Source organism: Triticum urartu, chromosome 1A (genome assembly GCF_056163025.1).
Source record: "Triticum urartu cultivar PI428250 chromosome 1A, HENAU_Tu73, whole genome shotgun sequence".
Classification (NCBI taxonomy): Eukaryota; Viridiplantae; Streptophyta; class Magnoliopsida; order Poales; family Poaceae; genus Triticum; species Triticum urartu.
Window position 1 is genome coordinate 586,190,342 of NC_141873.1, and position 72,089 is coordinate 586,262,430.

Sequence of the window (72,089 nt, forward strand, 5' to 3'; positions counted from 1 at the left end):
GGAGCTACAACGGTTGCCACGGAAGCTACAACCGCAGGGGTGGGCTGTTGCATGGGTGAAGCCGGTGACGAGGACGGTCGCCGAGGGCTGGGACCGGCGAAGACGGCCGGCAAGGGCGGCGAGGGCGGCGACGAGAGACGAGGAGGGCAGGCGAGGGGGTGGCGACGAGGAAGAACACACGCGACCGGCGAGACGCGGTTCCTTTTCTCGTACGCGCTCGCGAGAAGAAGGAGACGATCTGAGCTAGCACGATCTGGTTGGATAAAGATCCAATGGCTCAGGACGGACCGATCTGACAGCTAGGGTGCGACCGGCCGAAACGTTCGGCCGGCGCACCGGCGCCCAACATCGCCCTTTTATTAATAATCGGGATTTCTCGATCTTCCCTATGATCCGGTCAACATTCCTGTAAACATTTTGCAACAGAGTTAATAAAAAGCGTGTGTTTGCCTAAAAAAAATTAATAATCAGGATTTTATTTTTGAGACAAATTAATAATCGTGATAAACTCTACTACCTCCTCCCCAGGAAAGATGAGTTTGGGTCGTGCCTAGTAGCACCTGGGCGGATTGTCATATTTAATATGGCGCAGCGCAGGCCGTCGCTTCCTCCCTGAGGGCCAAGAACCCTAGCCGACTAGCCGCACCAACAATCACAAGACAAAGATTCGTAGTTGCCGTTGACCGAAGATGGCGATGGCGGCTCTCCGATGCGCCGCCGGAAGGAGGCTCGCAGGTGGCGGCCGCCTTCTACCGCCAGTGCTCAGCCGGCCTAGCCCCGCTGCTCCCGGCTTGGGCCGCCCCAATCTCACCCAGGTGGTAATTCGATCTCGAAATCCCTAATTATCCAGTCTTCTTGTTTTAATAAATAATATACATCTGTGCCAAAAGGGCGTCTTTGACGGCAACCAGCAAAAAAACCTCCTGCATCCGTCCGTGCCCAGTCCGTGGACATGGATATGGAAGGTCGCTATCTAACGCTAGTCGTCTATATTTCAAACTATTTTTCAACAAATTAAATGAAATTCATGCAAACACACCCGGATTTCATACAAACACAACGGATTTAATTACTTTTGAACAAAAAAAAAGACCCGCCCCGCATTGTAGATGACACGCTGCTCCGTAACGAAATTTGGGTTCGTCGCGACCATGACCGGCACGGCCTCCTCACTCGTGCGCTCGCCGTAGATCTGGCCCTTCGCCAGCCTATGTTGCTCCAGGAGGAATAGCGCTACAAGGAGACAAAGGCGCTGGCACAGGCTGCACGTTTGCAATGGCGTCGTTGAACAACGACTGTGTCTGCTCCATGGTAAAGCCAGCGTGCACATGAGGCGTGGGAGCAGGGGCGGAGTCGTCGGAACCCGTCTCCATTGTGGTGTCATTGTCGTCGGAGACCTCGGGCGAGCTGGCCGGCAAGTCGGCCTCGATCCGCTAGGCGGCAGCAAGGGCGGCCACCGTGTGCTTTATCTCCAACGACATACTGTCTCACAATGCTTTCACGCTGGCGGTCATAGCAGATGCAGCGCAAGGGAGGAGGATGTGGAGGGGATGATGTTGTGGTGTGGAGTTAGTCAGGTGTGGCCGCCTTTAAATAGTGGATTCCGGTGAGGCCAGACGTCCGTTACATCAATGCACTGTGCCGGAGTGGGTTTCTCGGCAGCGAGGCTGCTTAATGGTGGCAGACGGACGGACAGCAGCAGACGGATGAACAACAACATTGAACGGGCGCGGTAGGCATCCGTCCCGTCCCGTCCAGCACATGTCTCCGGCATTGAATAGAAGCTGACACCGGAGACTCGTCGCGGGCAGCGCACTCGGCCAGCGCCTCGCTTCAATGGCGGAAGTAGTGAGAGGTCGCGTCCGTCCTAAGCCGTCTTCAATGTTGAACGACGCGCTCTACAGCAGCATGAATGCGGACAGTTGACGCCTGGTGGGAGCGCGCTCAGGAGTGGGGTGGGCTTTTTGGTGGGCCATGACGATTAGAAAACGGGCTTGGGATCGGTCCGAGCAACCCTTCTCACGTTTGTCTCTGGTTTGTGAAAGTAGTCGTGTTCAAACCGCTCCACCGACCAATACAAATAGGCGTTGAATGGCTTCTACGGTCCGGACAACATGGCCTAAACGGTTGCGGGAGGTTTACGGATCCGCCTTAAAGATGCCCTAACTAACTAACTACACAAATGCTGCAAGCCTTTTCATCACACGGGAAAGAAGAAGCCGGGAGGGAGGTCCTGGAGCAGATCCAAGAGAAGAAGGAGAAGCTGTACGACCTCATCCTGCGCCACGGCTATAAGCGCAATGACGGCTCCATGTGCTACGCAAACGTCCAGCTCATGCATCATCTCTCCGCGCACATCAAACCTAGGCCCGAAAGCATCGCGTGGTACATATTTTCTTCCAACATACACCCTTTTTTATTAATTTATCTTTAATATTTCTATTATTAAATAGATGAATTAATAAATGTTTGTTGCATCTCACCTGGATGATATTTAGGCGTTACCTTCGGAAAGTACATAGCTTCTATATTCTGTGGATGTGCTTAAGCCCTGGCGTAAGCGCCTACGCAATCTGGAATATCTAAAGCGGGGGGGGGGGGGGGGGGGGGGGGGGGGCAGCGGAAAGAACTTGGGTGCTGTTCTACAGGGAGGAGATGAGTTGAGGAAGAAGAATTGCATCGGTCAGGGGGAAGAAGTAGTTGCCTGCTGAAGGTGAAGAACTCAAGATTGTCAATGGACTGATGGAGGTGTTGAATATTGGCTGTGAAGTTGTCGGATAATCGGTTGGTAGTGATGTCTTGGAGAATTGGCCGGTCGCCTGAGGTTCCAAAGTCTTGTGGAGAATCGGCCTGAGGAATAGTAACCCTGTCCGTTTCCTGTGACTGTTCTCTGACGTTGTTTGATGATGCTTAACTGATACTCCCTCCGTTCGAAATTAGTTGTTACAAAAATGGATGTATCTAGACGTATTTTAGTTCTAGATACATCCATTTCAGAGACAAGTAATTCCGAACGGAGGAAGTATATTGGTTGTTTTGTGAGATTTGCTTGTCCATTTGGTTGTTGTGGTCTCTGCATCAATTTTTTTAGTGTAATAGAAATATTTATATGATGTATATTATATCAGTATAGTATGTAAATAAAATATAAGAAGGTACAAAACAAACAAACTTTTTATTTTCACTTACATTGAGCCAACTAAGTTCTCAATGAACATTAGAGCCGATATCATTACTTCAAAACCCTGTCAAAGTAATCCATCGAAAAAAAAACACTTACCACTCTACAATTTGTAAGGCTGCTTTTACCATTGTAAAAGATCACTTTTGTTGAAGAAGCTATTTGAGCTATATCTGTAATATGGAAGTTGGACAATGTCTTCACTTGTCCGTCTAACGGTGCCCTCACCGACTGGGCCATGAATGAGTAATGCCTCTGGACGATATGTCTGCCATGCAGGTTTCTTTTGCATCAGTGAGCGATTTATTAGCTCGCCCCATGATAGCATATTGTTGATCTGATCCTTGTAAACCTCTCCAAAATCATGACTGGGTGCACCTACAATGCATTGGATGGTTCATCCTGCCTGATAGGAAACAAGTAGATAATTAAAAAGTAAATTCTCAACTGGATGGCATCTCCACTCTGCTTTTGATGCGTTCCTACATTATAGTTTGGCGTTCTGTATAATCCTAGATTGTCATGAAGGGTTGCACATATCCGTCCAGGTTACTCGGTGTTACAATTTGACGCTGAGTGCCAACATTAGCGAAAGCTCTGTATAAGTACATGATTGGTTTTGTCTTCAGAATTGGAGACAAATAAAAATTTACCACTCTAGAAAAGATGACTTCGGTTGGAGAAGCTACTTGGATCTATCTATAATCGACCTGATGGGGAAAAGGTTGATAACAAGACTTTTAAGAGGAGGTTGATGTTTCATTAAAGTAAAGACAACTAAGCAAAAGATCAGATATATGCATGATATTACCAAGAAATGTTGGGTTTCTCCTTAATCAGAAACACAAAAAGATTGCTGCTAGGTGAGAGTAGCTGCAGGTCTGCAATCCGATACGGCTGGATTGGGACGCGCATTATTACACTGTCATACTGACTGATGATTAAATGTTTGTCGCTTGCAAGCAAAGCAAGCATAACACTAGTGTAGCTCTCCATCACAGTGAGTGAAAATATGTGCTTCGGGAAAGATTTCTTTTTCATGAAATCATGATTTTCAGCCTACGGGTAAGGACGGGCGCAAAGGTGGCTCGCATCTCGGCTTCGCGCCCGACAGCGATATCACCAACTTGGCCATGAACGAGTATCGCCTCCATGACGATATGACCACCATGCAGGTACCTTTCGACCGATTTATTAGCTTGCTTCGAGTAAAATGCACAGAATCACCACTTGTTTCATAGCTCTCAGAAAACTACCACTTTATAAAATGTGACACTGTACACCACAACGAAATTTTGACAGTGGCAAAACACAGAGAACTGAATAATGAACCCGTTTTGACGTGGCCAATCACGCGCTGGCTATGGTTGTGCTAAGCAGGTAATAATTGATGAGCTTATTGTTTACTGAAGCATTAGTGTTAACTGAATGTGGTACTGTTAACTGAATTTGCTTGTGTTAATTGAATGTGCTAGTGTTAACTCAATGTGCTCATGTTTACTGAATGTGGTCTTGTTAAACTGAATCTGCTACTATCAACTGAATGTGCTTGTGTTAATTGAATTAGGTACTATGTTAGCTGAATTTACTTGTGTTAATTGAATGTGGTACTGTTAAACAGAATCTGCCACGGTTAATTAAATATGCTACTGTTAACTGAATTTGCTTGTGTTGAATGTGCCAGTGCTTACTGGATGTGTTGATATTTACTGAATATGTTGGTGTTTACTGAATTTGATATTGTTAACTGAATTGCTATTGTTAACTTAATTTAATAGTGTTAGCAGTGATTTGCTATTGTTAACTGAATTGCTGCTGACTTAATTTGATAGTGTTAGTAGTGATTTTCTATTATTAACTGAATTGCTACTTTCAACTGTATCGTAGTTTGAACTGAATTTGGTAGTTTTAACTACAGTTACTGCTGACAACTGAATTTGCATGGAGGTATTGACAGTGGAGTGATTCGGTGGGTTGATGGTCACTGGCTTGTCATATTTCAGAGGTGCCTAACAAAATTGTGGGAGATGTTTCGTGACCAGAACTATGGCAGGGTGATGGATAGGCAGGCTTACAACAAACAAATAGCCAAACTAGAGAAGCAAAATGAATTCCTGGCCAAGAAATTCAGTGACATGGTTGAGGAAGTTGGCCAGCTTTTTGATTGGCAAGATGGAAACGTGCAGAATATGGAACATGAGAATGCAGCAAGGCATGTTGAAGATGTCAAGACAAAGCTTGTAGAGTTAGAGGAGGAGTGCAAACTGGAGCTGAAGATGGAGAAGATGGGGCTGGCCAAGGAGCAGAGGTGCATCCTAATTTCTCATCCAGCTATAATCGAGAACACTAGGAAGGCCATGAAGGAGGTCAAGGAGGACAGGGATGTTCTTCAAGAGGAGAAGAAGAACCTTGAGAGTGTGATTGTTCGAATTGCTTAAGGGTAGGCATGATAGCAAGGAGAAGCTTCAGAAGATCAAGTCCATCCTGAAGGAGCGAGGTGGGTGCATGGAGACTAAGTACATATTAGGTTAATATATAATAGGCCATGGAACACCAAGAAGCTGAAGAAGTTGGTGGTATATTTTGTAGATCTACAGATCTTAGGTTGTAATGCCTAATGCAAACAATGTGGTCAGCTGTTATGCTAGCTAGCAAGCAATCATATGGGTCTTTGTTGTGATCCTTTATGGTCCCTACTGTGTTACCTCTATTATGAATCAGTTGTATTAATTGTTTCTTTTTATGCACTTATGCAAGACAGCAAGAGTATGGAACCTGTTATACTCCAGGTGCATGTTATGGGTCTAGGTTGTGTTGTTTGTTTCAATTTGTATATCACAAGTGTTGTGCAATGATGTGCTACTTCTATGTGCATTCTGAGCATGCAACCTATTGTGTTATTTATCATCCATCTTGGAGTACTCTCCATCTTGGCAACCAAGTCTTGTGGTCATCCATCCATCTTGGCAACATCATGATAGATAAGTGGAGTACTCTCCATAAATAGTACACACAAACAATTATCTTGATAGGTAGCATAGTGCATACAACAATAGATAGCACCCAGATTAAACCTGATACATAGTTTATACCGTTGCAACACCAGCAATTTAGATAGTTATCATAGTGCTTAAAACGATTCTCACACACAAGTAGGTATCATAGTGCTTACAACAGCAGGAACAAAAGTAGATATATAGCATAGTGCATACAACAGCATTAGATTCGACTAAGTCTCAGCCACTAAGCTCGATGACATAGTCTTCATCACAAATCTCCTTGATCTTCTTCAGCTTGCCCTCATGAATTTCTCCAACTCTGGTAAGCTCAGCAATAGCTATCTCCAGCCTCTTCTTCTCCATCTGCAGCCCATCCATCTCATGCATCACCTCAATCTTGTCCTTCATAAGTTGTTTCTTTTCCTTCTTGTGGTCTTGGAGTTCAGCCTTGAGCACACACATATCCTTCTTGAGTCCCTGGATATCCCTATCCTTCTTTAGCTCATGCAGCTCAGTCCTCGGGTTCCTGGTTAGTTCTCCTTGTGCTTTCTGAATGGCCTTCATATCCTTAATGACATACTACATCTGGTCCGGCTGCTTCTACAAGCCTTCATTGTCCTTTGACACTATTTTCTTGTAAGTTTGTTGACGATTATTTTCCACTTGTTGCTTGAGCATTTTTTTTACTTCAGTAAGAAGGTTCTTGTACTGCAGGGTATCATTATTAACCTCCTCTTCAAGCTTAAAGCACTATTTGTGCATGATCAGCCCCTTCCTTGGTTCTAGCAGCACAACAATCTTCATATCTTGTCCAAAGCTTCTGAAGAGCTTTTTTAGTAGCTTTAGGATACTCCATATCAACCCATTAAACATAGCCACAATTGCCAATCTGCAAGGAAAAGAAGTTACTTACAAATGGTGAAATGATTAAGCTAAAGAGAAACATAGTACCTAAGCTACAGAGAAGCACATCAGTTAAGCTTCAGAGAAACAAGAAAGTGTATGTATCAGTTAAGCTTCAGAGGACTTTGATACGCCTTCGTCATATCTATAATTTTTGATTGTCCATGCCAATATATACTTTTGGCAACATTTATATTATTTTGGGGACTAACATATTGATCCAGTGCCCAGTGCCAGTTCCTGTTTGTTGCATATTTTTTGTTTCGCATAATATCCATATCAAACAAAGTCCAAACTCGATAAAAATTGACACATCCGTAATATTTTTAGGACGTCCCGAATATATCATTTCATACATTTAAGACATATGATTAATTTTACTCTATCAATAATGGCAATACAATGATCTTACTCGTATGATACGCAGTTATTGGTGGGGAGTGGAGAATGGAAGGCATAAGACTCACTAGATTGCATGGGGAAAATGATACGCCCAAATAATCAGAGGGGGTCTTGGCTTTCGGGACATGAGGATGTTTAATCAAGCTCTCCTAGCATGGCAAGCTTGGAGATTGCTAGAAAGACCGGATAGTCTATGTGCGAGATTGATGAAAGCAAAGTACTATCGACGGGGTAACTTACTGGACACCGTATTCCCAGGTAATGTGTCTCTTGTGTGGAGGGGGATAGAACATGGCCTAGAGCTTTTGAAGAAAGGTATGATATGGAGAATTTGCAATGGAAAAATGTAAGGGTGTGGCAGGATCCGTGGATACCGCAAGGTGGGTCACGGCGTCCCTCGACCGAGAGAGGAACTTGCAGGCTCACTAGGGTAGAGCAGTTCCTAGTAGCGGATGGGTCCTGGAATGAGGAGAGGCTGAATGAGAACTTCATTGAGGCGGACATTAACGAGATTCTGAAAATAAAGGTGCCGCCAAGACTAACAGAAGATTTTCTGGCATGGCATCCAGAAAAGAATGGTTGTTTTACTGTTCGTAGTGCATACCACCTAGCAGTCTCACATCACATCCAAGAACAAGGTGGCGCTATGACAAGCACAAGGCTTAATGGGGAGCGACCTGTATGGCGCATGTTTTGGAAAATCAACGTGCCACAAAAGGTGAAAAATTGTGCATGGAAATTGTTATGGGAAGGTTTACCTACACACCAAGTTAAGAAGCATAGGCACTTGGAGATTGTTGACCAGTGCCAACGATGTGGGTGCACTACCGAGGACAGTTTTCATGCCATTGTTGCGTGTCCGGTGGCGAGGGATGTGTGGGATGCCATGGGTGAGGTTTGGAAGGTCCCAGCGGAGGAGACAATTTTGAACACTCACTGGTAGAAAAAGGGCCTATAGTCCCGGTTCGTAAGGGCCTTTAGTCTCGGTTCCTGAACCGGGACTAAAGTGTCGGTACTAATGCCCCGACCCTTTAGTCCCGGTTCAATCCAGAACCGGGACTGATGGGCCTCCATGTGGGCAGTGCGCAGAGCCCAGGCAGGAGACCCTTTGGTCCCGGTTGGTGGCACCAACCGGGACCAATAGGCATCCACGCGTCAGCATTTCTGTGGCTGGGGGTTTTGTTTTTTTTAAGGGGGGGGGGGGTTTGGGGGTTTTGAGGGGTTAATTTAGGTGTTTCATATATTGTGTTAGGTAGCTATAATTAATAGAGAGAAGTGTCCTCTCTTATGTCCGTGCTTGGTCGACGCTACGTACTATACATACGTATAGAGAGGACTAGACATGCTAGCTAGCTAGTAAGCAAACGAAGGAAACAGAAGATCGTCATGAACATATATGCATACAGAGAGAAGTGATATCGACCACCTCTCCTTCTCCGAGAGATTGGTCGAACAACAAGTTCTCATATATCTATCCGACACTACCGGCTACATATATACAATAATTATCTCTTACAAATATAATCATACGGACTCATGGTTCACATAGTATTCTCCGTCTTCAGCGATCACGTGGTCAAGAAAGAATGCCGCCAATTCCTCTCGAATTGCTCGCATGCGAGCTGGTGCTAGGAGTTCATCCCGCTTCCGAAACATCTAATTTGAAGAAGGGGGTCAATACATATATATATATATATATATATATGAATGAATGAAACTCAACACAGATGATGGTAATAAAATAAAATTGTGAATGTTGTTATTTACGTACTTCATATTGTTCGTCAGAGTACCCGCCCCGCTCACAGGTCGTGTGGCGGATGGACTCGCAGACGTAGTATCCACAGAAATCATTTCCTTGTTCCTGCCACAACCACTTTACAAGAAATAGAGGTCAATCAAACTGATAAGCAAGAATGCTAAATGGTATTGATGAAACTAGCGCTTGAATCACTAGCTAGGAGATGCGCGGAACATGCTACTATAGTACTTACTTTCGGGTGTCTAAATTCCAGCTCCTTCGGCAGTCCTGGAACTTTTTTGGTGAATTTTCTCCAAACCCTGCCGGACAAAGAAAACAATTACTTGATATCAGGAAATGAACAAAGTTGCTGATATGGTGGATAATGATCGATTTAACTTACTTCTTGAGGATTTCAGTCATGTCCGCATACTCCTGGGGATCTTTTCGTTTAGAGTCCAAGACAGTTACTACTCCCCACTCAAGCCTAATCTCTAGGAGAATATAGTGGTACCTACGCACGCATGCATAACTCATCAATTACATTACTATAACCTGGACTAATATATAAGGGAAACCGAATATGCACAAGACAGTAACACTCACTTGAAGTTGTAAGGAAAGAGTATTATATCTTTGTTTTCATTTTTTTTTGAATGATCGTAGCAAGTTGGCCTCGGTATCTTCAGGACGATGTTCAACCTCAGTTGCATCTATGAGATATGTGTTAACGAACCCAATATCACCGATTTGTCTTTTCTTCAATTCGGCGATCTTCAATCTGCATAATATAGTGAGGATAATTATAAATACATGCAATGAAAGAGATGAGCTATATAGAGAGACTTAATGACAGAAGTAGTAGTACTTACAGACAGTAGCAGGTGACCGTTGTTTTATCGAGGGCCAATTGATTGAAAAACTGATAGAACTCAAATGGAATAGGCAACAGTTCAATTCCAACGAGGTCATGCTCCAGTTTAACTCTCGCATACAAAGTACTCCTCCCCTCATACTCTCTGCAGATTTTCAAGTACCAATCATGTAATCTTCGCATCATCGTTGTTAAAGATTTTTCATCTTTGACGAGAGGCTTCCTGTACTCGTATCTGTGTATCTGCACCTCCATGGGATCATAATGTACATCGTCGGGCAGGTAATCGTCAACATTGCAATAACCGGGCACCATCCTCGGATCGACGATGTCGCTAGGCACCTTGAGCGGGGGGCACGATTGCTTCGCTTGTTCGCCGAGCTGGGCAATCTGTTTCCCAGCTGCTCGTCGTTCTTTCAGCCTTTGATCACTGACTGTACTTCCCGACCGCTCCGCTTCGGCCCATGTCTTTGCAATAATGCGCTCATAGTTGCCTTTCGGTGGAGACTTGGGTGGTTCTGCCCTTGAATTCTGGTGTCTCATTATTTTCGACAAACTTATTCAGCTCTTTCTTCCACCTCCTGAATAGTTCTGCCATCCTCTTAAGAGCAAAAGACTTGATTAATTTCTCTTTAACTGGGTTCTCTGGATTATCCTCTGGCGGTAGGGTGAAATTTGACTTCAGCTCAGTCCAAAGATCATTTTTCTGCATATCATTGACATAAGACACCTCAGGGTCTTCTGTAGCCGGCTTAAACCATTGCTGGATGCTTATCGGGATCTTGTCCCTAACTAGAACCCCGCACTGAGCAACAAATGCGCTCTTTGTCTGGAGGGGTTCAATCGGTTGGCCGTCGGGCGCGATTGCTATGATTTCAAACTTTTCATCTGAGCTCAACTTTTTCTTCGGGCCTCGTCTCTTTACCGAAGTTGTGCTCGATCCGGAGGGCTAGAAAAAAGAACAAAGACTTAATTAATATGTGTACATACCAAAACAATAAATGCATCAATCGGCTAGTCAGCACAGGCTTAACTAATATATATACCTGGCCGGACTCGGTTCGGTCACCGGAGCCATCATCACGGTCTCCTTCTTGCACCGGCATTGGGTCACCGGAGCCGTCCTCATGTTCTTCTTCTTGCACCGGCATTAGGTCACCATAGCCAGCTTGTTCACCCTCTCCTTCCAGACCATCGGTTTCGTTGAGAAAAAACGAGACGGCATCACTTCCTTCTGCGATTATGTCCCTCAACAACGCTTCTTTTGCTTCGTCTAGGGAGGTGTCCATAGTTTCTACAAATATTTACAACATGGCAATTATTATTCAAACATGACAGATGGATATATTAGTGCCAAACGTAGAACTAGCTACCTAATCATAGTAAGCTATCAGGAGGGGGTATATATCGACAACGACGACACTACATCTATGTCCCTCGACGACCCTCGTTCCCGATAAAAAAAGAAGAGGAAGAAGATGTACTCCTCTTTTTTTTTCTTCTTCCTCTTCTTTTTTTATCCTCTTCTTCCTCTCATGTTCGAGAGGATCGCCGAGGGGTCGGGAGGTTGCCTAGTGTCAAAGGATTCAACAAAACCATGTCTTCATCATTAGGCGAAAGTAACATGTGCATGATGGTACGAAGCTCTTCAAAGTTGTTCTGGAATGGAGTCCCAGATAGGATAATTCACTTTTTGGTACAAAGTTCAGCAAGAGCCTTCCGAATATCGCTATTTGGAAGGCCTTTGCTGAATTCGTACCAAAAGGTGGATTATCCTATCCGGGACTCCATTCCAGAACAACTTTGCAGAACTTCGTACCAACATGCCCTGGTTACTTCCGGCTAATGATGAAGGCATGGATTTCTTCAATACTTTGACACTAGGAAACCTCTCTCGACCCCTCGGCGATCCTCGACCCCTCGAACCCTCGACGACCCTGGAACCCTCGACCCCTAGACGACCCTCTTCTTCCTCTCATTTTCGAGAGGATTGCCGAGGGGTCGGGAGGTTGCGTAGTGTCAAAGGATTCAACAAAACCATGTCTTCATCATTAGGCGAAAGTAACATGTGCATGATGGTACGAAGCTCTTCAAAGTTGTTCTGGAACGGAGTCCCAGATAGGATAATTTGCTTTTTGGTACAAAGTTCAGCAAGAGCCTTCTGAATATCTCTATTTGGAAGGCCTTTGCTGAATTCGTACCAAAAGGCGGATTATTCTATCCGGGACTCCATTCCAGAACAACTTTGTAGAACTTCGTACCAACATGCCCTGGTTACTTCCGGCTAATGATGAAGGCATGGATTTCTTCAATACTTTGACACTAGGAAACCTCTCTCAACCCCTCGGCGATCCTCGACCCCTCGAACCCTCGACGACCCTGGAACCCTCGACCCCTAGACGACCCTCTTCTTCCTCTCATGTTCGAGAGGATCGCCGAGGGGTCGGGAGGTTGCCTAGTGTCAAAGGATTCAACAAAACCATGTCTTCATCATTAGGCGAAAGTAACATGTGCATGATGGTACGAAGCTCTTCAAAGTTGTTCTGGAACGGAGTCCTGGATAGGATAATTCGCTTTTTGGTACAAAGTTCAGCAAGAGCCTTCCAAATATTGCTATTTGGAAGGCCTTTGCTGAATTCGTACCAAAAGGCGGATTATTCTATCTGGGACTCCATTCCAGAACAACTTTGCAGAACTTCGTACCAACATGCCCTGGTTACTTCCGGCTAATGATGAAGGCATGGATTTCTTCAATACTTTGACACTAGGAAACCTCTCTCGACCCCTCGGCGATCCTCGACCCCTCGAACCCTCGACGACCCTGGAACCCTCGACCCCTAGACGACCCTCTTCTTCCTCTCATTTTCGAGAGGATTGCCGAGGGGTCGGGAGGTTGCGTAGTGTCAAAGGATTCAACAAAACCATGTCTTCATCATTAGGCGAAAGTAACATGTGCATGATGGTACGAAGCTCTTCAAAGTTGTTCTGGAACGGAGTCCCAGATAGGATAATTTGCTTTTTGGTACAAAGTTCAGCAAGAGCCTTCTGAATATCTCTATTTGGAAGGCCTTTGCTGAATTCGTACCAAAAGGCGGATTATTCTATCCGGGACTCCATTCCAGAACAACTTTGTAGAACTTCGTACCAACATGCCCTGGTTACTTCCGGCTAATGATGAAGGCATGGATTTCTTCAATACTTTGACACTAGGAAACCTCTCTCAACCCCTCGGCGATCCTCGACCCCTCGAACCCTCGACGACCCTGGAACCCTCGACCCCTAGACGACCCTCTTCTTCCTCTCATGTTCGAGAGGATCGCCGAGGGGTCGGGAGGTTGCCTAGTGTCAAAGGATTCAACAAAACCATGTCTTCATCATTAGGCGAAAGTAACATGTGCATGATGGTACGAAGCTCTTCAAAGTTGTTCTGGAACGGAGTCCTGGATAGGATAATTCGCTTTTTGGTACAAAGTTCAGCAAGAGCCTTCCAAATATTGCTATTTGGAAGGCCTTTGCTGAATTCGTACCAAAAGGCGGATTATTCTATCTGGGACTCCATTCCAGAACAACTTTGCAGAACTTCGTACCAACATGTCCTGGTTACTTCCGGCTAATGATGAAGGCATGGATTTCTTCAATACTTTGACACTAGGAAACCTCTCTTGACCCCTCGGCGATCCTCGACCCCTCGAACCCCCGATAAAAATTAAGAAGAAGAAGAAGAAAAAAGAGGAGAAGAAGAAAGGAATAGCTAGAGGAGAAGAAGAACTGACAAAGTCTTCTCCTCTATTCCTTCTTCTTCTCCTCTCTTTTTTCTTCTTCTTCCTCTTTTTTTCCTTTTCTTTTTTTTCTCCTCTTCTTCCTCTTCTCTTCTTCTCCTTCTTCGGGTAAGCCCTAGTTTCCCGACCCTCGACCGCTCGACGACACTCTCGACATGCCCTCGTTCCCGATAAAAAAAGAAGAGGAAGAATAAGAATAAAAAGAGGAGAAGAAAGAATAGAGGAGAAGAAGTTCTTCTCCTCTATTCTTTCTTCTCCTCTTTTTATTCTTATTCTTCCTCTTCATTTTTTCCTCTTCTTCCTCTCCTCTTCTTCTCTCTCTTCCCCGCCTCTCTCATGAATGTTTGCCGTCCCCCCCCCTCGACCCCTCGACGACCCTCGTTCCCGATAAAAAAAGAAGAGGAAGAAGAAGAAGAAGAAAAAAGAAGAGAAGAAAGAATAGAGGAGAAGAACTTCTTCTCCTTTATTCTTTCTTCTCCTCTTTTTATTCTTCTCCCTCTTCTTCTCCCTCTTCTTCCCCTTCTTCCCCGCCTCTCTCATGAATGTCCGACGTTCTTGACCCTCGACCCCCTATACTAGTTCTCGACCCTCGACCCCCTAAACTAGTTCTCGACCCTCGACCCCCTAAATATCCATATATGAACAAAAATTTCTACAAATGAAAATAACCTAAAAAAATCATATGATCATCTATGAACAAAAAAAACATCATTTGATCATCTATCATCTATGAACAAAAAAATCATCATTTGATCATCTATCATCTATGAACAAAAATATTCCTAGATACATAAAAAATTTCTAAAAATGAAAATAACCTAAAAAAATCATATATATTTAGCAAATTCTAGCCACATACATCACATACACATATACATTATAGCCACATACACATATACATCACATATGAACAAAAAAATAAACTAATAAAAATAAAAAAACATATTGCAACATATGAAAAAAAACATGGTGGCGTCGGCAGGGCAGAGGGGCATGGCGGCAGGTGCTCACAGAGGGGAGCGGCACCGGCGTCGGGGCAGATGGCGTCGAGGGCGGCGGCGACGGCGTTGGGGCGACGCGGGGCACGGGCGGTGACGGGGCGACGATGACGGGCGCGGGCGACGGCGACGAGGAGCAGGGCGTCGGGGCAGATGGCGTCGAGGGCGGCGGCGACGGCGTCGGGGCGACGCGGGGCGCGGGCGGCGACGGGGCGACGACGACGAGGAGCAAGGCGTCGGGGCAGAGGGTGGCGTCGGCGGCGGGGAGTTGAGGAACTGAATGAAAATTTTGACAAGTGTTGTATATATAGCCAGGCCTTTGGTCCCGGTTGGTGGCACTAATCGGGACTAATGCACCCCTTTAGTCCCGGTTGGTGCCACGAACCGGGACCAAAGGCCTCTTTTCAGCAGCCCAAAGGGCGGGAAGCGGCGGCCTTTGGTCCCGGTTGGTGGCACAACCGGGACTAAAGGGGGGCATTGGTCATGGTTGGTGCCACGAACCGTGACCAATGCACCATTTAGTCCCGGTTGGTGTCACCAACCGGGACCAATGGCCTTGTGCTGCCCCGCGCCCAAAAGTTTAGTACCACCTCGCTAGTTGACAGCGCCCAACACCTGTTTATAAGCTCTGCTGCCTCCTCCCTCTCGAACTCCTCTGAACTGCAGGCCTATGGGCCTAATCTGACACTGCTTTGCCTGTGGACCTATTGGGCCTTCTGCGGGCCTGAATTCTGGCCCATGTTGGGTTTCTAGTCGTATTCAGGCCGTGGTGGCCCAATAGGTGGCAATTTTTTTTAATTTTTTTCCAGTTTTTTGTTTTGTTTTTTGCATTATTTATTTCCTTTTGTTTTTTGCTTTATTTTTTAATTCTTTTTGCTTTTAGGTCAGAAAAATTATAAACTTTCTGTTAGTGCCATTACTTTTCAAATTTGAATAGTTAAAATTTGAATTCTTTGAAATTTGTGTGAATCACAAGTTTGTGATTAACTTTACTATAAAAATATTTTTTCCAGTTTTTTTGTTTTGTTTTTTGCATTATTTATTTTCTTTTGTTTTTTGCTTTATTTTTTAATTCTTTTTGCTTTTAGTTTTAGAAAAAAATTATAAACTTTCTGTTATTGCCATTAGTTTTCAAATTTGAAAACACTTTTTTTTTGTTTTCTTTGTTGCTTTATTTATTTTATTTTGTTTCTACTTACAACAAAATACTTATTGTTGCTATTTTTATTTTTTTTCCAATTTTTTGTTTTGTTTTCTGCATTATTTATTTTCTTTTGTTTTTGCTTTATTTTTTAATTCTTTTTGCTTTTAGTTTTAGAAAAATTATAAACTATCTGTTAGTGCCATTTTTTCAAATTTGAAAACACTTTTTTTGTTTTTCGTTTTCTTTGTTTCTTTATTTATTTTATTTTGTTTCTACTTACAACAAAATACTTATTGTTGCTATTTTTATTTTTTTTCCAGTTTTTTTGTTTTGTTTTTTGCATTATTTATTTCCTTTTGTTTTTGCTTTATTTTTTTAATTGTTTTTGATTTTAGGTCAGCAAAATTATAAACTTTTTGTTAGTGCCATTAGTTTTAGAAAAATTATAAACTTTCTGTTAGTGCCATTAGTTTTCAAATTTGAATAGTTAAAATTTGAATTCTTTGAAAATTGTTTGAATCACAAGTTTGTGATTAACTTACTAAAAAAATGAGAGTAGATGAAAGTTGAAAGTTTTTGTTAGTGCCATTAGTTTTAGAAAGTTGAAAGTTGAAAGTTAAAAGTTGGCATGGGCCAGGGATTAATGGTCATGGTATTACGAGGGCCGAACCATAAGACATGAAAGCATTTCAAATGAACTCTGAAAAAGTTGAAAGTTGGGATGGTATCATAATTTCATCCACATAGCATGTGCATGTACAAAACGGACAATGGTAGCATGTTCGTGTGTTGCAAAGTTGCGGGAGAAAGTCTTCACTTTTTCTTCGCTTGTGTCATTTGCTTATTGCGCCGTAACCATGGATAATCTTCATTGTTTATCAGGATGCTTGGGTCAGCCTTGACATTGAAGGGAGGAATTTCATGAAACTTTTCATACTCTTCAGACATGTCTGTCTTGCCGTCCACTCCCAGGATGTCCTTTTTTCCTGAAAGAACTATGTGGCGCTTTGGCTCATCGTATGATGTATTCGCTTCCTTATCTTTTCTTTTTCTCGGTTTGGTAGACATGTCCTTCACATAGATAACCTGTGCAACATCATTGGCTAGGACGAACGGTTCGTCAGTGTACCCAAGATTTTTCAGATCCACTGTTGTCATTCCGTACTGTGGGTCTACCTGTACCCCGCCGCCTAACAGATTGACCCATTTGCACTTAAACAAAGGGACCTTAAAATCAGGTCCGTAGTCAAGTTCCCATATGTCCACTATGTAACCATAATATGTATCCTTTCCGCTCTCGGTTGCTGCATCAAAGCGGACACCGCTGTTTTGGTTGGTGCTCTTTTGATCTTGGGCGATCGTGTAAAATGTATTCCCATTTATCTCGTATCCTTTGTAAGTCAATACAGTCAAAGATGGTCCCCTGGACAACAAGTACAACTCATCAGAAACAGTGTTGTCACCTCTAAGACGTGTTTCCAACCAACTGCTGAAAGTCCTGATGTGTTGACATATAATCCAGTCGTCGCACTGCTCTGAGTGTTTGGAGCGCAGACTGTTCTTGTGTTCATCGACATACGGGGTCACCAAGGTAGAGTTCTGTAGAACTGTGTAGTGTGCTTGAGACCAAGAATATCCGTCCCTGCATATTATTGAGTCTCTTCCAAGAGTGCCTTTTCCAGTCAGTCTCCCCTCATACCACGATTTAGGGAGACCTATCTTGTTAAGGCCAGGAATGAAGTCAACACAAAACCCGATAACATCCTCTGTTTGATGGCCCATGGAGATGCTTCCTTCTGGCCTAGCACGGTTACGGACATATTTCTTTAGGACTCCCATGAACCTCTCAAAGGGGAACATATTGTGTAGAAATACGGGCCCCAGGATGACAATCTCGTCGACTAGATGAACTAGGACGTGCGTCATGATATTGAAGAAGGATGGTGGGAACACCAGCTCGAAACTGACAAGACATTGCGCCACATCACTCCTTAGCCTCGGTTCTCACTGTGCCATCGCATCAACTTGGCATGCTCTTCATTTTTGAACAGACGTTTCAACCGTGGTATTATAGGAGCATACCACATCACCTTCGCAGGAACCCTCTTCCTGGGGGGCTCGCCGTCAACATCACCAGGGTCATCTCGTCTGATCTTATACCGCAATGCACCGCATACCGGGCATGCGTTCAGATCCTTGTATGCACCGCGGTAGAGGATGCAGTCATTAGGGCATGCATGTATCTTCTCCACCTCCAATCCTAGAGGGCATACGACCTTCTTTGTTGCGTATGTACTGTCGGGCAATTCGTTATCCTTTGGAAGCTTCTTCTTCAATATTTTCAGTAGCTTCTCAAATCCTTTGTCAGCCACAGCATTCTCTGCTTTCCACTGCAGCAATTCCAGTACGGTACCGAGCTTTGTGTTGCCATCTTCGCAATTGGGGTATAACCCTTTTTTGTGATCCTCTAACATGCGATCGAACTTCAGCTTCTCCTTTTGACTAATGCATTGCGTCCTTGCATCGACAATGACCCGGCGGAGATCATCATCATCGGGCACATCGTCTGGTTCCTCTTGATCTTCAGCAGCTTCACCCGTGGCAGCATCATTGGGCACATCGTCTGGTTCCTTTTGATCTTCACCAGCTCCCCCCGTTGCAGCATCACCGTATTCAGGGGGCACATAGTTGTCATCGTACTCTTCTTCTTCGCCGTCTTCCATCATAACCCCTATTTCTCCGTGCCTCATCCAAACATTATAGTGTGGCATGAAACCCTTGTAAAGCAGGTGGGAGTGAAGGATTTTCCGGTTAGAGTAAGACCTCGTATTCCCACATTCAGTGCATGGACAACACATAAAACCATTCTGCTTGTTTGCCTCAGCCGCATCGAGAAACTCATGCACGCCCTTAATGTACTCGCGGGTGTGTCTGTCACCATACATCCATTGCCGGTTCATCTGCGTGCATTATATATAATTAAGTGTCCAAATTAATAGAAGTTCATCATCACATTAAAACCAAAGTGCATACATAGTTCTCATCTAACAACATATAGCTCTCCAGAGCATCTAATTAATTAAACCATACATTGAAACTATGTAAAACATTTCAATGCGAAAACAAATGCGATTATAATCGCAACCAAGGTAACAATTGATCCAACGGCATAATGATACCAAGCCTCGGTATGAATGGCATATTTTCTAATCTTTCTAATCTTCAAGCGCATTGCATCCATCTTGATCTTGTGATCATCGACGACATCCGCAACATGCAACTCCAATATCATCTTCTCCTCCTCAATTTTTTTTTATTTTTTTCCTTCAACAAATTGTTTTCTTCTTCAACTAAATTTAACCTCTCGACAATAGGGACGGTTGGCATTTCCGATTCACATACATCCTAGATAAATAAAATCTATGTCACGTTGGTCGGCATAATTTTCATAAACAATAAATGAACCAATAGTTATAAAGATAATATACATACCACATCCGAATCATAGACAGGACGAGGGCCGACGGGGGCGGATACCAAAACCATCGCACTATATAAGATGCAATAATAAATGTAAGAAAATGATACAAGTACCTATCTAAACATACAAGTAAGAATATTTTTCCTTTCAGAAAGAAGATAAGAACAAGAGGCTCACCACGGTGGTGTCGGTGATGAGATCGGCGCGGGTGATCGACGGCGATGAAGACGGGGACGGGGCGTGACGGACCGCTAAATCTAGACAAATCTCGAAGAAAATGGAGCTTGGAGGTCGAGCTTCGAGAGGAGAAAGCTTAAGTAGTGTGGCTCGGGCATTCCATCGAACACCTCATGTGCATAGGAGGTGAGCTAGAGCACCACAAAGCCCTCTCCCCCTCGGCCAGAAAAAACAGAGCACTGTGCTCTGCTCTTGCGCGAGGGAGTATATATAGGCACCTCATTGGTCCCGGTTGGTGGCATGAACCGGGACTAAAGGGGAGCCTTTGGTCCAGGTTCAAGCCACCAACCGGGACCAATGGTGGTGGGCCAGGAGCGAGGCCCATTGGTCCCGGTTCGTCCCACCAACCGGGACCAAAAGGTCCAGATGAACCGGGACCAATGGCCCACGTGGCCCGGCCGGCCCCCTGGGCTCACGAACCGGGACCAATGCCCACATTGGTCCCAGTTCTAGACTGAACCGGGACTAATGGGCTGACCCGGCCTGGACCAAAGCCCTGTTTTCTACTAGTGACTGGAGTTAAGTGGTTGTTCGACCTGCTTGTTACTCTCAGGGAGGAAGAACGTACAAGGGTCCTCATGATCATATGGAGAAATTGGTAGATAAGGAACGACACTCTGCATGATAAAGTCCTGGCTCCTGTTGAGGCAACACATAAGTTTATGCTCAGTTACATGTCGTCTTTGGAGCAGATTAAGTTGAACGATGGGAGAGACTTGGTGAAGGGAAAAGGTCATGCACTATAAGAGGGCACCATGGTCAGAAAACCGCGCATTCATCGGGTGAAGGAGCAAATGCCATGGCCACCACCACCGGCGGGCTGGGTAGCGGTTTCCATGGATGGATCCTTTGTAACATGTGACAATGGTGCTGGAGCAGCCATGGTAGTAAGAGATAACAATGGGGGGCATTTACTATCTAGATGATGGTATATTCCCCATTGTTAGATGCATTTGAAGCTGAACTAGTGGCGGTCAGAGAAGGAGTTAAAGCGGTATTCATGCATATACCTCTTTGTTGTTCATTGTTCAGACTGATTACGCTGCAGTTGTGAAGGTGCTGAATGAAGCGGGACTTAACAGATTATACATGGGCCATATGATAGAGGAGATTAAGGAGTTGTTAGAAGATATGGAGCATATTCTTACGTGTATTGTCTGTGTGTAGAATAGGGCTACATATCGACTAGCTTTTTTGTCGAGAGTGGAGCAACGAACCGAGTTGTGGTTGCTGGTCGCCCCAGATGCTCTCATTACCTTACTGGCTACAAATTGTAATCCTATTACTTTATATATAAAGCTCCCTTTTCTACCAGAAAAAAAATACAATGCCTTCTAAAAAAACAATACAATGTATCATCGTTCATACCCAATCTAAATTTTTCTCAAATTGTTTTTTACAGTGTTGATGCACTAAGAGCAACTCCAACGGGGCGACCCAAACGGACAGCGATTTCGTCCGCTTTTTGTCCGTTTGAGTCGGCCGCCCGCCCGGCGTCCGTCCTATTTTTGATATGGGTCGGCAGCGTGCCCAACACGCCGACCCGTATGTGCCGGCGTGGCCGGCTGGCCGGCCAATTTTACATTGATTTGCATTCAAACATATTGCCAAATAACATAGTTTACCGAATAAAAATATTATAGTTTTACAAGCCGAATACAAATAAAAATGTTTCACATAGTTTTGGAAACAAGTAAAAGAACATACATCTATTAGTTGCCAACATGAGCCTTCATATGCTCAACCAAATCATTTTGCAGTTGCACGTGAGTTTCCCAAGCACGCATGTCTTGATGTAATTGGGTGAACTGTTCAAACGTGTCGCTCCTCCATGCTTAGGCACAACATTCTCACCCTGAAACTGAAACCCTTGATCGTACGGACGTTCCGGGCGCTCGTCTTCTACAATCATATTGTGCATGACCATACAAGCAGTCATCACCTCCCATAGTTTCTGCGTGCTCCAGGTATTAGTAGGATACCGAACGATGCCCCATCGAGACTGCAAAACACCCAAGGCACGCTCGACATCTTTCCTAGCACTCTCTTGCTCTTGGGCGAATCTCTTCCTCTTCTCTCCGACAGGGTTGGGTATTGTTTTGACAATAGTGGTCCACTGAGGATAGATACCGTCACCCAGGTAGTATCCTTTGTCGTAGTTGTGGCCGTTGACAGTAAAGTTCACCGGTGGGCTGTTGCCTTCGGCAAGCCTAGCAAACACCAGCGAGCGCTGAAGCACGTTGATATCATTATGTGATCCAGCCATGCCAAAGAAAGAGTGCCAGATCCAGAGATCTTGAGACGCCACGGCCTCTAGTATGACAGTGCAAGCCCTGACATGGCCCTTATACTGCGCTTGCCAAGCAGAAGGGCAGTTCTTCCACTCTCAATGCATACAGTCTATACTGTCAAACATCCCTGGGAAACCCCTACTGGCATTCATCGCCAACAAACGGGTTGTATCTTCAGCTGTCGGCTCTCTCAAGTACTCAGGGCCAAACACAGCAATAACAGCCTTGCAGAACTTATACAGGGACTCTAGGCATGTAGACTCGCTCATACGGACGTACTCGTCAATGAGATCACCGGGCACTCCGTATGCAAGCATTTGGATGGCGGCAGTGCATTTCTGATAAGAGAAGAAACCAATCTTGCCGACGGCATCCTCTTTGCACTCAAAATAGTCATCATAGCCGACCACCCCCTCTCTAATACGATTGAAAAGATGCCTACTCATACGGAAACGGCGGCGGAATTTTTTATATTTGAACAACGGGTTTGTTGTATCAAAATAGTCCTTCCAAAGAAGGAAATGCCCGCTCTCTCGGTTGCGATTCAACGCCGGAAGGTGGCCCGGAATGGAGCCATGGAACAACGGCCGCTGGCTGTTGAGGTGGTGATGGACCAACATGGCAGCCAATATCTCCTCATCGTCGGACGACGAATCGTCAGAGTTGCAAAGGAAATTGTGGAAAAAGAACTCGTCGGCGGAGTCCATTTTGTATCTTGGCAAACCGCCGAACAGCTTGCGAGCTTATAGTGTATAAATATCTTTTGCATGAAAGTTTGTGGTGTGATCATACGTGTAACTATTCATGAATCTTAAATGTTTCAGCCGGCTTGGACCAACGAGTTGCTAGAAAGTGCCTTTTTTAGTTGGCAATTTCAATTTTTTTTGCTTCAAACTTCAACATTTTAAAAAATACCTAGAAAATCGTATATGTGCCCAGTAAAGATCTGGGGAAGTTCCAACCGATTTGGACCAGTGGTTTGTGAGAATTTTGCTTCCTTTTCTAGTTCATTCTTGCCAAAAAAAAAATATCCAAGGCCTGAAATGTAGTAGTACTAGAAGATTAAGAGTGTTATTGTGAAGACATCAAGACTAAACGAACTCCCAGTTTTGCTTGTCATTGTACTCGTGAAGATACTCATCGGCTTTGCTCTCTATGGGCTGAGGAAAAGATATGGATTTTTCGAAGATGATGCTTGGGTAGAGCATAGATATGCAACACCATTGGAGATGGCACTAAAGACAGTTACAACCATAGCAGGCTAAGATGAGCATTTGAATAACCTGGTGGGTGTATCTAATGATTCCTTTTGATGGCTGTAAGAAATCAATGTTGGCTTGCTAGACTAGGATGATCATACAAGAGGTCAGAAAAGAGTATCATCATTTAATCAATATTGGTTCATACATTACATGGCTGTGACTGGATTTAAAGTTACATGCAGGCATCTTGTAACACTCCTGATCTTCATTCCCTCTAAAGATTAATGCTACATGAAACTGTACTGCTAAGTCACAAAAACTGAATTATCTTGACACACTGGGGCAGTTAGAGAGCAATCATGCCTTACTGTTACAGAACACAGCAGGGTAGCCAAATAGTCATCACCCTTTCCACACAAGCACGTTTTCAGCTATGCATCAGACAAACGAAATACAGTGTGAGCAAAGAGCTCACACATCCTTAAACAAACAAAGAACCAATCAACTAACTTGCCAAGGGAGACCCAAATAACATCAACATAGTACCATACCACTTGAGCCAATATTCTCACTGATAACTCAGTCTTAACTTTTAAGATAGCACTTCTCACCAAGCATCACAGCTAGTTCAGCCTTACCATAACATACAATCGCACTGAACATGACAGATAATTTAGTCTAACAAAGCCGCAGTGTCCGAACAGAGCAATGGCAAGATGGCAACTACATAAAGTGCTGGGGTTAGTCACTATGCAACTAGCTGTCCTCAAAGTTCTACATTGGGCATCAACGCGGCCATCCTCTTGTTAAAATCATCCTTCTCAGCTGGCGTCATCTCCTTCTTGCCATCAGGCACATCACACATAGACATGTAGCCATAAAGGAATGCTGGGCTATACATCATGACTAAATGGTACCACTTTGCCCTACGATAGAAGCGCCTGCAGGGCAGTTCATGAGAGATCAGAGCCCTTGTAAACCAAGAATGTAACAGGCATATAGAACAATATCGGGCTCAAAATCATACCAGACGGGGTCCTCAGGTTTAGGCTCCACATGGGATGAGAGGTGCTTGATCAGGCCCTTCTGGTTTCCTATCTTCTCCCTGTTTTCAGACATCATGCGGTAGAGCTCTTCTTTGACCTGCTGGATCTCAGCCAAACGAGTTGCGTCCGCCTTCTGCATTGTTATTGACAGAGCAAGACAGGGAGAAACCGCATTAACCCAAATCAGGAACAGATCAATATCGAAGTTTATATCAGAAGTAGAGCAGGTATATATGCTTTATGACAGCAGTAGCACTCAAGAGGCATGCAATCAATCAATTGGCAAACAATGCAATGCTTATGTCATTCAGCACTTGAGTCTGACAGCATGCACTAGCACCAAGCTAAATTCAGTCAAGCATGCAAGTAAATTAAGACCAGCAGCATATCAACTTATCAAGCGAATTCTGAACCCAGGATTATTATGCCCTTCTTTCAGATTCAGATTGTAGCATTTGGTAAACGAGAAGGAAAAGCTAGGTTGCTAATTAAACATGCAGAGTACAATGGAAATTTACAAAAGAGGTTAGGAAGTCAGATAGATCAGGGGAGACCCTGAACTTTAGTTGATTTAAATCCTCCTTAATCAAAGCAGCCCACCCTTCCAATGTAGGAGTCACACCATCCAAGTATTTCCAGTTTGGCAGTAGCAGCATTGCTCATCATCTCAGGTAGACCCCTTGTGGTATCCCAGGTAATATGAATATGGATGGTATCCCAACAAGAGGCACTGAATGCGCAAGCAAAGAATAGGTGTATGGTGGTTTCTTCCACGTCATCATCACACAGCAGGCAAGAAAGATCCTCTCCAATATCAAAGCGCCTCCTCTTAAGCATATTCCTAGTGCTCAGTCTATCCATGAGCCATAACCAAGTGAAAACCTTCTGTTTCATGATTCACTTGGATTTCCATATGCTGGTCAGAACAGGGGAGGGTTGTATTTGCCTGAAGCAGAATCTATCTACAGCACTTATTTGGCCAGTATCGTACATCCCCCCAATATAAGATCCAATCATCAGGACTCCAAGGCTCGAGCCGCGCACTGTTCTTGATTTGGAGGTCCTGAAGCTTTTCCCGAGCCTCCAAGGATAGAGGCAGGTGAAAGTTGTGCAGATGGTCTTGAGGATCCATGAATTGCTGGACTGAGAGAACGTCCGGAAGAGCAAAAGAGAAGAGGTGCTCATATTGGTCCATCAGCAAGCCATCTTGTTCCCAAGCATCCGTCCAGAATAGAACAGTGTCACCGGCATTCACAATACAGGAGGTGATCCCTCTGTATACATCCATGTTTGAGAAAAAAAAAACATCTTTCCAGCAGAAAGATCCACAGGGTTGCATGGCATGAGGAGGGGTGTTTTCATAGTATTTTTGCCAAACCAACATCACCCAAGGCACATCCGTCATTGTGAATAAATTTGTCTATGTATTGTAACGCTTGGTTCTAAATTCTCAAATTTATAACGCCCAGCACCCCTTTGTGTTTGGGAAGGCAACCCAAATTCCAGGCAGCAAGACAGTATTAGCTAGGGATCCTGGAATCTGGCATCCCTATCAACCACCTTACAGAGTATTCAGTTCAACCACATGACAAATTGCAAAAATAGTGACCACCTGAACGTAACCTCGACGGTCACGACTAATTTAGTACCCGCATCCCGTGATGGGGATCAAGAATCCGCAATAGCTAGGGTTAGGGTTCCGACTCCACCGATGCGTGAAGGGGGCGGGGGGGCTTACCGTTGAGTGCAGGAACCGAGAGGGCGTGGGCTGGGGATGCTGCGCCACCGCCGCGGTCAGCGACGGGCGGAGGCCGCGGCCGCCGAGCCGCTTGCACACCGAGCGGACCGCCATCGCCATGAGGGCTTCGCCGAGGTTGCGCCGACTGCAGATCGAGAAAGAAGAGGAAAAAGATACGCTCCGCCCGGTCGCTCGTTTGCTTTCTTTTTTTCTTTTTCTTTTGAGGGGCGGTCGCTCGTTTTCTTTACAAGGCGCTCAGTACCGGGCCGGCCCATGTTCGCCCGCACGCTGTCTCAGAAACATACGCTTCGCCCGGTCGCTAGTTTTTCTTCGGTTTCGTTTTTTGTTTTCCTTTGCTATTATTTTGTTTTCTTCCGTTTTATTTGTTTATTTCATTATTTTTATCCTTTTTATTTTATTCGTTATTTTTTATTTTTATATTTATTTTTATTTTTTTTATTTAGTTTCCTTTGTTTCTTTCCTCGGTTTTACCGATTTTCTTTGGTTTCCTTCGGGTTTTTTCTTCCCTTTTTCACCCCTTTTCCTTTTTATTTTTTCAACACATGTATACATTTTCATAAGCATTGTACATTTTTTTCATATATACTAGGAACAATTTTTAGACACGTTTACCATTTTTCAAATACATGCTTATCAATTTTCTAATATATATTTGGTACACATTGTACATTTCTCGTATACATCTAATACATTTTTTTGATACATGTCTACTTTTTTTCATACCAGCTGTACATTTTCATATACATATAATATTAATTTTTTTATAACCTACATATAACTGAAAGTGAAATGTACATGCAACAAACTTACATTTACATATATCCTCTAGCCATATCTTTCTAGTTTCTACAAGAACAAATAAGTTAGCCTAAAAATACTGCACCATGAAATTTACTTGAACCAAAGGGGTAGATTCCTCAGCATCATCAAAGGGGATTCTAACACGAGTTTATTCCACGCAATTGCTAACGGCAACAGAAGACGCACCCACATTCCTAGATTGATCACTGATTCGGGCAAAATTAACTCCTTGCTAGACCTTACCAAGCATATCTATGAGTTTCATCAGGAACTTATTGGGGTGTCACAAACCAGAAGGGCCGGGCTTGCTATAAACATGTGGGGGCATGTAAAAAGGTGTCTGAGCAAGACAATGAGTTCATCTCCCTTAGTTTCTCGGAAGAAGAAATTGAGATTGCCTTGAGGGCAATGAACACGAACATGGCATCGGGACCTGATGGTTTCCCTGTTGCTTTCTTCAAAACTTGTTGGTCCTGGCTCAAACCTCTCTTAGTATCTATAGTCAACGGGTTTGCTTTAGGGCAGATCGACATCAAGGATTAAATTTGCGATTTTAGCCCTTATCCCCAAAATCCCGGTTGCCGACAAGATCTCGCAGTTCTGCCCCATTGCCCTGATCAATGTTATCTTTCTACCGGTGAAATGCTATGCCTTGCGCCTTGGCCCTATTGCAGAAAAAAAAATGTGGACCACGCCCAAACTGCTTTCCTGAAGGGAAGATTTATCCTGGGAGGGGTTCTTTGCCTTAACGAAGTTATCCACGAGCTCAAAAAGAAAAAAAAATTACCAACCGTTATCCTTAAGCTCGACTTCAAAAAATCCTATGACAGGGTGAGTTGGTCATTCCTGCGAGAAGTGTTACATCGCAAAGGCTTCGAAGCGGGTTTCATTAGTCGTATTTGTCAGTTGGTTGAAGGCCTTCAACCTGGTGGTTGATTCCCTTTCGGCTATGTTAGACAAGGCGAAAACGGTTGAGCACCTGAGAGGGGTGGTGCCTCATCTCATTCCTGGTGGGATCTCTCATCTCCAATACACGGACAACACGGTCCTTCTACTCCAGCCAGACCCTCTTACGCTTTGAAGCTATATCTGGGCTTAAAATCAATTTTGCTAAAAGTAATGTTTACACGTTAGGCCTAGAGGAAGACGAAAGTGAAGTTTATTGAATTCTGAATATGTATTAGGGCCTCGAAGGGCTGTTTATATAAGATACAAAACTTGGGGGCCAAGGATAGTAGAGATAGATTACAACTTGAACTACCAAATATACAAACCGAATATATACTCTAATAGAAAGTGCCAATGTTGGCTAACCTCTTAAACTGTAAGCTTCCAGCATTACCTTTCTCATACCTAGGCCTTCCCTGTGTGCGGCTAGGGCAAGGAGAAAGGAGGACAAGGGAGTCTATGGCATGGGCGGTTGGCCGCACGGGAAAAACGATTGACCGGTATGAGGGCTATAGCGGCGGCCGTGGCTATGTGCATAGCGTCTGTGAGAGGTGGAGATAGTTTTCTTTTACCTAGTGGAGATAGGTTTTGATGGGACGTATAAAAAAGGGACGCCGATAACTGCCACACGTGTGGCATATAGGTGGTATGTGTCGCACGCTCCGTGTGGTATCGACACAGGCCCGCTCGCACGAGCACGTCCGGGCGCACCCCGCCACAGCCCGCACGTTCGGTGTGCGGCGCGATCGCCCGCACGAGCACGTCCGGGTGAGCGACCACGCGGCCCGCACGACCTGTCTCGGTCGTCGCCCCTCCCCGCCTGCGAGCCACACGCCCCGCGTGGCAGTAACCACGCGTCCCGCAGTGATTGCCATGGTCCGGACCTTCTTCCATGTACGTTTAACAGCAGTTGCCATGTTGCTGAACTACAGTTGCCATGTCTGACAACTACAGTTGCCATGGTTGCTCAACTGCAGTTGCCATCTCAGGTCAAGTGCCGGATGCCATTTTTGGGCAACTGCAGCTGTTTCCATGTATGGTCTGGTCTACTAGAGTTGCCATGATTCGAAAACTTTAGGAGTTGCCACCTAGTAACACTAGATAGTTGCCATGTAGCACTGCAAAACATGGCAAAAAACATGTTCGGGTGAAGAGAGAGTTGCCATCTGCTTACAAGCACACTAGGGCAGTTGCCATGTACCCTGCAAAAACACATGGCAACTGATAGATTTTGGTGTGTGGGAGAGGAGACGGGCATGTGGGCTACGGTGGTATCTTTAGGAGTTGCCACCTACTAACACTAGACAGTTGCCATGTAGCGCTACAAAACAGACGTGGCAACAATAACATGTTTGGGTAAAAGAGAGTTGCCATCTGCTTACAATCACAAATAGGGCAGTTGCCATGTAACCTACAAAAAACATGGCAAATGACAACATGGGTGTGGGAGAGTGGGAAAATGGGCAGTCGTGGGAGATGGGGGACAGAAGTCATGCGCGACGTGCGGGCGCGAAGGCAGTTCCACGGCACGCCCCGAGTCGCAACCGCTGACCTCGAAGGGAAAACGGCGTGCGGGCGAACTCCCTCACACGGCACACAAAATCAGCCCTCTCGTGCCAAGATTCGTGCAAAAGGCACTGGATGGCGATCGAGGCGTGTGGGCGAGTTGGCTAACGCCCACACATGTGGACGTTAGTGTTTTCATAAAAAAGTTTGGGGGTCAAGTTTTTTTGTATGGGTAGCAGGCGGACAAAGGAAAACGGGAGGAGGAGGCGAATGAAGCGTGGGAGCGGCTGGAAACGGGGTGTTAGGTATTTGTTAAGTTTTTTTAAATAGTAGAGAGGTTTCGCATTTTTAAAGTACTACTCCCTCCATTCCACAATGTAGTGCGTCTGTACTTCTCGAGATTCAAGTTTGACCGTAAATTTAACCAATGAGACCGGCTGCGGCGGGAACAAAAATTATACCATAAATTCAGTGGTATAAAGTGACTGGATGGCGATCGAGGCGTGTGGGCGAGTTGGCAATATAAAGTGACGTTCTTTTGCATAAGATTTTGTGCATCCAACCATAAAAGCACATGACAGCCTCTGCTTCCCTCTGTGAAGGGCCTATCTTTTATTTTTGTCTTATACCTTACACAAGAGTCAAGGTGATCTTCACTTTTCCTTTTTACACTTTATTCTTTGGCAAGCACTATGTGTTGGAAAGTGAAGGAAATATGCCCTAGAGGCAATAATAAAGTTATTATTTATTTCCTTATATCATGATAAATGTTTATTATTCATGCTAGAATTGTATTAATTGGAAACATAATACATGTGTGAATACATAGACAAACAATGTCACTAGTATGCCTCTACTAGACTAGCTCGTTAATCGAAGATGGTTATGTTTCCTAACCATAGACATGAGTTGTCATTTGATTAACAGGATCACATCATTAGGAGAATGATGTGATTGACATGACCCATTCCGTTAGCTTAGCACCCGATCGTTTAGTATGTTGCTATTGCTTTCTTCATGACTTATACATGTTCCTATGACTATGAGATTATGCAACTCCCGTTTACCGGAGGAACACTTTGTGTGCTACCAAACGTCACAACGTAACTGGGTGATTATAAAGGTGCTCTACAGGTGTCTCCAAAGGTACATGTTGGGTTGGCGTATTTCGAGATTAGGATTTGTCACTCCGATTATCGGAGAGGTATCTCTGGGCCCTCTCGGTAATACACATCACTTAAGCCTTGCAAGCAATGCAACTAATGAGTTAGTTGCGAGATGATGTATTACGGAACGAGTAAAGAGACTTGCCGGTAACGAGATTGAACTAGGTATTGAGATACCGATGATCGAATCTCGGGCAAGTAACATACCGATGACAAAGGGAACAACGTATGTTGTTATGCGGTCTGACCGATAAAGATCTTCGTAGAATATGTGGGAGCCAATATAAGCATCTAGGTTCCGCTATTGGTTATTGACCGGAGACGTGTCTCGGTCATGACTACATTGTTCTCGAACCCGTAGGGTCCGCACGCTTAAAGTTACGATGATAGTTTCATTATGAGTTTATATGTTTTGATGTACCGAAGGTTGTTCGGAGTCCCGGATGTAATCACGGGCATGACGAGGAGTCTCGAAATGGTTGCGACATGAATATTGATATATTGGAAGCCTATGTTTGGATGTCGTAAGTATTCTGGGTGAAATAGTGATTTTACCGGAGTACCGGAGGGGTTACCGGAACCCCCCGAAGGCTATTGGGCCTTATGGGCCCAAGTGGAGGAAGAGGAGAGGCGGGCCAAGGGGCAGCCGCGCGCCCCTCCCCCACCCACCCCCCCCCCAAGTCCGAATTGGACAAGGAGGGGGGGCGGCGCCACCCCCCCCTTTCCTTTCCCCTCTCTCCTCCTTCCCCCCCAAGTCCTATTCCAACTAGGAAAAAGGAGGGGAGTCCTACTCCCGGTGGGAGTAGGACTCCTCCGGCACGCCTCCTCCTATGGCCGGCCGCACACCCCCTCCCCCCCTTGCTCCTTTATATACGGGGGCAAGGGGGCACCCCATGACACACAAGTTGATCTTCGTGATTGTTCCTTAGCCGTGTGCGGTGCCCCCTTCCACCATATTCCACCTCGGTCATATCGTAGCGGTGCTTAGGCGAAGCCCTGCGACAGTAGAACATCAAGATCGTCACCACGCCGTCGTGCTGATGGAACTCTTCCCCGACACTTTGCTGGATCGGAGTCTAGGGATCGTCATCGAGTTGAACGTGTGCTAGAACTCGGAGGTGCCGTAGTTTCGGTGCTTGATCGGTCGGGCCGTGAAGACGTACGACTACATCAACCGCGTTGTTATAACGCTTCCGCTGTCGGTCTACGAGGGTACGTGGACAACACTCTCCCCTCTCGTTGCTATGCATCACCATGATCTTGCGTGTGTGTAGGAAATTTTTTGAAATTACTACGTTCCTCAACAGTGGCGTCCGAGCCAGGTTTTATGCTGTAGATGTTATATGCACGAGTAGAACACAAGTGAGTTGTGGGCGATATAAGTCATACTGCTTACCAGCATGTCATACTTTGGTTCGGCGGTATTGTTGGATGAAGCGGCCCGGACCGACATTACGCGTACGCTTACGCGAGACTGGTTCTACCGACGTGCTTTGCATACAGGTGGCTGGCGGGTGTCAGTTTCTCCAACTTTAGTTGAACCGAGTGTGGCTACGCCCGGTCCTTGCGAAGGTTAAAACAGCACCAACTTGACAAACTATCGTTGTTGTTTTGACGCGTAGGTAAGAACGGTTCTTACTAAGCCCGTAGCAGCCACGTAAAACTTGCAGCAACAAAGTAGAGGACGTCTAACTTGTTTTTGCAGGGCATGTTGTGATATGATATGGTCAAGACATGATGCTAAATTTTATTGTATGAGATGATCATGTTATGTAACCGAGTTATCAGCAACTGGCAGGAGCCATATGGTTGTCGCTTTATTGTATGCAATGCAATCGCCTTGTAATGCTTTACTTTATCACTAAGCGGTAGCGATAGTCGTAGAAGCATAAGATTGGCGAGACGACAACGATGCTATGATGGAGATCAAGGTGTCGCGCCGGTGACGATGGTGATCATGGAGGTGCTTCGGAGATGGAGATCACAAGCACAAGATGATGATGGCCATATCATATCACTTATATTGATTGCATGTGATGTTTATCTTTTATGCATCTTATCTTGCTTTGATTGACGGTAGCATTATAAGATGATCTCTCACTAAATTTCAAGATAAAAGTGTTCTCCCTGAGTATGCACCGTTGCCAAAGTTCATTGTGCCCAGACCACGTGATGATCCGGTGTGATAAGCTCTACGTCCATCTACAACGGGTGCAAGCCAGTTTTGCACACGCAGAATACTCAGGTTAAACTTGACGAGCCTAGCATATGCAGATATGGCCTTGGAACACTGAGACCGAAAGGTCGAGCGTGAATCATATAGTAGATATGATCAACATAGTGATGTTCACCATTGAAAACTACTCCATTTCACGTGATGATCGGTTATGGTTTAGTTGATTTGGATCACATGATCACTTAGAGGATTAGAGGGATGTCTTTCTAAGTGGGAGTTCTTAAGTAATATGATTAACTGAACTTAAATTTATCATGAACTTAGTACCTGATAGTATTTTACTTGTCTATGTTTGATTGTAGATAGATGGCCCGTGATGTTATTCCGTTAAATTTTAATGCGTTCCTTGAGAAAGCAAAGTTGAAAGATGATGGTAGCAATTACACGGACTGGGTACGTAACTTGAGGATTATCCTCATTGCTGCACGGAAGAATTACGTCCTGGAAGCACCGCTGGGTGTCAGGCCTGCTGCTGGAGCAACACCAGATGTTATGAACGTCTGGCAGAGCAAAGCTGATGACTACTCTATAGTTCAGTGTGCCATGCTTTACGGCTTAGAACCGGGTCTTCAACGACGTTTTGAACGTCATGGAGCATATGAGATGTTCCAGGAGTTGAAGTTAATATTTCAAGCAAATGCCCGGATTGAGAGATATGAAGTCTCCAATAAGTTCTATAGCTGCAAGATGGAGGAGAACAGTTCTGTCAGTGAGCATATACTCAAAATGTCTGGGTATAATAATCACTTGATTCAACTGGGAGTTAATCTTCCGGATGATAGTGTCATTGACAGAATTCTCCAATCACTGCCACCAAGCTACAAGAGCTTCGTGATGAACTATAATATGCAAGGGATGGAAAAGACTATTCCCGAGCTCTTCGCAATGCTGAAAGCTGCGAAGGTAGAAATCAAGAAGGAGCATCAAGTGTTGATGGTCAACAAGACCACTCGTTTTAAGAAAAAGGGCAAAGGGAAGAAGAAGGGGAACTTCAAGAAGAACAGCAAGCAAGTTGCTGCTCATGAGAAGAAACCCAAGTCTGGACCTAAGTCTGAAACTGAGTGCTTCTACTGCAAGCAGACTGGTCACTAGAAGCAGAACTGCCCCAAGTATTTGGCAGAAAGGATGGCAAGGTGAACAAAGGTATATGTGATATACATGTTATTGATGTGTACCTTACCAGAGCTCGCAGTAGCACCTGGGTATTTGATGCTGGTTCTGTTGCTAATATTTGCAACTCGAAACAGGGACTACGGATTAAGCGAACACTGGCGAAGGACGAGGTGACGATGCGCGTGGGAAATGGTTCCAAAGTCGATGTGATCGCGGTCGGCACGCTACCTCTACATCTACCATCGGGATTAGTATTAGACCTAAATAATTGTTATTTGGTGCCAGCGTTGAGCATGAACATTATATTTGGATCTTGTTTGATGCGAGACGGTTATTCATTTAAATCAGAGAATAATGGTTGTTCTATTTATATGAGTAATATCTTTTATGGCCATGCACCCTTGAAGAGTGGTCTATTTTTGATGAATCTCGATAGTAGTGATACACATATTCATAATGTTGAAGCCAAAAGATGCAGAGTTGATAATGATAGTGCAACTTATTTGTGGCACTGCCGTTTAGGTCATATCGGTGTAAAGCGCATGAAGAAACTCCATACTGATGGACTTTTTGAACCACTTGATTATGAATCACTTGGTACTTGTGAACCGTGCCTCATGGGCAAGATGACTAAAACACCGTTCTCCGGCACTATGGAAAGAGCAACAGATTTGTTGGAAATCATACATACAAATGTATGTGGTCCGGTGAATATTGGAGCTCGTGGCGGATATCGTTATTTTCTCACCTTCACAGATGATTTAAACAGATATGGGTATATCTACTTAATGAAGCATAAGTCTGAAACATTTGAAAAGTTCAAAGAATTTCAGAGTGAAGTTGAAAATCATCGTAACAAGAAAATAAAGTTTCTACGATATGATCGTGGAGGAGAATATTTGAGTTACAAGTTTGGTCTACATTTGAAACAATGCGGAATAGTTTCGCAACTCACGCCACCCGGAACACCACAGCGTAATGGTGTGTCCGAACGTCGTAATCGTACTTTGCTTGATATGGTGCGATCTATGATGTCTCTTACAGATTTACCGCTATCGTTTTGGGGTTATGCTTTAGAGACGGCCGCATTCACGTTAAATAGGGCACCATCGAAATCCGTTGAGACGACGCCTTATAAACTATGGTTTGGCAAGAAACCAAAGTTGTCGTTTCTCAAAGTTTGGGGCTGCGATGCTTATGTGAAAAAGCTTCAACCTGATAAGCTCGAACCCAAATCGGAGAAATGTGTCTTCATAGGATACCCAAAGGAGACAGTTGGGTACACCTTCTATCACAGATCCGAAGGCAAGACATTTGTTGCTAAGAATGGATCCTTTCTAGAGAAGGAGTTTTTCTCGAAAGAAGTGAGTGGGAGGAAAGTAGAACTTGATGAGGTAACTGTACCTGCTCCCTTATTGGAAAGTAGTACATCACAGAAATCGGTTTCTGTGACACCTACACCAATTAGTGAGGAAGCTAATGATGATGATCATGAAACTTCAGATCAAGTTACTACTGAACCTCGTAGATCAACCAGAGTAAGATCCGCACCAGAGTGGTACGGTAATCCTGTTCTGGAAGTCATGCTACTAGATCATGATGAACCTACGAACTATGAAGAAGCGATGGTGAGCCCAGATTCCGCAAAATGGCTTGAGGCCATGAAATCTGAGATGGGATCCATGTATGAGAACAAAGTGTGGACTTTGGTTGACTTGCCCAATGATCGGCAAGCAATTGAAAATAAATGGATCTTCAAGAAGACTGACGCTGACGGTAATGTTACTGTCTACAAAGCTCGACTTGTTGCAAAAGGTTTTCGACAAGTTCAAGGGATTGACTATGATGAGACCTTCTCACCCGTAGCGATGCTTAAGTCTGTCCAAATCATGTTAGCAATTCCTGCATTTTATTATTATGAAATTTGGCAGATGGATGTCAAAACTGCATTCCTGAATGGATTTCTGGAAGAAGAGTTGTATATGATGCAACCGGAAGGTTTTGTCGATCCAAAAGGAGCTAACAAAGTGTGCAAGCTCCAGCGATCCATTTATGGACTGGTGCAAGCCTCTCGGAGTTGGAATAAACGCTTTGATAGTGTGATCAAAGCATTTGGTTTTGTACAGACTTTTGGAGAAGCCTGTATTTACAAGAAAGTGAGTGGGAGCTCTGTAGCATTTCTGATATTATATGTGGATGACATATTGCTGATCGGAAATGATATAGTTTTTCAATGAAAGACCTCGGTGAAGCTGCTTACATATTGGGCATTAAGATCTATAGAGATAGATCAAGACGCTTAATTGGACTTTCACAAAGCACATACCTTGACAAAGTTTTGAAGAAGTTCAAAATGGATCAAGCAAAAAAAGGGTTCTTGCCTATGTTACAAGGTGTGAAGTTGAGTAAGACTCAATGCCCGACCACTGCGGAAGATAGAGAGAAGATGAAAGAAGTTCCCTATGCTTCAGCCATAGGCTCTATCATGTATGCAATGCTGTATACCAGACCTGATGTGTGCCTTGCTATAAATTTACCAGGGAGGTACCAAAGTTATCCAGGAGTGGATCACTGGACAGCGGTCAAGAACATCCTGAAATACCAGAAAAGGACTAAGGATATGTTTCTCGTTTATGGAGGTGACAAAGAGCTCATCGTAAATGGTTACGTTGATGCAAGCTTTGACACTGATCTAGACGATTCTAAATCGCAAACCGGATACGTGTTTACATTGAACGGTGGAGCTGTCAGTTGGTGCAGTTCTAAACAAAGCGTCGTGGCGGGATCTACATGTGAAGCGGAGTACATAGCTGCTTCGGAAGCAGCAAACGAAGGAGTCTGGATGAAGGAGTTCATATCCGATCTAGGTGTCATACCTAGTGCATCGGGTCCAATGAAAATCTTTTGTGACAATACTGGTGCAATTGCCTTGGCGAAGGAATCCAGATTTCACAAGAGAACCAAGCACATCAAGAGACGCTTCAATTCCATTCGGGATTTAGTCCAAGTGGGAGACATAGAAAATTGCAAGATACATACGGATCTGAATGTAGCAGACCCGTTGACTAAGCCTCTTCCACGAGCAAAACATGATCAGCACCAAAGCTCCATGGGTGTTAGAATCATTACTATGTAATCTAGATTATTGACTCTAGTGCAAGTGGAAGACTGAAGGAAATATGCCCTAGAGGCAATAATAAAGTTATTATTTATTTCCTTATATCATGATAAATGTTTATTATTCATGCTAGAATTGTATTAACCGGAAACATAAAACATGTGTGAATACATAGACAAACAATATGTCACTAGTATGTCTCTACTAGACTAGCTCGATAATCGAAGATGGTTATGTTTCCTAACCATAGACATGAGTTGTCATTTGATTAACGGAATGATGTGATTGACATGAGCCATTCCGTTAGCTTAGCACCCGATCGTTTAGTATGGTGGCGTTTGGTTCGAGGGCGACGAAGAATTGGCTGGGGATACCCTCAGCCATGTGGTTGGGGATATCCTTGATTCTTGTTTGGTTGTAAGGATTAGAGATTGATGGGATAGCCATCTATTTTTGTTTGGTCGGTTGGATATGAAATAGATGGGCTGTGGTGAAAATCTTTTTTTATTAAAATAAATGATGAGATTACATGCACAGAATCAATATTTGCACAAACTAATTAATTACAATATTGGCACATGTGAAATTGATACACCACGCATGTACAGTTACGTGTACGCGATCACTCTGAGATCCCTCGAAATCACTTGCAGATCTTGCATCGATAAAAAACACCCACGCACAGCGGCACAGGTCAACGCATAGGTGCATCTACCAACATGTGCACGCATCCATCAGGATCAACACACCTACTCATTTTCCCTGCTCCGGGTCGCCGTAAAGCGTCTGTAGCAGTGAGAAGTCAGTAGGAACAAAGATAACAGAGAGGGGAGAGGGACTGCCGCTCATGCCCTCACGTCGCCGGCCTCGAGCACGACCTGGCTTGCCCCACCGCCGCCCCATGGCTGGATCTGCCGCCCAACGCGCCCTAGCCGGCCCTGCCGTGGCTTGCTCCTGGAGGCATCCACCGCCGCTCAAGTCCGGCCACCACTCTCACGCTTGATGAGCCGGCGTCTATGTTGATGCCCTTGCTCTGCTGCATGGCCACCCCGAGCCCCCGATCCAAAATCGCCGCTACAGCCATTGCTATTCATGTTTGAGAGAAACCGTGATTTGGAAGATTGGGGATATTTTCTGTTCGCTCGGGCAGTTTGAGAGGAGAAAAAACGTTTCGCGCGCGTAACAGAGGGCAACACACGCGGGTGGCTGGCCTCATCCGCCAGATTTTCGCGGCTCGCGCCAACCAACTTTTGGAGGAATATTCGGAGGTATCTGGTTATCCTCATCCCCTCCCGCTCTCAAACCAAACGAGTGGCATCCCTAGGAAAATTGGCTATCCTCAGCTCATCCAAGGATATCCAGTGAACCAAACGCCACCTATGTTGCTATTGCTTTCTTCATTACTTATACATGTTCCTATGACTATGAGATTATGCAATTCCCGTTTACCGGAGGAACACTTTGTGTGCTACCAAACGTCACAACGTAACTGGGTGATTATAAAGGTGCTCTATAAGTGTCTCCAAATGTACATGTTGGGTTGGCGTATTTCGAGATTAGGATTTGCCACTCCGATTGTCGGAGAGGTATCTCTGGGCCCTCTCGGTAATACACATCACTTAAGCCTTGCAAGCAATGCAACTAATGAGTTAGTTGCGAGATGATGTATTACGGAACGAGTAAAGAGACTTGCCGGTAACGAGATTGAACTAGGTATTGAGATACCGATGATCGAATCTCGGGCAAGTAACATACCGATGACAAAGGGAACAACGTATGTTGTTATGCGGTCTGACTGATAAAGATCTTCGTAGAATATGTGGGAGCCAATATGAGCATCCAGGTTCCGCTATTGGTTATTGACCGGAGACGTGTCTCGATCATGTCTACATTGTTCTCTAACCCGTAGGGTCCGCATGCTTAAAGTTACGATGACAGTTTCATTATGAGTTTATATGTTTTGATGTACCGAAGGTTGTTCGGAGTCCCGGATGTAATCACGGACATGACGATGAGTCTCGAAATGGTCGAGACATGAAGATTGATATATTGGAAGCCTATGTTTGGATGTCGGAAGTGTTCCGGGTGAAATAGTGATTTTACCGGAGTACCGGAGGGGTTACCGGAACCCCCCGGAGGCTATTGGGCCTTATGGGCCCAAGTGGAGGAAGAGGAGAGGCGGGCCAAGGGACAGCCGCGCGTCCCTCCCCCCCCAAGTCCGAATTGGACAAGGAGGGGGGGCGCCCCCCCCCCCCCCCCGCCTTTCCTTTCCCCTCTCTCCTCCTTCTCCCCCCCCAAGTCCTATTCCAACTACGAAAAAGGAGGGGAGTCCTACTCCCGGTGGGAGTAGGACTCCTCCGGCGCGCCTCCTCCTATGGCCGGCCACACCCCCCTTGCTCCTTTATATACGGGGCAAGGGGGCACCCCATGACACACAAGTTGATATTCGTGATTGTTCCTTAGCCATGTGCGGTGCCCCCTTCCACCATATTCCACCTCGGTCATATCGTAGCGGTGCTTAGGCGAAGCCCTGCGACGGTAGAACATTAAGATCGTCACCACACCGTCGTGCTGACGGAACTCTTCCCCGACACTTTGCTGGATCGAAGTCCGGGGATCGTCATCGAGCTGAACGTGTGCTAGAACTCGGAGGTGCCATAGTTTCGGTGCTTGATCGGTCGGGCCGTGAAGACGTACGACTACATCAACCGCGTTGTTATAACGCTTCCGCTGTCGGTCTACGAGGGTACGTGGACAACACTCTCCCCTCTCGTTGCTATGCATCACCATGATCTTGCGTGTGCGTAGGAATTTTTTTGAAATTACTACGTTCCCCAACAGAAAGATCCTGATATATATATCCAATTGGATGTGGGTTCTCATAAAGCATTATTGTTGACGTTACCCTTGAGGTAAAAGGTTGGGAGGCAAAACTATAAGCCCCTATCTTTCTCTGTGTCCGATTAAAACTTCATACCCATAAGTATTGCATGAGTGTTAGCAATTGTGAAAGACTAAATGATAGTTGAATATGTGGACTTGCTGAAAAGCTCTTATATTGACTCTTTCTGATGTTATGCTAAATTGCAATTGCTTCAATGACTGAGATTGTCGTTTGCTAGTTTTTCAATGAAATTTCTGATTCATACTTGACATTGTGAATAGATTGTTACTTTAGCATAAGAAATCATATGACAATATATGTATATTGCTATTCTAAGAATGATCATGATGCCCTCATGTCCATATTTTATTTTATCGACACATCTATCTCTAAACATGTGGACATATTTTTCGATATCGGCTTCCGCTTGAGGACAAGCGAGGTCTAAGCTTGGGGGAGTTGATACGTCCATTTTGCATCATGCTTTTATATCAATATTTATTGCATTATGGGCTGTTATTACACATTATGCCACAATACTTATGCATTTTCTCTCTTATTTTACAAGGTTTTCATGAAGAGGGAGAATGTCGGTAGCTGGAATTCTGGGCTGGAAAAGAAGCAAATATTAGAGACCTATTCCGCACAACTCCAAAAGTCCTGAAACTCCACGAAAGTCAGTTTTGGAATATATTAAAAATATTGGGCGAAGAAAGCACCAGAGGGGGGCCACCCACCGTCCACGAGGGTGGAGGGCGCGCCCTACCCCCCTGGGCGCGCCCCCCTGCCTCATGGGCCACCTGGAACCCCCCCCCCCCCCCCCGATGCCCATCTTCTGATATAAGGTGTCTTTTGCCCTGGAAAAAATCAGAAGGAAGCTTTCGGGACGAAGTGCCGCCGTCTCGAGGCGGAACCTTGGCGAAACCAATCTAGGGCTCCGGCGGAGCTGTTCTGCCGGGGAAACATCCCTCCGGGAAGGGGAAATCGTCACCATCGTCATCACCATCGATCCTCTCATCGGGAGGGGGGCAATATCTATCAACATCTTCACCAGCACCATCTCCTCTCAACCCCTAGTTCATCTCTTGTATCCGATCTTTGTCTCAAAACCTCAGATTGGTACCTGTGGGTTGCTAGTAGTGTTGATTACTCCTTGTAGTTGATGCTAGTAATTGGTTTATTCGGTGGAAGATTATATGTTCAGATCCTTTATGCACATCAATACCCCTCTGATTATGAACATAAATATGATTTGTGAGTAGTTACGTTTGTTCCCGAGGACATGGGAGAAGTTTTGTTATAAGTAGTCATGTGAATTTGGTATTCGTTCGATATTTTGATGAGATGTATGTTGTCTTTCCTCTAGTGGTGTTATGTGAACGTCGACTAGATGACACTTCACCACTGTTTGGGCCTAGGGAAAGGCATTGGGAAGTAATAAGTAGATGATGGGTTGCTAGAGTGACAGAAGCTTAAACCTTAGTTTATGCGTTGCTTCGTAAGGGGCTGATTTGGATCCATATGTTTCATACTATGGTTAGGTTTACCTTAATTCTTCTTTCGTAGTTGCGGATGCTTGCGAGGGGGGTTAATCATAAGTGGGATGCTTGTCCAAGGAAGGGCAGTACCCAAGCACCGGTCCACCCACATATCAAATTATCAAAGTAACGAACGCGAATCATATGAGCATGATGAAAACTAGCTTGACGATAATTCTCATGTGTCCTCGGGAGCGCTTTCCTTTATATAAGAGTTTGCCCAGGCTTGTCCTTTGCTACAAAAAGGATTGGGCCACCTTGCTGCACGTTGTTTACTTTTGTTACTTGTTACCCGTTACAAATTACCTTATCACAAAACTATCTGTTACCGATAATTTCAGTGCCTGCAGAGAATACCTTATGGAAAACTGCTTATCATTTCCTTCTGCTCCTCATTGGGTTCGACACTCTTACTTATCGAAAGGACTACGATAGACCCCCTATACTTGTGGGTCATCAAAGGCCTCCATTAGCAGTAGAGAATCATCTGCAAAAAGCAGGTGACTAACACTAGGAGCTCCTCTGCATATTTTAATTCCTCTAATTAACCTTCTCCTTTCAGCATTGTGCAGCATGGCTGAGAACCCTTCCGCACAAAGTAGAAACGGATATGGGGAAAGTGGATCCGCTTGACGAAGCCCCCTTTGGGGTGTGATTGTTTCGGTTACATCCCCATTCACTTTAATCTTGTATTTGACAGTGGAAATGCACTTAATTATCAAATTCATCCACCCTTCATCGAAACCCAGTCTATGCATCATCTCCTTTAAGAAGGTCCACTTGACACGGTCGTATGCCTTGCTCATGTCTAGTTTTATTGCTACATAACCCACTGAGCCATTTCTTTTCCTCTGCAAGAAGTGTGTTAGTTCATATGCCAGCAGAGTATTATCAGAAATGAGGCGACCAGGCACGAAGGCACTCTGGTTAGGCGAGATTATATCAGGAAGAATTATTTTGAGCCTATTCGTTATTACCTTAGAGACCAGCTTGTATACCACATTACATAGGCTTATTGGTCTCATATCATTAATCTTCACTGGATTGTTATTTTTCGGGATTAACACAATAAGTGTATCATTCCAACCCTCTGGCATGTTTCCTCCCCTCGGAATATGAAGCAGTTGAAAAAAAATAGCAGGCATTCCATCGGGACCCGGGGCTTTAAGGTCACCCATAAAATTTAGTGCTGCTTTAACCTCTTTTTCAGTGTACTCAGCACACAAAACATTGTTCATGCTCTCAGTCACCCTCGGTTGTACAACATGCATAACTTCCTTGATGTTGCTCCCTGTCACCGTGGTGGAGAAAATGTTCGAAAAGTAGTTTGCAATATGTTCCTTCAGTGCATCTTCCCCTTCCGCCCATCTTCCATCATCCCTCTGTAATTTTTTAATTGTGTTTCTCCTTTTCCTTTTAGAGGCAAAGGCATGGAAAAACGACGTATTTTTGTCCCCAGACTGTAGCCACTTTACGTGGGCTCATTGTCTCCAGTGAGTATCCTGCTAGTGTTCAAGTCGGTCCAGTTTCTCTCGAAGAAAATGTTCTCTTGAAACTTGGTCTTGGCTGATGTCGCCCCTTCTCACTTCTTCCAAGTCTTTCTTTAAATTTTTTATTCTTTTCTGAAGATCTCCCAACACATTGGCATCCCAGTTTTTTAAGTCACCTGCAACCTTGCTTAGCATACCTTGAGTAGTAGTGTCCCCTCTTAGCCTTGCTGTGGCCCAGGCATTCTTTACAATGGCCGCACAATCTTCCTCTTGTAGCCATCTTGCTTCGAATCTGAAATTATGTGCTCTTTTCCTGAACCTTTGGGCCCCAACGGATCCATCTATGTGGATAATCACAGGCCTGTGATCTGAACGGCGCGGGTCGCCATTCACCACTTTAAAGTGTGGGAACTTTGTACACCAACTTCTCGAACCTACCACTTTGTCTAGTCTTTCCTTTATGTATCGGCTAGCCTCCCAACTCTGATTGCGCCAGGTGTACTTATCTCCTACATAGCCTAAATCCTTAAGACCACAATCAGCAAGAGCCATTCGGAATCCCTCCATTTGACTTTGTGCTCGAGCTGGCCCTCCCTTCTTCTCATGGTTAAATAATATTTCATTGAAATCGCCTACACATAACCATGGAAGGTTCAATTATTGCTTAAGAATGCGCAGGAGCCTCCAAGTTACTTTCCTTCTATCAGTAGATGGTTCCCCATAAATACATGTGAAGCGCCATTTGAAACCATCTTTTTCTATCACTTACGCATCAATATGATATCTCGAGTAGTTGTGCAACTCCAACCTCATTTCTTTCTTCCAAAACAAAGCTAGTCCTCCACTTTTTCCTTCACAGTCTCTTACCACCATATTGCTCATTCCCAGCATCCACTTGAATTTCTCCATTCTCCTCTCATCCACTTTGGTTTCAGACAAGAAGAGGATGTCGGGGTCCTCCTGCTTCTGGAGGTCCAGAAGCCCCCGGACTGCCGGGCCATTCCCCAGTCCCCGGCAGTTCCAAGCTATTATTTTCATTTTGATTTGCCGGGCTATCCTTGCAGCCCAGCGTTCTCTCCATCTGTTTTTGTATTTCCCTCATTTCCCTCTTGCGTTGCTACCTCGCCATCAACTTCCATTCTAGCTCTCTTTAGTATCTCTGCTTCCAAGTCTACATTCATCACATCAGCATTTCTCTTCTTCAGAATAGTCTCAAAGGGCTCATTTTTTTGTAGCTTCTCCTTCGTTCTTTCACGTCGCTTGAAGGTGCCAAGCTTCAGGATTTTACCTGACCTGATTCCCCTATTGCTTTCCTCATTATGTTCATCTTCCTTCCGCTGGCTCCTCTCCTTTTCTTCCTGGCCAATCTTCAATTCTGATAAGTTAGATTTTGGCATTTCCTTTTCCTGGGACACCAACTCAGAATCTGTAGAATGTGCGGTCTTTTTGCATGGACTAGGTCTCAGGTTTAAATTTGTAATCTCCCTTGACTGCTTGTTTTTCTCAAACACCAACTCCTTGCCTTTTACCCCTCTATTCATATCATCCTTAAGTGGCTTTAGGGGGCTAGTGACTTCTTTCTCTTCTCGTCTTTCTGATTTATCTCCATTCGTTCCTGCCGATATGCTCTTCCTCCAGGATGGACCATCACTCCCTTGTTTACTCCCCTTGCTACCTGCACTATGTGTGGTCCAAAAGTCTCCACGATCACTTGAGCTCCTACTCCGTTCATCACTGGAACTTCCGTTGTACATGATTGCGCGCAGCCAAGGACCAAACTGTCTATCACCTTCTCTTTTAGTCCTAGACGGGCAAGCCCTTTCTGTATGACCAATAATACCACAATTGTAGCAAAAATCTGGGAGATGCTCATACTCAAATAAGACAATTTTCTTCTTCTTATTCTTATTATCTGTATCTTCAACTCCCATCATTTCCTCAGAAACTTGCCCTGCTCCTCTTCTTGTTCTTCTTCTATTTCAATGGTTATAAACCTCATAATAGGGACTATTATGTCCATCTTCACTTTGATTCTCATAAATACTCCCACTGCACTTCCATTATCATCCAAATCAACATCCAAAAATTCACCAATTTGATAACCCACTAGTTCCCCTGTTTCTGTGCTCATCATTCCCATTGGTATGCCATATGCTCTCACCCATATAGGAATCGACTTAAATTCATAGTCATCTATAGTTTTGCTTGGCACAAAATCTTCCATCACCAGTAAATCTTTGTTAAACATCCAGGGTCCACCTCTTATTGATTTGTTCTTGCTCACATCATCATGAAACTGAAACAGGAAGCGATTTCTACCCAGACCCTTGCATTCCACTCTAGAGAAAGGGCACCAAGCACCACTTAACGCTCGTCCTAAATACTCTGCTTTTGCTGGTTTTTCAGACAAGAGCTTACCCACAGCCTGAAGCTTACTCACCTCCGGGGAGCAAGACTGTTTCCTCCGGGGAGAAGAGATGAAGTTGATCTTTGGTCTAAAACCGAAAAAGTTGACCTTGGTTATATTCTAGAATAACACATGATTATATAATGCCTTGGGTTGTACCATTGGAAATATAGGATATCTATCACAGAAGGGAATGCAAAAGGTAACTACATCCTAATCAGAACATTATGTCACAGCCAAAAGACATGCATATTATTGGGGTTCTGTTTCTTTTGGCAATCTCAGAAAGTAATTTGGTAAGATTTATCCATAAACATTAACCGGGCAGCAAAAACAAAAGTCAAGAATGTTCCTTCCGTGCCGGATTAGCTGATTGTCATGGTGTTACCCTATAGACATGAAATACAAAAAGTGTGCAGTGCGACTGAATTTATTCCTAAAAGTATCTTGCCATGAACTGCTCAGTATTGCCTAAAAATGAGTGAATCAATCCGACTGACAATATGATTGATAGCAGAAGCATTCTATGAAATGACCAAATAGCAGTTATTAATAATTAACCTGAAATCATCATGAGAAGACTCTATAGTGGAAATTACTATTCTGAAGGTTATTATTATGCAATCCAAAATTTCTGCAACGAAATGGGGAAGCAACTTTTGACTGAAAAAATGAGCCCGTCTGAACAAATCTGTGTATCAGAAAATTATTATAAGCAGATTTACAGCATCATTTCCATATACAGTCTATCCGCAATCAGATTTTTGTATTTCCTGTCCAAATTTACACACACACACACACACACTTATATTGACACCACACCGAACTTTTCGAGTTTGGACAGCTCAAGCTTTATGATTAAAACATGAAGCAGAGGATGTTGCTACCTGATAGACTACTCAGATTTAATCATAATAGAAAAGATTTGCTGAATTCATATAATTGAATGATTTTCTCTTTCTTAAGCAAATTGACCATGCGGGTTACCTCATCATGAATCCATTTGCTGATTATATAATTAGTGCAATATGAAGGAATCTGAGGCTCATGCAGAAATTTGCAATCACCTCCAGCTTGAGAGATAGTAGTAGAGGACCTGCAGTGAATCCAATGATAAATACCCCATCAGAAAATTATGAATAATTCATTTAACGCTATAGGTTGTATTTATTCAATTCACATAAAAAAATTGTAGATGTACACTCTGATCTTATTTTTCACGATTGTAATCATTTTTTATGTGCGGTGTCACACGGAAGGCCTGTATCACCTTTTAATTTGCACTACTTACTAATAACATGAAAATCGCAAGTTCATATCAACTGGCTTGGTACTTCGTATCCATTGCCTGCACCAACAACCCTTAAGTGTCTGAATCAAAATCAAGAAATCAAATTTAGATGGGGAAAAAGAACAGAAGAGGCGCATTGTGAGGTGTTTTGGCTAAACCTACATGGCCGTCGTGTGTCACGCGTCGTCAGTCTCCGTACAGCACCAGCGGCTTCCACGCTGCTCGCCGGCATCCGCCATCGTTGGAGACAGTGGTGGCTAGGGTTTGTGAGGGAGTTGCTTCAGGCGACCGTGGAGGAGATCAAGGCGATGTACCCCATCTAAGAGGAGGATGAAAGGGATGACAGGGGATAGGGCAAGATGGGGGTGGAGAGGAGAGGAGACGCTGCAGTGGGGATGGAGCCACTGACGACCGAATCAAACCGCGGCCATGGGAGGTGCGTCGATGACGGCCAGTGGAGGATGGCGGCGACGGACGACGGCGGGGCGGCGAGGGATCGGCGGGTGGAGGCGGCGAACGGCCTGGCCCCCTTTTCTCGTTACCCCTGTCTCTCTAGGTGAACGAAGGAAAAAGGAGGTTGAGCGCTGGATAGCGGGCCTGGCGTCCGAAAAAGCAATGCAGAGACCGAGCTCCACATAGCTCTTTATTTTTTTTAAGCAAAAAATACTATTTCCACATATTGAAAAAATCTGAACAAAATTATATACATACATGTGTATTAGTATTATACGCGTATAAAATTTCATGAACATATCTGTTCTCATGTAGTGTATACAAATATGATAAATACACAGATTAAAATTGGCTTTATATTTGTTTTTTTAGGCCAGATATTTCTCTTTTTTGTGTAGCATGCAAATAATTGAATTACATGATGAAACTTTTTACCTACTCGACGAACATGCATATGTATTTGTATTAAAAAATTGATATTTTCTGAAACTTTTAAGTATTAAATATTTTTTGGCAAAACTGGCTCAATGAAGCCCGGCCTCTTTTTTTTTTTGCGGGCAATCAGAGAGCTTTTATTCATATTAAAGCATTCCTAGGACAGTCAGCCATAAGGCTGGTCACTAGGAAGCTAGGGGTTACATCAAGCCAACAGTCGGTCATATTCAAAATGCAAGCATGCTTAGCACAAAGATGCGTCGGTAAGTTTGCTGACCTATTAATATGCTGAATAACAAAAGAAGTAAAGTGATTACTAAGCTCTCCTATTTCTAATAGAATCGGAGCCACAATTGAGCAAGAATTGTGACGAGTGTTCCAGAGTGTTCCTAACTCCATGCAGTCAACTTCCATGATCACATGCGAGAGTCCTCGAAGGGTGGCGAATAAAATTCCATCTCACAGAGAGAAAGCTTCCATGATCAAGGGATCAGAAATCCCCCTATATGGCTTGCACCATGAGCCTAGAAAAGCCGAAGAAGATCGTGCGACACCACCTGCACCGCCCCGTCCCTCAGCAAAATTCAGCGCTCCATCCGTTGTGATTTTCACAGTACCATCATCAGGTGGGCGCCATCATCAGGTGGAGCCCGGCCTCTGCAACGCCGCACTCACCTAGCGTCCAAGTATTCCATGGCTTCGGGCCTTCAGCGGTAAATACCGGGAGCTCCTATAAAAAAATCAGAAAAAGATATCTCCAGGTTTCGAACACACAACCTTCCAGTTCAGGTACGGGTCCACTAGCCACTAGACCTATCATGCAGGTGGTTAACAGCGGCAAAGGCGTAATAAATAATGTCGTCATGCTATTCTATTTCATTGAAATAGTTCATGGATTTTGAAAATTGTTCTTCATTTTGGAAGAAAATTACACAAACCTGGAAAAAGTTCACTGGTTTTCAAAAAAGGTTCATCAAATTTGAAAAAACTTTTGTTGGTTTTGAAAAATGTTCATCAAAATTGAAAAAAAAGTTAATGGATTTTCATTTAATTTTCATCAAACTTGAAAATAGTTCATCGAATTTGAAAAATGTTCATCGAAATTGAAAAAAAGTTAATAATTTTTCAAGAAAAGTTAATCGGATTTGGAAAAAAGTTCATCGGATTTGAAAAAAGTTCATCAAATTTGAAAAAAGTTAATCAAATTTGGAAAAGAGTTCATCGAATTTGAAAAAGGTTCATCGAATTTGAAAAAGAGTTCATCGAATTTGAAAAAAGTTCATCAAATTTGGAAAAGAGTTCATCAGATTTGAAAAAAGTTCATCGGATTTTAAAAGAGTTCATCGAATTTGAAAAAAATTGTCGATTTTTAAGAAAAAGTTCACAAATTTCAAGCAAAAACATCAAACTAGGAAGAACAAAAAAAGGAAAAAAAAACAAAAAGGAAAAAGGGAAAAAGATAAAAAGGAAAAGAGGTAAGAATAGATAAGAAATAGAGGAAAAAGATGGTAGTTCACAGATCAAAAGTTGCTCGACAGGGAGGTCGCTGGTTCGATCCTCTGCCGGGACACCTTTTTTAGGAGGGAGCTCCTATGCAGCACTGCAGGCGTCCGTTAACAATCCGGCGCCTTTCTGTTTTCATTTTGTAACAATGTGTAATTTGCTATGGAACTTGTAATATGTATGAACTATGTATGATGAACTTGCTATGTATTGGATATCTCACATGCATGTGGAACTTGCCATCTATGTGTTTGATACCTCATATATTTGCTGTGGAATATATAAATATGTTTGTTGTGAAATATAATATATTTGTTGTGAAAATGGTTGGATATAACAAAAAACTGAACAAAAGGAGGCAATGCAGCCTCTTTGCCGTCTGCCACAGACGGCAAAGAAGCCAGGTGGCAGCAAACTGTGCAACCTGGGAGCTGACCCATTTGGCCTGTTTGCCGTCCACCGCAGACAGCAAAGGCTTTGCCTACAGTGGCAGAGGGCAAAGGCGCAGAGGCTTTGCCTACCGTGGCCGACGGCAAAGGCATGATGTGTCTGCTGACGTCAGGAGGCGAACGGCAAAGACTGCCGTTAGGCACCTGACGGACCAACAGCCACTTATTTACCGTCTACCTTCTTTGTCGTCCGCCACTGACAGCAAAGAAGCCTTTGCCGTCCGCTGCAAAAAACGGACGACAAAAATGCCGTTTGCCGGTCCTTTCTTTGTCGGGCCTGTTTTCGGTCCACGGCTGACGGCAAAGGCTTTTGCCGTCCGCCATGGCAGACGGCAAAGAAGCTGATTCCTGTAGTGAGAGAGAGAGAGACGAGAGGTCAGGGAGAGGGAGGCGATTGGATTTGTTCGTTTAGCCATCCTGATGAACCGATGCGTTGTTTCGGCCATTGGGTGGGCTAATCACGAGAAGGAGTAGCGGCCCAGTCCAACTTAACGATAGACCCCCAAAATTGTTACCAGAGGAGCGGCCCATCAAAGCTAGCGCTAGTTAGCAGCGAACGAAACAAGCCTAAGTGTGATTCAGAGTTAATCAGATGATTGAAAATGCCCAGAACCAATGATCGAACTGCTGCCAATGCTGATGGCCGGAGAGGACAAGAAAAGTGCTCAGTTATAATGTATATAAATGAGGGGAGAGGTTTTTTTTTTATGAATTTTTTTTAGGAATAATGAGGGGAGAGTAAGAATGGGAAAACCTTAAAGCCGAGGCGGCCCATAGTAAGGCCCATCGCAGAGGCCCGGTAGGGTACCTGTAATAATAGGCGGCTCCGCGGCGTCTGCGTGCGGCATCCATCCATCGTCTCCTACTCTCCTCTCGCTCTCGCTCTCTCCTACCGCCGGCAGAACCAAAAGGGGGAAGCGCTCGACGAACCATCTCGGCGGCCGATCCCATGGCGTCCGCGGCGTTCCGCACCGCCTGCAAGCGCCTCGGCGGCCGCGCCTTCCGTCCAGCGCTGGCCGCGGCGGCGGCGGCGCAGCAGCCCGCGCCTTCTCGCCTCCTGCACTCCAAGGTGAGGCACCCAGTCCCCCCCCCTCCCCTCTTCACGCAGGCTTCGTCCCGATCAGGCGTAGGATCGTCGGATTCGTGCTCCCCGTCGTTAACCCTAACCCTAATTTTAGATTCGTGCTCCCGATGACGGCCATGGACCTGGGCTACATTGCTAGCGCTGCCGACATCGTTTCGATTCGTTCCGATCTGTCCGTGGCGTTTTCGTATGCCTTTGCCTGGTGATGATGGGATGCGATTTTTTTTTTTGTGTGCGTGTTCAGGCCGTGATGAATGGGTTAAATTGGAGGCTATTGTTGCAAGCTGCCAAGTTGGCCGTATGGACAGCTCAAGTGCTTAACTTTGTTTGCTTATGGAATTTCCTAGCCTTGGTAGAAATATCAGCTCAAGCTTGCTTGCTACTTATTGGTGTATATGCTACATTGTTCAGTACTGGTTTTACTTTACAATGACAACGCTTCTACTACTTTGTGGTGTTTTCACATGTTTCTTCAATTTTATTGATGATGCACACATCTTCATGCTGTGAAATGTAGTAACTGGGATGCATTGCTGTGTGATCCTAATATAACCTGCCTCTGTTCTTGTGTTCCTGGTGCAGCAGCTATTTACAGCTCTTCATATGATTTTGTGTCTCCTGTCTTGGTCTTGTGATTGTTTGAATAATTTCATGGATTGCAAATTTGGCGTAGGGGGGCTCGTTTGGGTATTCTAGCTGTTGGTGCAAGGGTTTATCAATGTATTTATGCATGTCTCTATATGTTGCCGATTGTTATGCCTCGGTTAGTCAATTTTAATCAACTTACTCCAGGCTGCATCGTGGTTTTTCCAGCCAATATGTGTGCGTATGTTATGCAAGACCTTATGCATTTCTGGCCAATTGTTGCAGGGGCTGATAAGGACCTTGAGCAGCAATGTTCCCGCACTGATTGTCCAGAAACCACAGAACTTCAAAAAGGTTTGTTCTAAATCCTTCGTCATGCATCCTTCTCCTGCAGTCTTCCACTGCGTATCAAATCTCTGATGGCTTGTTCGACAGGTCCATCTTGAGGTGTCGGGCAGACTGGTCCCGGTGATAGGGTTAACAGACATGAGCATGTACAAGGTCTCTTTTTGTGCTGACGACCCAGACATTGCAGTAAATGTTGTCAGGTAAGCTTTACAAATTCTCAACTAAGGAGTCGGTCAGATTTTTATGTTCTGTGTGACGTTTTTTCAGGCGTTTCATGAGGGCTCTTCAATCAGACAGACTGGAGGATCTCAAGTCCTACCTTAGTCATGATGTAAGTTGACTGGCTTGAGCATTTCCTCGGTGGTCTATGGATGGTGCTTTAGTGGTTCTCCTACACGGCAGATTGGGCACTGTCCCAGGCAACTTAGCAAAGCATGCTACTCGCCTTAACTGAACCGTTTATTCTGTAGTTGGTAGCGTAGCAGCAAATGTTTACTTCTAACTAGGTTTCAATAGTTGAGATTTTAAAAAAAAATAACATGCTACTCGCCTGAACTGAACCGTTTATGCTGAAAGAAGAACATTAGTGGTTACTTGTATTGTCGCTGTTCTGTAGTTGTAGTATAGCAGCAAAGGTTTATTCTGATATGTCGCTGTTTTCTACTCCCTCCGTTCCTAAATATTTGTCTTTTTAGAGATTTCAAATGGACTACCACATACGGATGTATGTAGACATATTTTGGAGTGTAGATTCACTCATTTTGCTCCGTATGTAGTCACTTGTTGAAATCTCTAGAAAGACAAATATTTAGAAACGGAGGGAGTAGTTTTCAATTGTTGGTGAGTTCGTTTGTGCATAATTGTTGATATTTGTTTCTAGGTTTTAATAGTTGGGATAAAGAAAAAGCATGCTACTGTCCTTACCAAGAAGAACATCAGTGATTACTTGCCTTGTTTATTCTATATATAGTTGTAGTGTAGCAGCAAAGGTTTATATTCTGTCATGTCACTAGGTTTCAATTGTTGGTGACAATTGTTGACAGCATGCATGTCGCTGTTTTTTCTTCTTATAGGTTTCGATTGTTGAGATCAAAAAGATCGTAGGGGAAGGGGTCATGCAGGTCCAACTTCAGTCCTTGGAGCACACTGTGGAAGTCAAATTTGAGCTTGGTTCGCTTAAGGAATTGGTGAGGGCCGAGGGAGTGTCCACGAGGAACGAGGTGAAGGCCGTCCACAAGGAGCTCACCGAAGTTGATTTCGCGAAGGTGGTGCTAAAGGGGTGCGTCGTAAACTGCGTGTTCATGCTCCTAGTGGCCGTGTGGGGCGGGCTTACGTTTGCCACGTCAGCGGAGCTGGAGATGGCCATGCCTAACATTGTGTCAGCTTAGGAGGGGTAAGAGCGGGTGTGAGGTAGGTGGTGGTGGTGTATCCAGTTTTATGTCTTGGCGTTCAGTCTGAAACTGGCATTTTGGGGATGTTGCTTGATCCGTGTTGGTGAGTGTAGGTAGAAACGGACGTGAATCTGAAATGTTCAAGATGTTGGTTGGGACCTTGATGATATGAAATTGGAGATGTGTTGGCCGGTGGGATGTTATTTTGTCACCTTACTCATATTTGGTACAAAATTGATGTTGTGGGTGTGGGCTGGCATCAACCATGGCATGGCAAGGCTTGGCTAGCTTTGGTTGGAATGCCAATGCCAATGCCAAACAAACTGCTTCTCCGGCTTCTGCTACCCGGTTTGCCAGCTCTTACCGCTTGGCTTGCTGTGGTTTGTGATGTTTGTCTGTGCACTGTGATTTTCAGTTTAATTTTGATTAGTAGCAGTAGTTGTTGTATCCAGGATGAGAGAATTCAGTACGATTCATTCAGTGTGAGAAAAATCACTGCTAGATACAGTATGCTGCAGCTGGGACGCTGTTGGACTATTAGCAGTAGTAATCATTACTTTTATTCAGTGTGCAACATATTCAGTTCTCTTTAGGTGTATTATTATTATTATTATTATTATTATGCTGATGTCTGTCAAGTTTCCCTTGTGCTGGTTCTTGGCTCCATGTGTTGCACAATGAAGGACCCCGCATTAATTCATTTATTATGCCAAATTGGGGATGATTCAATGAAGGAAACTCCATGGATGTGCAGATTTTACCTGGCAGTTTCCTTCTCTGCTTTTGATTTCTTGAGATGGAGCTCTCAGCGGAAGATGGTATCGTTGCTGCTGCTGTGAGTTACCCCGATTTAGTCAACATGGTATCGTCGTTTGTTGTTTCGAACGCCTTTGTCACTGAAGTCTGATATGTAGGAATAGTACATACATACAGTACTATATACACACACATGTGGTATGGGGTAGGTAATAAAGCATCCGTTATCTGAAACTAATAATAAAGCAGAAGCAGCAGAGACGGCGTCCAGTACAGCCAGCAGCTCCAAAACCGAGCATGCCAAGTTCCTGGGCTCTGTTTCGGTGGATCTCACTAGGCTCCAAAACCGAGCTGGCAGGCAATGTGGGGACGGTCGCCGAGGTTGAGAGGAGGACGACGCAGGCCGGAAGGAAGACGAACTGAGGGGGGTTGTCAATGACGGCGATGCCACGGCGGCGGTTTCTGTCGGAGCCTAAGGAGAAGACCTGTGCGGTGCGCACTGCATCAGTTTGCTTGTGTCTTTTGGCATAGTGGACGAAAAATAGCATGCATGCATGCGGTGTGGTGGTGACCATGGTAAGCTCAGAGGCCGAGCGAGCTCTGTTCTGAAAGAGACAAGTCTTGGGAATGATAAGTAGAGACTGCAGTTGGTCGGCTCCCCAGGAATAGAGGGCATTGCCCAGTAGCATCAGGATCCGCCGGCCGTGTGTGCAAGCACAAGCAGCAGAAACGGCGTGCAGTCCAAGTCCAGTATGTACAGACAGCAGCTCGAAAACTGAGCATGCCGAGTTCTTGGGCTTACTGTTTTGGTGGATTCTCACTATGCTCTCCAGGTGTTCGACGAAATGTTTGCTCTGGCTGGCTCCTTCTCTTTTGTGTGCAGTTACAGTGTTACACACATGTACGCCTGTAGCCGTGCCGAGGAATACTCAGCACACACACACACGTAGCAGCCCGACTGTTGACTACCAGCTGCAACAGATGCAGCCTACTACACACGAGCATGGTTCTATACAGTGTCTACATTAGTACATTACGACAATGATCGGCACGTCCTGGACGCCTGCACCCGCAGCACCACCACCTTCCCCTTGAACACCAGCAGCGATCGATCGAGTCCACCTCCACGACGGCGCCAGGGAAGGCCGGTACGCAGAAGCTGGTGGACCAGTGCATCCTGATGCCGGCGTAGGCGGCCTGTCCAAGTGCGCGCGGTTCGGGTCGCTCCGTTGGCGGCGGCCACGGACGAGCAGGTTCGCCGGCTTGAGGCCGCGGAGCGCGTGCAAAGCCTCGCGCCACGGCGGCGATGGCACGATCACCTATTGAGCGGCTGAGCGTGCGGAGGAGGCCGGCGATGGCCACGAGCTCCAGCGCCAGCACGGCCGAGCGGGCGATGGGATGGCCGCGTGAAGGCGCACGACGTGAGGCACGTCCCCGGCGAGCATGAGTATCCCGGCCTCGTGGGCCGCGGAGGTTCCCCGTCGCCGGAGGAGAAGAGCTCGATCGCGAAGCGTGGCGGTGGCGCGCCTTGTAGACGGTGCCGCCGTCGCCCTGGCCGAGGAGGGAGATCCTCTCCTGGTCCAGAGGCGGAGGAGGCGCACGGCCAAGTGGTCGAGCGGGACGGTGAGGTTGCTCGCGGCGCTGTTGGGTGGGCCCCTTCACTCCCCGCTTCCAATCCTAATCATCCACATCAGCAGCCCCGTAAAATCTCTGCGTAGCCTTTCGTATGTCTAGCATTTTTTTTTTGCGAAAACTTGTATTACTCAAACTCAAATGTTACAATCACGACGTATGATGTCAATGACTTCCTCTGGACCAGATCCAAGCCACACAGCTGTTCGAATTTGTGATCTCCTAAAGTTGGCCACAAAATGACTACCCAGGTTTTGACTACGTCGTATATGAGTAATACAAGAACTACGCTCCTCTAGATTATCCTTGATCTCCTTCACTAAAAAGGCATGTCTAGTGCATGGCGAGAAGGGCTGTGTCGCGGCGGCGGATCCTGATCAGCAATGGGGGGAATGGCTCCGGGCATCCCCAGGTCGTTCTTGGGGGACAAAAGAAGTATCACACAGAGGCCCCTCGGGTAGTGCAAATAGCTTTGGAAGTGTCAGGTCAAGTGAGGGAGAACAGAATAGGAGGAAGGCGGGTACAGTCCTTGATCTCCCCACAAAAAGGAACCTGCATAATGAGTTCACCACCCCGGCCGTATCCCGCACTGGCGAGGAGGGCAAGGGGGGGGGGGGGGTATGAGGGAACCGGTAACCCTAACAAGCAGAAGCAAAGGGTGGAGATAACACGCGAGAGGGATCTGCGTGATGAGATTGAGCAGAAGAGAGAAAGAGATATGCGGTCTGATCTCCGACAGAGGCAACAAGAGAAGCAGGCTGAACTGAGGTTCAGGTACAAGCAGTATGGCCAGTGGGGTCATGAGGATGCTGGATCATCGAGCCAATTCAGGGGGAGGGAGCGCAGACAAGGGTACTATGTTAGGAAACCGAGGCCAGAGCATTATGTGGAAAGGCAATCTCCAAACAGCCCAAGACATGATGCTCAGTTGGAGAGGAAAAGGAGACCGAAACAACACTGGGTAGCTAAGGGTGATCTGGATAGACAGGTGGGAATCGATACTTTTGTTCGCGACACGAGGCAGAAAACCTCGTCTGTGTTTGATCGTATTGAAGAGAACAATTATTCATCGGCGGACCCTGCCAGGACGGGGGGCCACTGGGAGCAATGAATATCCTAGCCTGGAACTGTCGGGGGTTGGGGTTGGACCCGACAGTGGGCGAACTAAGGGACCTGATTAGGTCATACAACCCAACGGTGGTATTCTTATCAGAAACAAAAAAGATCTCACATGCTATGGAGAGACTGAAATGGAGCCTAGGGTTTAGACATGGGGTTGCTGTTAATTGCAATGGCAAGAGTGGAGGGTTAGCTTTGTGGTGGAAGGATTCGGTGCAGGTGACAGTGAGGCCTTGGTGCCAATACTATGTTGACGCACAGATTGTGGCAGACGGGGTCACCTTTAGATTCACTGGAATCTATGGGGAACCGTGTGTGGAGAAGAGAATGAAAACGTGGGAGGTGCTTCGTTATCTACGTACACAAGATAACCTCCCGTGGCTTTGCGCGGGGGATTTCAATGAAGCTCTTCTCCAAAAGGAGCAGATTGGAGGTAACCCGAGGAGTTTGAGCCAAATGGCAAATTTTGCGGAGTGCATGTCCGACTGCGGGCTTGCTGATCTTGGGTTCTCAGGCTACCCCTTCACATGGGATAATAAACGGGACGACAGCGACAACATACAGGTGAGATTGGACAGGGCCACATGCAATGCTGAGTTTGCACAGCTCTTCCCGGCGGTCGAAGTGCTACATGTAATGACCAAGGAGTCCGACCATCAGGCGTTGTAACACCCTCGATGCGACTATATCTCCCACGTGTCGAGGCACGACTTAGAGGCATAATCGCATTGAAGGCATATGTCGCAAGTCGGGTAATCATCACAAACATCCCATGTAATATAGATAAGTAAAAGGGATAATATAGTTGGCTTACACTCGCCACGTCAATCAAGTACATAAATAACATACACCATCCAAACACTCATGGCCCGACTACGGCGCCAAAATAGAAGAAAACCCAACATGCGACACGGTCCCAATCACCCCCAACTGAGCACCACTACTGATCATCAGGAAAGGAAACATAGTAACGCTGAGAGTCCTCGTCGAACTCCCACTTGAGCTCGTACGTGTCACCTGGAGCGGAATCACCTGGACCTGCATTTGGTGTAATAGTAATCTATGAGCCACAGGGACTCGGCAATCTCGCACCCTTGCGATCAAGACTATTTAAGTTTAATAGGTAGGGTAAGGTGAATATATGTGGAGCTTGTTGCGGAACGTTGCAGAAAACAAAAATTTTCCTACGGATTCACCAAGATCCATCTAGGAGTTCATCTAGCAACGAGTGATTAGATGCATCTACGTACCTTGTAGATCGCGAGCGGAAGCGTTCAAAGAACGGGGATGATGTAGTCGAACACGACGTGATTCAAATCACCGATGATCTTAGCACCGAACGGACGATGCCTCCGCGTTCAACACACGTACGGAACGGATGACGTCTCCTCCTTTGTTGATACAGCAAGGGGGGAAGAGAGGTTGATGAAGATCCAGCAGCACGACGGCGTGGTGGTGGATACAGGGCGTCACAGTAGCAGGGCTTCGCCTATACTACGAGAGAGAGACGTAACGGGGAGAGAGGAAGCACCAAAGGCTGAGGTATGGAGTCCTCCCTCTCCTCAACTATATATACGAGGTCCAAGGGGGGGGGTGCGCAGCCTAGGAGATCTAATCTCCTAGGTGCGGCGGCCAGGGGAGGTTTCCCTCCCCCCCAAGGCACTCAGGGGTGCCTTCCACTAGTGGGACTCCTCCTTTCTGGAAACCCTAGGCGCATGGGCCTATAGGGGCTGGTGCCCTTGGCCCATATAGGCCAAGGCGCACCCCCTACAGCCCATGTGGCCCCCCGGGATAGGTGGCCCCACCCGGTGGGCCCCCGGGACCCCTCCGGTGGTCCCGGTACAATACCGATAACCCCGAAACTTGTCCCGATGGCCGAAACAGCACTTCCTATATATAATTCTTTACCTCCGTACCATTCCGGAACTCCTCGTGACGTCCGGGATCTCATCCGGGACTCCGAACAACATTCGGGTTACTGCATACACATATCTTCATAACCCTAGCGTCACCGAACCTTAAGTGTGTAGACCCTACGGGTTCGGGAGACAAGCAGACATGACCGAGACGACTCTCCGGTCAATAACCAACAACGGGATCTGGATACCCATGTTGGTTCCCACATGCTCCACGATGATCTCATCGGATGAACCACGATGTCGAGGATTAATCAACCCCGTATACAATTCCCTTTGTCAATCGGTATGTTACTTGCCCGAGACTCGATCGTCGGTATCCCAATACCTTGTTCAATCTCGTTACCGGCAAGTCACTTTACTCGAACCGTAATGCATGATCCCGTGATCAACCACTTGGTCACCTTGAGCTCATAATGATGATGCATTACCGAGTGGGCCCAGTGATACCTCTCCGTTATCCAGAGTGACAAATCCCAGTCTCGATCCGTGTCAACCCAACAGACACTTTCGAAGATACCTGTAATGCACCTTTATAGTCACCCAGTTACGTTGTGACGTTTGATACACCCAAAGCACTCCTACGGTATCCGGGAGTTACACGATCTCATGGTCAAAGGAAAAGATACTTGACATTGGAAAAGCTCTAGCAAACGAACTACACGATCTTTGTGCTATGCTTAGGATTGGGTCTTGTCCATCACATCATTCTCCTAATGATGTGATCCCGTTATCAATGACATCCAATGTCCATAGCCAGGAATTCTGGTGTTGATCATGTTTTGCCCTAGGGAGAGGTTTAGTCAACGGATCTGCTATATTCAGGTCCGTATGTACTTTACAAATCTCTATGTCTCCATCTTGAACATTTTCACGAATGGAGTTGAAGCGACGCTTGATGTGCCTTGTCTTCTTGTGAAACCTGGGCTCCTTGGCAAGTGCAATAGCTCCAGTGTTGTCACAAAAGAGTTTGATTGGCCCCGACGCATTGGGTATGACTCCTAGGTCGGTGATGAACTCCTTCACCCATATTGCTTCATGTGCTGCCTCCGAGGCTACCATGTACTCCGCTTCACATGTAGATCCCGCCACGACGCTCTGTTTGCAGCTGCACCAGCTCACTGCTCCACCATTCAACATATACACGTATCCGGTTTGTGACTTAGAGTCATCCAGATCTGTGTCGAAGCTAGCGTCGACGTAACCCTTTACGACGAGCTCTTCGTCACCTCCATAAACGAGAAACATTTCCTTAGTCCTTTTCAGGTACTTCAGGATATTCTTGACCGCTGTCCAGTGTTCCTTGCCGGGATTACTTTGGTACCTTCCTACCAAACTTACGGCAAGGTTTACATCAGGTCTGGTACACAGCATGGCATACATAATAGAACCTATGGCTGATGCATAGGGGATGACGCTCATCTCTTCTATATCTTCTGCCGTGGTCGGACATTGAGCTGAGCTCAATTTCATACCTTGTAACACAGGCAAGAACCCCTTCTTGGACTGATCCATTTTGAACTTCTTCAAAATCTTATCAAGGTATGTGCTTTGTGAAAGACCTATGAGGCGTCTTGATCTATCTCTATAGATCTTGATGCCTAATATATAAGCAGCTTCTCCAAGGTCCTTCATTGAAAAACTCTTATTCAAGTAGGCCTTGATGCTGTCCAAGAGTTCTATATCATTTCCCATCAAAAGTATGTCATCTACATATAGTATGAGAAATGCTACAGAGCTCCCACTCACTTTCTTGTAAACGCAGGCTTCTCCATAAGTCTGCGTAAACCCAAACGCTTTGATCATCTCATCAAAGCGAATGTTCCAACTCCGAGATGCTTGCACCAGCCCATAAATCGAGCGTTGGAGCTTGCACACCTTGTCAGCATTCTTAGGATCGACAAAACCTTCCGGCTGCATCATATACAACTCTTCCTTAAGGAAACCATTAAGTAATGCCGTTTTGACGTCCATTTGTCATATCTCATAATCGTAGAATGCGGCAATTGCTAACATGATTCGGACGGACTTTAGCTTCGCTACCGGTGAGAAAGTCTCATCGTAGTCAATTCCTTGAACTTGTCGATAACCCTTAGCGACAAGCCGAGCTTTATAGATGGTCACATTACCATCCGCGTCTGTCTTCTTCTTGAAGATCCATTTATTTTCTATGGCTCGCCGTTCAACGGGCAAGTCAGTCAAAGTCCATACTTTGTTTTCATACATGGATCCTATCTCGGATTTCATGGCTTCTAGCCATTTGTTGGAATCCGGGCCTGCCATCGCTTCTTCATAGTTCGAAGGTTCACTGTTGTCTAACAACATGATTTCCAAGACAGGGTTGCCATACCACTCTGGTGCGGAACGTGTCCTTGTGGACCTTCGAATTTCAGTAGGAGCTTGATCAGAAGTATCTTGATCATCATCAACAACTTCCTCTCTAGTCGGTGCAGGTGCCTCAGGAACATTTTCTTGAGTTGCGCCATTTTCCGGTTCAAGAGGTAATACTTCATCAAGTTCTACTTTCCTCCCACTTACTTCTTTCGAGAGAAACTCTTTCTCCAGAAAGGATCCATTCTTGGCAACAAAGATCTTGCCTTCGGATCTGAGGTAGAAGATATACCCAATGGTTTCTTTAGGGTATCCTATGAAGACGCATTTTTCCGATTTGGGTTCGAGCTTTTCAGGTTGAAGTTTCCTGACATAAGCATCGCATCCCCAAACTTTTAGAAACGACAGCTTAGGTTTCTTCCCAAACCATAATTCAAACGGTGTCGTCTCAACGGATTTCGACGGAGCCCTATTTAAAGTGAATGCGGCAGTCTCTAAAGCATAGCCCCAAAAAGATAACGGTAAATCGGTAAGAGACATCATAGATCGCACCATATCTAATAGAGTGCGATTACGACGTTCGGACACACCATTACGCTGAGGTGTTCCAGGCGGCGTGAGTTGTGAAACTATTCCACATTTTCTTAAGTGTGTGCCAAATTCGTGACTCAAGTATTCTCCTCCACGATCTGATCGTAGAAACTTGATTTTCCTGTCACGTTGATTCTCAACTTCACTCTGAAATTCTTTGAACTTTTCAAAGGTTTCAGACTTGTGTTTCATTAAGTAGACATACCCATATCTACTTAAGTCATCAGTGAGGGTGAGAACATAACGATAGCCACCGCGAGCCTCAGCACTCACTGGACCGCACACATCAGTATGTATGATTTCCAATAAGTTGGTTGCTCGCTCCATTGTTCCTGCGAACGGAGTCTTGGTCATTTTACCCATGAGGCATGGTTCGCACGTGTCAAATGATTCATAATCAAGAGACTCTAAAAGTCCATCTGCATGGAGCTTCTTCATGCGTTTGACACCTATGTGACCAAGGCGGCAGTGCCACAAGTATGTGGGACTATCGTTATCAACTTTACATCTTTTGGTATTCACACTATAAATATGTATAATATTACGTTCGAGATTCATTAAGAATAAACCATTGACCATCGGAGCATGACCATAAAACATATCTCTCATATAAATAGAACAACCATTATTCTCAGATTTAAATGAGTAGCCATCTCGTATTAAACGAGATCCCGATACAATGTTCATGCTCAAACTTGGCACGAAATAACAATTATTGAAGTTTATAACTAATCCCGTAGGTAAATGTAGAGGTAGCGTGCTGACGGCGATCACATCGATCTTGGAACCATTCCCGACGCGCATCGTCACCTCGTCCTTTACCAGTCTCTGTTTATTCTGCAGCTCCTGCTGTGAGTTACAAATATGAGCAACGGCACCGGTATCAAATACCCAGGAGTTACTACGAGTACTGGTAAGGTACACATCAATTACATGTATATCACATATACCTTTTGTTTTGCCGGCCTTCTTGTCCGCTAAGTATTTGGGGCAGTTCCGCTTCCAGTGACCCTTCCCTTTGCAATAAAAGCACTCCGTCTCAGGCTTGGGTCCATACTTTGACTTCTTCTTCCCAGCAGCTTGCTTGCCGGGTGCGGCAACTTCCTTGCCGTCCTTCTCAAAGTTCTTTTTACCCTTGCCCTTCTTGAACTTAGTGGTTTTATTGACCATCAACACTTGATGTTCCTTCTTGACTTCTACCTCTGCTGATTTCAGCATTGCAAATACTTCAGGAATGGTCTTTTCCATCCCCTGCATATTGAAGTTCATCACAAAGCTCTTGTAGCTTGGTGGAAGCGACTGGAGGATTCTGTCAATGACCGCATCATCCGGGAGATTAACTCCCAGCTGAGTCAAGCGGTTATGTAACCCAGACATAGTGAGTATGTGCTCACTGACAGAACTATTTTCCTCCATCTTACAGCTGAAGAATTTGTCGGAGACTTCATATCTCTCAACCCGGGCATGAGCTTGGAAAACCATTTTCAGCTCTTCGAACATCTCATATGCTCCATGTCTCTCAAAACGCTTTTGGAGCCCTGGCTCTAGGCTGTAAAGCATGCCGCACTGAACGAGGGAGTAGTCATCAGTACGTGTCTGCCAAGCGTTCATAGTGTCTTGGTTCTGTGGGACGGGTGGATCACCTAGCGGTGCTTGTAGGACATAATCTTTCTTGGCAGCTATGAGGATGATCCTCAGGTTCCGGACCCAGTCCGTATAGTTGTTGCCATCGTCTTTCAGCTTGGTTTTCTCTAGGAACGCGTTGAAATTAAATACGATGTTGGCCATTTGATCTACAAGACATATTGTAAAGATTTTAGACTAAGTTCATGATAATTAAGTTCATCTAATCAAATTATTAATGAACTCCCACTTAGATAGACATCCCTCTTCTAGTCATCTAAGTATAACATGATCCGAGTTGGCTAGGCCGTGTCCGATCATCACGTGACACGGACTAGTCAACGTCGGTGAACATCTTCATGTTGATCGTATCTTCTATACGACTCATGCTCGACCTTTCGGTCTTCTGTGTTCCGAGGCCATGTCTATGCACATGCTAGGCTCGTCAAGTCAACCTAAGTGTATTGCGTGTGTAAATCTGTCTTACACCCGTTGTATGTGAACGTAAGGATCTATCACACCCGATCATCACGTGGTGCTTCGAAACGACGAACTGTAGCAACGGTGCATAGTTAGGGGGAACACTTTCTTGAAATTATTATGAGGGATCATCTTATTTACTACCGTCGTTCTAAGCAAACAAGATGCAAAACATGATAAACATCACATGCAATCAAATAATAATAGTGACATGATATGGCCAATATCACATAGCTCCTTTGATCTCCATCTTGGGGCTCCATGATCATCCTGTCACCGTCATACTCATCGACATGTAAGTTGTGATTCCTATTACAATAGCATGAACATCTCATACATCACATATAGATCATTCATCATTCATCACAACTTTGGCCATATCACATCACATATCATACCCTGCAAAAACAAGTTAGACGTTCTCTAATTGTTGTTTGCATGTTTTACGTGGCTGCTATGGGTTTCTAGCAAGAACGTTTCTTACCTACGCAAAGACCACAACGTGATATGCCAATTGCTATTTACCCTTCATAAGGACCCTTTTCATTGAATCCGATCCGACTAAAGTAGGAGAGACAGACACCCGCTAGCCACCTTATGCAACTAGTGCATGTCAGTCGGTGGAACCTGTCTCACGTAAGAGTACGTGTAAGGTCGGTCCGGGCCGCTTCATCCCACGATGCCGCCGAATCAAGATAAGACTAGTAACGGCAAGCATATTGAACAAAATCAACACCCACAACTACTTTGTGTTCTACTCGTGCAAGAGAACTACGCATAGACCTAGCTCATGATGCCACTGTTGGGGAACGTTGCAGAAAACAAAAATTTTCCTACGGATTCACCAAGATCCATCTAGGAGTTCATCTAGCAACGAGTGATTAGATGCATCTACGTACCTTGTAGATCGCGAGCGGAAGCGTTCAAAGAACGGGGATGATGTAGTCGAACACGACGTGATTCAAATCACCGATGATCTTAGCACCGAACGGACGATGCCTCCGCGTTCAACACACGTACGGAACGGATGATGTCTCCTCCTTTGTTGATACAGCAAGGGGGGAAGAGAGGTTGATGAAGATCCAGCAGCACGACGGCGTGGTGGTGGATACAGGGCGTCACAGTAGCAGGGCTTCGCCTATACTACGAGAGAGAGACGTAACGGGGAGAGAGGAAGCACCAAAGGCTGAGGTATGAAGTCCTCCCTCTCCTCAACTATATATACGAGGTCCAAGGGGGGGTGCGCAGCCTAGGAGATCTAATCTCCTAGGTGCGGCGGCCAGGGGAGGTTTCCCTCCCCCCCAAGGCACTCAGGGGTGCCTTCCACTAGTGGGACTCCTCCTTTCTGGAAACCCTAGGCGCATGGGCCTATAGGGGCTGGTGCCCTTGGCCCATATAGGCCAAGGCGCACCCCCTACAGCCCATGTGCCCCCCCGGGATAGGTGGCCCCACCCGGTGGGCCCCCGGGACCCCTCCGGTGGTCCCGGTACAATACCGATAACCCCGAAACTTGTCCCGATGGCCGAAACAGCACTTCCTATATATAATTCTTTACCTCCGGACCATTCCGGAACTCCTCGTGACGTCCGGGATCTCATACGGGACTCCGAACAACATTCGGGTTACTGCATACACATATCTTCATAACCCTAGCGTCACCGAACCTTAAGTGTGTAGACCCTACGGGTTCGGGAGACAAGCAGACATGACCGAGACGACTCTCCGGTCAATAACCAACAGCGGGATCTGGATACCCATGTTGGCTCCCACATGCTCCACGATGATCTCATCGGATGAACCACGATGTCGAGGATTAATCAACCCCGTATACAATTCCCTTTGTCAATCGGTATGTTACTTGCCCGAGACTCGATCGTCGGTATCCCAATACCTTGTTCAATCTCGTTACCGGCAAGTCACTTTACTCGTACCGTAATGCATGATCCCGTGATCAACCACTTGGTCACCTTGAGCTCATAATGATGATGCATTACCGAGTGGGCCCAGTGATACCTCTCCGTTATCCAGAGTGACAAATCCCAGTCTCGATCCGTGTCAATCCAACAGACACTTTTGGAGATACCTGTAATGCACCTTTATAGTCACCCAGTTACGTTGTGACGTTTGATACACCCAAAGCACTCCTACGGTATCCGGGAGTTACACGATCTCATGGTCAAAGGAAAAGATACTTGACATTGGAAAAGCTCTAGCAAACGAACTACACGATCTTTGTGCTATGCTTAGGATTGGGTCTTGTCCATCACATCATTCTCCTAATGATGTGATCCCGTTATCAATGACATCCAATGTCCATAGCCAGGAAATCATGACTATCTGTTGATCAACGAGCTAGTCAACTAGAGGCTTACTAGGGACATATTATGGTCTATGTATTCACACGTGTATTACGATTTCCGGATAATACAGTTATAGCATGAATAAAGACAATTATCATGAACAAAGAAATATAATAATAATGCTTTTATTATTGCCTCTAGGGCATATTTCCAACAGAGCTGCAGCAAGCAACTAGCATATATGGTGGCTAACTTATTCGCAAAAGAGAGCGAGAAGAGGAGGCAAAGCGCGAGTGAGAAACTAGAGGGCAACCTGCGCAAACATTACTCCAACACCGTGTCCACTTCCCGGACTCCGCCGACCAGAGGCCATCACGGTAACACACACGGTTGATTCATTTTAATTAAGTTAATGTTTAAGTTATCTACAACCGGACATTAACAAATTCCCATCTGCCCATAACCGCGGACACGGCTTTCGAAAGTTCAATCCCTGCAGGGGAGTCCCAACTTAGCCCATGACAATCTCTCACGGTCAACGAAGGAATAGACCTCCTCCCAAGACGTTCCAATCAGACTCGGCATCTCGGTAATTCAAGACACTTCGACAGGTTAAAACAAGACCAGCAACACCGCCCGAATGTGCCGACAAATCCCGATAGGAGCTGCACATATCTCGTTCTCAGGGCACACTCAGATGAGCAAGACGACGGGTAAGCCAGCCTAGAGTTGCCCCTGGTAGCCTCGGACATCGCTCAGTGGGACCAACACTCAAAGGAGCACTGGCCCGGGGGGGGTTAAAATAAGATGACCCTTGAGTCTGCAGAACTCCAGGGAAAGAAAAGGGATAGGTGGCAAATGGTAAAACCAAGGTTGGGCATTGCTGGAAAAGCTTTCATCAAGGCGAACTATCAAGGGGTTCCCATTATAACCCAACTGCGTAAGGAACGCAAAATCCGGGAACATAACACCGATATGACGGAAACTAGGGCGGCAAGAGTGGAACAAAACACTAGGCGAGAGGCTGAGCCTTCCATCCTTTACCAAGTATATAGATGCATTAAGATAACATGGCAATATAATGATATCCCAACAAGTAAATAAATGTTCCAACAAGGAACGGTCTCCAATCTTCACCTGCAACTAGCAACGCTATAAGAGGGGCTGAGCAAAGCGGTAACATAGCCAATCAACGGTTTGCTAGGACATGGTGGGTTAGAGGTTTGACATGGCAATTTGGGAGGCTGACAAGCAAAAGGTAGGCATCGTAGCATTGGCATAGCAAAAGAGCAAGCAAAATAGCATAGCAAAGATAGTAGTGATTTCGAGGGTATGATCATCTTGCCTGCAAAGCTGTCAGAGTTGACTGGATCCTCAAAAGCAAACTCAATGGGCTCCTCGTTAGCGAACTCGTCTCCCGGCTCTACCCAAACAAGACAAACAAGCAACAAGGATACAATCAACCACGTGCAAGCTCAAACAATAAGATGGAATGATGGTATGCTATGCGGGATGCGATGCGGGATGTATATGCAAGATATGACAGGAAATACATGAACCTGGCCTCAACTTGGAAAGCCAAGTGTGCCACGGGAAAGATGAGATGAAATCGCTTGAAAACGATATAAAGATCACCGGAATCGGAGTTACGGTTTGGAAATGGCAAGCGATTCAAAATTGGCACCGGTCTGCGATTTACAGCAAGTAGGCATCTAAATGCAATGAAATGAACATGCTACAGCACTCAAACATGGCATCAAAATATATGGCAGGGAATCATTCAAGATGCTTAACAAAAGTCTAGCACTGAGCTATGGCCAATTCATCCATTAACAGGTTCAAACAAGCATGGCAAAAATGCAAATGGTAAACAGATCTCAGACTTAGTGAAATTAACACTTGTCTGAATTTTCAGATCATATAGCCCTCTCCGGAGCAACAAAACAACATGCTACAGGACCTGATTATGGCAAATAAGAACATGGTATGGAGCTACTCAACAAGCTTAACAAAAGTCCCTTAGTGACCTTGAGTCAAAAGGGATCGGAAAATATACTAACAAGCACATGAACATAGCAAAAACATAATCAGTTTTCAGACTTAATGAAAACTGGGACATGCTGAAACATAACTCACGAAGGCATGTCCACGAGCTCGATGCAATCACTACGGAGAAATTCATGGCAAGACAAGCATACATCCATTAAGAAGGCACAAAATGCAAGCTAGACATGGCAAGAACAATGGCATAGCATGCACGGATCAACTACAACATCACCGGCAAAATTGCAAACAAGTTGACAATCTGCCCAGATTCACAACGAAGCAAAAGTAGAGCTCGATTGACTCAAGATAGGGTGCTCCATAATTGCAAACAAAGACATGGATGGATAGAGCACTACAATATTAACAAAACTCCTTTACTGATCATCCTCAAAAGAGGCACGGATCACTAGGAAACAACATGAACATATGGCATCATGAACTAAACAATCCCAGGACTTAGTGAAATTACTAAGTCCCTGAAAACAGAGTTACCGGGTGCCTCACTTTGCAAGCTTGCACTAGGCACCATACACATCAAAAAAATACATGGGTTGCACCTCTGGAAATATGACAAAACCCTTAACAAAACATATGTAGAACTCATGGGCATATCATGCACACAATAATCATGGCAAAAATGACAAAAGTCTAAGATGAAGTAGCAGATGTGACAATTAACTCATGAAGCCCTCTTCTAACAGCATTTCGGGCGTCAAGATGAACTCAAATGAAAATGATGCAATGGAATGAAATTATGTACTCTCTGAGACGAACATTTTGATATGCTATATGCATGAATTGGAGCTACGGATGCGGAGATATCACAGGTCAAAGTATGCAAAAAAAATAACTGAGAGAGGCAAAAGTCAACCCCCAACTAGGGTTTACTGTAGCGCGGATCCAGATCTGGCGACTCGGCATGGATCCCGAGGTTTGTCGGTGACACTGTTCATCAGAGGTCGCCGGAGATGGTAGTGGTGGCCGGAGCTCGTCGCGGTTGGAGGAGGACGCCGGAGAGGAGTGATGGTGGCGGTAGTGCGGAGGCCGGAGTGGGGCAGCGCGGTGCGGTGCGGGCGAACGGCGGCCGCCGGCGATGGCGCAGGGCGGCGCGGGGCCGCCGGAGATGGCGCACGGCGGCGGGGCGGCCGCGGAGCGGCGCGGGCAGGCGGGAGAGGGAGCCGGGCGGCGGCGGCTTCGCGCGGGCCGGGGAGGGCCTCCCGCGGGCCGCGGCGGGCTTCGGCGGCGCCGGTGGAGAGAGAGGGAGGCGGCGTATGGGAGGCTGCCACGTGGCGGCGGACACGGCGGCGGACACGTCCGTTGATGGAGGGCAAACGTCCGGCGGCGCGAGGGGAGGTTAGGGTAGGGTTTGATCCGGAATTTCGGGGAGGAGGCTATATTTATAGGTAGAGGGAGCTAGGAGAGTCCAAAAGAGGTGCGGTTTTCGGCCACGCGATCGTGATCGAACGCTCTAGATGATGGAGCAGAGTTTGGTGGGTTTTGGGCCAAAATGGAGGGGTGTTGGGCTGCAACACACACGAGGCCTTTTCGGTCCCTCGGTTAACCGTTGGAGTATCAAACGAAATCCAAATGGTACGAAACTTGACAGGCGGTCTACCGGTAGTAAACCCAGGCCGCTTGGCAAGTCTAGGTCCAATCCGGAAATGTTTAATCCCAACACACGAAAGAAAGGTAGAATTGGCCACCGGAGGAGAACGAAGCGCCGGAATGCAAAACGGACAACGGAGAAAATGCTCGAATGCATGAGATGAACACGTATGCAAATGCAATGCACATGATGACATGATATGAGATGCATGACAACGATAACAACACACGGAGACAAAGAACCAAACCCAAGAAAATAAATTAACTTAACGCCGGAAACGGCAAGAGTTGGAGTACAAATTGGGAAAGTTATATCCGGGGTGTTACAACACTCCACCACTACGAAAGGATCTCGTCTCGAGATCTAGGACTGAAAGAACGCCGAGTACTCAGAACGGAGGTGATCCTTGTTGGGTTTAGTAGTAATTTCAAAAAAATTCCTACGCACATGCAAGATCATGGTGATGCATAGCAACGAGAGGGGAGAGTGTTGTCTACGTACCCAACGCAGACCGACTGCGGAAGCGCTGACACGACGTAGAGGAAGTAGTCGTACGTCTTCACGATCCAACCGATCAAGCACCGAAACTACGGCACCTCCGAGTTCGAGCACACGTTCAGCTCGATGACGATCCCCGGACTCCGATCCAGCAAAGTGTCGGGGAAGAGTTCCGTCAGCACGACGGCGTGGTGACGATCTTGATGAACTACAGCAGCAGGGCTTCGCCTAAACTCCGCTACAGTATTATCGAGGAATATGGTGGCAGGGGGCACCGCACACGGCTAAGGAATAGATCACGTGGATCAACTTGTGTCTTTCTGGGGTGCCTCTACCTCAGTATATAAAGGAGCCAAGGGGGAGGGGGGCGCCGGCCAAGGAGGAGGGCGCAGGAGGAGTCCTGCTCCTTCCGGGAGTAGGACTCCCCCCCAATCCTATTCCAACTAGGATTCCCAAGGGGGGAAAGAGAGAGAGGGGGGCCGGCCACCTTCTCCTAGTCCTAATAGGACTAGGGGAGGAGGAAGGTGCGCAGCCACCTTGGGCTGCCCCTTTCTCCTTTCCACTAAGGCCCATGAAGGCCCATATGGCTCCCGGGGGGTTCCGGTAACCTCCCGGTAACCCGGTAAAATCCCGATTTCACCCGGAACACTTCCGATGTCCAAACATAGGCTTCCAATATATCAATCTTTACGTATCGACCATTTCGAGACTCCTCGTCATGTCCGTGATCACATCCGGGACTCCGAACAACCTTCGGTACATCAAAATGCATAAACTCATAATATAACTGTCATCGTAACCTTAAGCGTGCGGACCCTACGGGTTCGAGAACAATGTAGACATGACCGAGACACGTCTCCGGTCAATAACCAATAGCGGGACCTGGATGTCCATATTGGCTCCTACATATTCTACGAAGATCTTTATCGGTCAGACCGCATAACAACATACATTGTTCTCTTTGTCATCGGTATGTTACGTGCCCGAGATTCGATCATCGGTATCCAATACCTAGTTCAATCTCGTTATCGGCAAGTCTCTTTACTCGTTCCGTAATACAACATCTCACAACTAACATATTAGTTGTAATGCTTGCAAGGCTTATGTGATGTGTATCACCGAGAGGGCCCAGAGATACCTCTCCGACAATCGGAGTGACAAATCCTAATCTCGAAATACGCCAACCCAACATCTACCTTTGGAGACACCTGTAATGCTCCTTTATAATCACCCAGTTACGTTGTGACGTTTGGTAGCACCCAAAGTGTTCCTCCGGCAAACGGGGGTTGCATAATCTCATAGTCATAGGAACATGTATAAGTCATGAAGAAAGCAATAGCAACATACTAAACGATCGGGTGCTAAGCTAATGAAATGGGTCATGTCAATCAGATCATTCAACTAATGATGTGACCTCGTTTAATCAAATAACAACTCATTGTTCATGGTCAGGAAACATAACCATCTTTGATTACCGAGCTAGTCAAGTAGAGGCATACTAGTGACACTTTGTTTGTCTATGTATTCACACATGTATTATGTTTCCGGTTAATACAATTCTAGCATGAATAATAAACATTTATCATGATTACAAGGAAATAAATAATAACTTTATTATTGCCTCTAGGGCATATTTCCTTCAGTCTCCCACTTGCACTAGAGTCAATAATCTAGATTACACAGTAATGATTCTAACACCCATGGAGCCTTGGTGCTGATCATGTTTTGCTCGTGGAAGAGGCTTAGTCAACGGGTCTGCAATATTCAGATCCGTATGTATCTTGCAAATCTCTATGTCTCCCACCTGGACTAGATCCCGGATGGAGTTGAAGCGTCTCTTGATGTGTTTGGTCCTTTTGTGAAATCTGGATTCCTTTGCCAAGGCAATTGCACCAGTATTGTCACAAAAGATTTTCATTGGACCCGATGCATTAGGTATGACACCTAGATCGGATATGAACTCCTTCATCCAGACTCTTTCTTTTGCTGCTTCCGAAGCAGCTATGTACTCCGCTTCACATGTAGATCCCGCTACGACGCTTTGTTTAGAACTGCACCAACTGACAGCTCCACCGTTTAATGTAAACACGTATCCGGTTTGCGATTTAGAATCGTCCGGATCAGTGTCAAAGCTTGCATCAACGTAACCTTTTACGGTGAGCTCTTTGTCACCTCCATATACGAGAAACATATCCTTAGTCCTTTTCAGGTATTTCAGGATGTTCTTGACTGCTGTCCAGTGATCCACTCCTGGATTACTTTGGTACCTCCCTGCTAAACTTATAGCAAGGCACACATCAGGTCTGGTACACAGCATTGCATACATGATAGATCCTATGGCTGATGCATAGGGAACATCTTTCATATTCTCTCTATCTTCTGCAGTGGTCGGGCATTGAGTCTTACTC

At 45.4% G+C, this 72,089-nt stretch overlaps 2 protein-coding genes, 1 long non-coding RNA gene and 1 pseudogene across 3 annotated transcripts; 1 reads left to right on the forward strand and 3 right to left on the reverse strand.

Annotated features, from left to right (window-relative positions):
• Window positions 1–23,761: 23,761 nt before the first annotated feature.
• LOC125532166 (uncharacterized) lies at window positions 23,762–26,244 on the reverse strand. Its single transcript, XM_048696317.1, has 3 exons — window positions 26,017–26,244; window positions 24,260–24,411; window positions 23,762–24,173 (listed from the first exon to the last, which is right to left on the reverse strand). Exons 1-3 carry the CDS (start codon window positions 26,134–26,136, stop codon window positions 23,999–24,001), a joined length of 447 nt encoding a protein of 148 aa, XP_048552274.1. The 5' UTR covers window positions 26,137–26,244; the 3' UTR covers window positions 23,762–23,998.
• Window positions 26,245–26,862: 618 nt separating this feature from the next.
• On the reverse strand, window positions 26,863–44,001 carry LOC147993143 (uncharacterized; annotated as a pseudogene).
• A 1,305-nt stretch (window positions 44,002–45,306) lies between these two features.
• Window positions 45,307–47,129, reverse strand: LOC125540475 (uncharacterized). The gene is made up of 3 exons (XR_007297327.2): window positions 46,698–47,129; window positions 46,536–46,615; window positions 45,307–46,340 (listed from the first exon to the last, which is right to left on the reverse strand). It is a non-coding gene; the product is annotated as an uncharacterized LOC125540475 (long non-coding RNA).
• Window positions 47,130–50,201: 3,072 nt separating this feature from the next.
• On the forward strand, window positions 50,202–52,981 carry LOC125532177 (uncharacterized). The gene is made up of 5 exons (XM_048696331.2): window positions 50,202–50,444; window positions 51,330–51,398; window positions 51,480–51,592; window positions 51,660–51,723; window positions 52,466–52,981. The coding sequence occupies exons 1-5, from the start codon at window positions 50,325–50,327 to the stop codon at window positions 52,778–52,780; spliced, it is 681 nt and encodes a 226-aa protein (XP_048552288.1). The 5' UTR covers window positions 50,202–50,324; the 3' UTR covers window positions 52,781–52,981.
• The last annotated feature ends 19,108 nt before the right edge of the window (window positions 52,982–72,089 follow it).

What these genes read in the sequence shown, in the direction of transcription:
- LOC125532166 (XM_048696317.1), bottom strand. Translation starts at nt 26,136, where the DNA reads ATGGCGATGGCGGTCCGCTCGGTGTGCAAGCGGCTCGGCGGCCGCGGC. An exon ending in CTCGGTTCCTGCACTCAACG is followed by an intron (nt 24,412 to 26,016) that starts GTAAGCCCCCCC and finishes ATAACAATGCAG; the next exon opens with AAGGCGGACGCAACTCGTTT. An exon ending in AAACCTGAGGACCCCGTCTG is followed by an intron (nt 24,174 to 24,259) that starts GTATGATTTTGA and finishes ACTGCCCTGCAG; the next exon opens with GCGCTTCTATCGTAGGGCAA.
- LOC125532177 (XM_048696331.2), top strand. Translation starts at nt 50,325, where the DNA reads ATGGCGTCCGCGGCGTTCCGCACCGCCTGCAAGCGCCTCGGCGGCCGC. An exon ending in CTCGCCTCCTGCACTCCAAG is followed by an intron (nt 50,445 to 51,329) that starts GTGAGGCACCCA and finishes CAATTGTTGCAG; the next exon opens with GGGCTGATAAGGACCTTGAG. An exon ending in AGTCCTACCTTAGTCATGAT is followed by an intron (nt 51,724 to 52,465) that starts GTAAGTTGACTG and finishes TTCTTCTTATAG; the next exon opens with GTTTCGATTGTTGAGATCAA.